This window comes from Pteronotus mesoamericanus, unplaced genomic scaffold (assembly GCF_021234165.1).
Source record: "Pteronotus mesoamericanus isolate MK-2021 breed Mesoamerican mustached bat unplaced genomic scaffold, CSHL_Meso_final scaffold_85, whole genome shotgun sequence".
NCBI lineage: Eukaryota > Metazoa > Chordata > Mammalia > Chiroptera > Mormoopidae > Pteronotus > Pteronotus mesoamericanus.
Window position 1 is genome coordinate 79,435,587 of NW_026555329.1, and position 70,067 is coordinate 79,505,653.

General features: G+C 50.0%; 3 protein-coding genes, 4 non-coding genes and 1 pseudogene across 7 annotated transcripts in view; all 8 read right to left on the reverse strand.

The window, feature by feature from the left end:
* ZNF282 (zinc finger protein 282) overlaps positions 1–5,579 on the reverse strand; it is a 19,357-nt gene extending 13,778 nt beyond the window's left edge. Inside the window, exons 1-2 of the mRNA XM_054564515.1 lie at positions 5,351–5,579; positions 2,739–3,158 (exon numbers count right to left, since the gene is read on the reverse strand). Of these exons, the coding sequence (XP_054420490.1) occupies positions 2,739–3,158; positions 5,351–5,515 (585 nt within the window). The 5' untranslated portion in view covers positions 5,516–5,579. The remainder of the gene's footprint in view (positions 1–2,738; positions 3,159–5,350) is intronic.
* Positions 5,580–13,217: 7,638 nt separating this feature from the next.
* Positions 13,218–35,733, reverse strand: ZNF398 (zinc finger protein 398). The gene is made up of 6 exons (XM_054563818.1): positions 35,526–35,733; positions 32,346–32,741; positions 27,301–27,427; positions 26,646–26,762; positions 18,648–18,761; positions 13,218–17,374 (listed from the first exon to the last, which is right to left on the reverse strand). The coding sequence occupies exons 1-6, from the start codon at positions 35,547–35,549 to the stop codon at positions 16,218–16,220; spliced, it is 1,935 nt and encodes a 644-aa protein (XP_054419793.1). The 5' UTR covers positions 35,550–35,733; the 3' UTR covers positions 13,218–16,217.
* A 7,735-nt stretch (positions 35,734–43,468) lies between these two features.
* On the reverse strand, positions 43,469–51,735 carry LOC129063279 (nucleoside diphosphate kinase, mitochondrial-like; annotated as a pseudogene).
* TRNAC-GCA (transfer RNA cysteine (anticodon GCA)) lies at positions 44,718–44,789 on the reverse strand. The gene has a single exon. It is a non-coding gene; the product is annotated as a tRNA-Cys (tRNA).
* TRNAC-GCA (transfer RNA cysteine (anticodon GCA)) lies at positions 46,686–46,757 on the reverse strand. Its single transcript has one exon. It is a non-coding gene; the product is annotated as a tRNA-Cys (tRNA).
* Positions 51,736–56,085: 4,350 nt separating the features above from the next.
* TRNAC-GCA (transfer RNA cysteine (anticodon GCA)) lies at positions 56,086–56,160 on the reverse strand. The gene has a single exon. It is a non-coding gene; the product is annotated as a tRNA-Cys (tRNA).
* Positions 56,161–57,274: 1,114 nt separating this feature from the next.
* On the reverse strand, positions 57,275–57,346 carry TRNAC-GCA (transfer RNA cysteine (anticodon GCA)). Its single transcript has one exon. It is a non-coding gene; the product is annotated as a tRNA-Cys (tRNA).
* An 11,660-nt stretch (positions 57,347–69,006) lies between these two features.
* The window catches only part of ZNF777 (zinc finger protein 777), a 23,838-nt gene continuing 22,777 nt past the window's right edge, over positions 69,007–70,067 (reverse strand). The window contains exon 6 of the mRNA XM_054563926.1: positions 69,007–70,067. This exon is cut by the window's right edge and continues 398 nt beyond it. Within this exon, the coding sequence (XP_054419901.1) occupies positions 69,312–70,067 (756 nt within the window). The 3' untranslated portion in view covers positions 69,007–69,311.

Below are 70,067 nucleotides of genomic sequence, written 5' to 3' on the forward strand. Positions count from 1 at the left end.
GGACCCAGCCAAACTCACACTGCGGTTGGAGAAAACCGACCGAGAAGACAAAAACAGAAGTGACTACTTCAGATGCGTGATGGCGTAAGTGCTTGGAGAACGTGAGAGCGGCGCAGAGAGGGCTGCGTGGCCGCGGCGCCGACCCGGCCACCGGAGGGCGCGCCGGCCCAGTGACGGCTGAGCAGGCCCCGGTGGGGGCACAGGAGGGATGGAGCCTTTCAGTGGAGGGAGGCCCCTGAGGGGGACGGGCGGTGCCATGGCACAGTGGCAGGAGGCCCTGGGCCCGGGAGGGGCGGGCAAAGGGGGGGAGTGGAGATGAGGCCCGAAAGGCGGACGGCCACCGGCAAAGCGCGGCCTACCCCTGGGCTGCGTGGGAAGCCGTGGGAGGGTTTCAAGCAGAGGGGTAACGCGACTGTCGGTATTTTAACAGGCTCCTTGGGCCGCTCTGCTGAGAATAGAGCTCATGGGGTGGGGGACAAGGACAGAGACCAGGAAAGCCGGCAGGAGGCACGGCGATGACCGGGTGAGAGGTGGCGGTGGTGGGGGCGGTGGAGGTGGCAGCAATGGTCGGACACCGGCTGCTATTTTGAAGAAAAATCAACGGTATTTACTACATTTTGGAAGTAGGTGTGGGAAAGAGGAAGGAAGGTGAGCCCAAGGTGCTGGCCTGAGCAAATGGCAGGAAGGCATGTCTTCACCAGACACGAGGATGACTCCGCGCAGGACAGGCGTCAGCAGGGAATCGGCTCTGACAGGCCACGGTAAGTCTAAGATATTCACTGACACCCATGGGAGATGCGGGGCGTGAATCCGGCATTCACGGGAGTGTGGGCAAGACACAGGGAGAGAGACAGGGAGGTAAAGATGGCGATCGGGCGCAGACAGCACCCAGGCTGCGCCCACAGCCCTGAGGCTCATGAAGTCATGCAGCAGGGAGCAGAGAGCGAGCGGAAGGTCAGACAGAGCCTGGCCCACACCACGCGTAAGAAGTCGGGAAGGGCAGGGGAAGCCCACAAAGAGAGAAGGAGCAGCTCGTGAGGTCGGGAAAGAGCCCAGAGCGGTGGCCTGGAAGCCACATGACAGGTGTCTCAGGGAGGGCGCAGTCACCTCCATGAAATGCTGCAGACAGGGCCACCAGCTTTAATACCACGGATGTCGTAAGGACAGAGAGATGGCCCCACAGGTGGGGGCCGAGGAGCATGCTCCAACGGCCAGCTTCTGGAATATGGAGAACAGAGGAACATGCCAAATGAGACCCCAGAGGCGGCGGCAGTAGAATCCAGATGGTAAGGAACTCAACAGGAAGGATGGGCCAGTTCCTTCCACAGATAAATTGCAAAGAAAAATTAAAGAGATGGAGAAGGAACCTACAGGGTAAAAAAAGGACTTAGGAGGCAAAGCAATCACAGTGGATAGACCTTAAGTTCTGATTCAAACACACACGTAGAGAAAAAAATTATGTTTTTGAAAGAACTGGAAATGTGGATGCCAACCAGATATTTGAAGAGGTTAGGCTTCTGCTGTGGTGGTAATAATACTGAAATTATTATTTTTAAAAGAGAGTCTTTACCTTTCAGAGCTACATGCTGAAATACTTGCAAATGATTAGTGTCTGAGATTTTGCCATGGGTGGGGATTTAGATGCAAGAAGACTGGCCAAGAGTTGATCATTGTTGAAGCTGCACGATGAGCTCATGAGGGTTTGTTACATTCTCCTGTCTACTTTGGTGTATGTCTGAATTTTCTATAGTAAAAAGATTAAAAAGGGAGGGAGAGAAAAATGGGGAAGCAAGAACTGGAGACAGTGACAGATGAGTCACTGGACTCTGCTCCAGAGCAGCAGAGAATCGAGGCACTAGCTGGAGGGAGCGGCAGGGGCTGGGGGCTTTGCTACTGCACGGCCGGCCGGCCCCGTAGACAGGGAAGAGCTGATGATGCAGAGGAGAAGGGGGACGTGCTGGAGTGACTTCCTGGAGTGACGGGGGACAGTGAGCCCGTGGGAACAGGACAGGCAGAGCACGCGAGGCGGACGGATGGACGAGTGCCGTGGGTGCACGTGGATGTCGCCTGTGAGTGACTCTGTTTTCTTGGCAGGCTGGAAAGCAGGGTCATGGACCCAGACTGCCGTGCTGCTGAGCTGGGGGACTGCGGATGGAACAGCAGCCGGAGCCCGAATTCTGAAGTGCACACTGGGAGACGGCGGAGGGGCTGGGGGGTGGGGCGGTCATGACTTTCTAGGGGTTCCGGGCAGCGTGGTTTGGGTCTGCCTCCAGCCACATCCAGACACGCAAACACAAAGATAACCAAAGACGAACGGCCACTTATTGGTGCCAAGTGGAAGCCCGAACATGACACCTGGGCATTCCGGGGAGGTAAAGGCTCAAAGACAGAAACGCGCAGATGCTGTGGGGGCCGGGTGGAGGCCGGCTCCCAGAGAGAGAACGCTCCAGACCTGATGTGGGAGAGAGACATCCATCAGCCGCCTCTCGTAGGCACCCTGACAGGGGACTGAACCCACAACCCACGCATGTGCCCTGGCTGGGAACTGAACCGGTGGTCTTTCGTTCCGCAGGATGACGCTCCAACCAACTGAGCCACACCGGTCAGGGCCAAGAAGACACTTTAAATTAAACAACAGGAAGCCAGAGAAGTTTGTGAGGAAGACTGACAAAATAAAATCAAGGGTTCACCTGTGCTGGTCCCCACCTCCATCCCTGCCCCCGGGGACCACCACATACCTTGGGGACCTCCCCCTTGCTGCCCGGGGGCAGGCGCAGGACCCAGAAGTTCCGGTTCCGCAGCAGGTTCTCCATGTTCTCCAGGCGCCTCTGCAGCAGCCCGTACTCCTGCAGCAGGGTCCCCAGCACGGCCCACTTGCTCTCCATGTGGTTCCCGAACTCCACGGCCGTCTTCTCGCAGTCGGCCAGCTTCTTCTCGGCCGTCCCCGTCCGTCCCTCCAGATTGAGCAGCTGGCTGGCCTGGGCATCCACCTTCCTCTCCACCGCCTGGATGGCGGCCACCACGGTCCAGAGCGAGATCTCCGCCGTGGGCAGCTGGGGCTCTCTCATTACGCGGTCAGGGAAGACGGGCGCCCTGTCTGGGAAGGGCGGGAACTGAAAAGGCATTGGTCGCCGGGCGTCCATGTCCCATTCTTGAGCCTGGGTGCAGAGGGACAAAGTGACAGCCTGGGATGAGATCCTGTGTGAGGGGGGACAGTGGCCTAAGAGCACAACTAATTAAATGCCACAGATTCTCTTTCTTCGGCCAAGCCCCCACCCCTCAGGCTACGGTGCGCACGACCGTGTCCCCTGCAACAGCTCAAGCAGCCCCCAGCCTTCCCACTTCCTGCCTGCTGGAGTCGGCCGCTCTCGCTAGTGCGCCCACCTGACCCTTGGCCTAAAATGTCACACATGACCTTCTTGGAATACAGCAGCTACTTTCCTCAAGAGCAAGACTTAACGATGAACTCTTTAGAGTGGCCTAGTGCTTTCTGTTTGAAAGTAAGAATTTTCACGGGAGTCACCAGACCCCAATCTTCCCAGCAAACTTGGAGCTACTTAGGGCACTAGTGGTTATGTCTGCTCTAAAGATGATGAACTGAGGCACAGAGAAGCAGCTGGCCACTCTATAGCCCCTCGCTTCACTGCCACCTGGGCCGGCTCTAGGGGCTGCGGCAGGTCACCAGAAACACAGTTCAGGTCAGTGCAGCTGACAGCTTCCCAGCAGGGCGGCGCCAAGGGGGACACTAGGGAGGCCAAGCGAGACAGCAGGCGAGCAGCTTTCTTTCCACAAACATCTATTGATTCGTATTTCCAAAATGAAAATAGGGTTGCCAAAAAATGTCACTCCCTGAGGAGGGATGAAGGGCACATCCCTAAATGGGAAAGAAGACCTCCCAGCTCCCTGTCTCCTGGGGAGGGGTACCCCATGGCCCGGCGCCTCGTTGTGCCCGCCAGCTCTAGGCCCTCACCCTGGTAGGCAAAGCCCCACGGGTGCAGGGAGAGAGCTGAGACCTATGACCAAGTGAGGGCGGTGACCATTCGCTGGTGACCTGGGAACCGGCCCCATACGGTACCAGCACCCAGGGCTTAGTGGACAATGGCAGGTGCAGTAACAGCCTCTCCTTGCCGCCAGGGACAGGAGGAGGTGTCATTTTCTGTCCTCCCTGTTGCTGCAGAAGAGGCCCTCGGGCCAGGCAAAGCGGAGACCTGCTGCTTAGAGGTGACCTGGGCAGGCCCAGGGCAGGCACGCCAAATGCCCTAACTCAGAGCAGCTGTGACAGCCACAGAGGAACACCCGTCGCGTCCGGGGAATCACCGGCACGGGAGAAAGGGGGCCGGGGCTCCGGGCCCCACACCCTGCTAAGGAAGAGGTGACAGCATTTTCATCAAAGCTATGTGCATGGGCTCATTTCGGCTTCTGTCCAGCCTGGCCTGCACAAGGCGACAAGAGCTGGCAGTGGAAGTTGAGGAAGTCACCAGGCCCAGCTAACTTTTCTGAGGTTCACTGGCCTAAAGCTGAAGAGCGACCAGACACAACTCTTGGCCTCGACTGGGCCATCCGCAGGGGGCTTTGGGGGCCAGGCCCAAGGCCTCTCCCAGGACCACAGCCTTGGTACCTGATTCTGGAGCGCTGGCTCCTGGCACAGCTGCACGCTGAGGTCCTTGTGGAGCTATAGGAAATGACCATACCCACTCGCAACCCCTGAGCCGCTGATTTAACTGGCCTGGCCTGAGGCTCCGGCGGCAGGAGTCTTGCGAGTTACTCAGGTGATTAGAATGTGCAGCCAAGTTTGCCAACCGCTGGAGAGAAGGCAAAGTCACCTCTCAGGGGCCCCGGCACACCCGGTGCAAAGGAAAAGTGGATTACTCCTTACACTTGGTGAAAGATGGAAATACGTGTAAAAGAGCTTTCGTCAAAGTGGCTACGGTGTAAACCTGCGGAGGCGGCCCGGGTGCTGCCGGCAACCCTCCTGCCCTGCAGCGGCGAGGCCAGGCCGCGGTGGAGACGCGGTTACGGCTCCGCCAGGTCGCGGGAACCACGCGTTCTGGTCCCTCGCCCCCGCGGGGCCTCTGCTAGGCACCGGCACTGGGCCCGGCCGGCACGCGGCCTCGGGGGCCTGCGGCTGGGCGGCGCGCGGGCCGGGCCGGCCAGGGCACCGAGGATCGGGGCCGGGCCTGCCGCGGGGCCCACGGCGGCCGCCTGCCAGGCGAGCCCGCCCGTGCTCCGACCCGCCCGAGGCCTCCGCTCCTGCGCCCGCACGCCCAGGGCCCTCGGTGCCCGCAGCCCCGCAGCCCCGCCCCCACGGCCGGGCGGCGCGGCCATGGCGTTGGACTGGGGCTGCACCCACCTGCATGGGCGGCATTCCCTCGGCCATTTCCCCGCGCAACGCCGGCTCCTGGTGGCAGACCTCCTCCGGGGGCAGAGCCTGGGCCCAGCTCCAGCTCCCGCTGTCCAACCCCAGGCCCTGAATGCCCAGCTGCTGAGGCTGCGGCCGTGTTGACACAAACTGCATCCTGGGAGTGCTGTTCCCCGCTCGGGCCGGCCACGGAGAAGAAGAACGGTTTCCAGGCGCCTTCCCCCTCGCCGGGGCCGGACAGCTCCATCTACAGCCCGTAGGAGCAAACAGTCCCCTTTGGAGGCGCTCCCCGCCCCTCCGCAGCCAGCGCGCCAGCCAATGGCTTCCGAGCTCCTGCCCGCCTGCGGGACCGACGGGACCACTCCCCGGCCAGAGCTGCCGCCACCCCAAAGTGGCCCTGGGCGGTACGTTCCTTAGGGCCCTTCAGTCTGGGATGGCCTGCCCTAACGTCCCAAACAACGCAGGGTCCTGATTTCTGCCAATTCTGCAAACGTATTGGGCATCCCACGGAAAATGCTGTCTGGTCCTTTTGAAAATTTTGCAAGAATAATTGTGCCTCCAGACTCTTCGGTCTCTCCCCTTCCCTCACGCCTTTGCAGGCTTCACCTGCCCACTCTCCCTCTCCCCAAATTCAGATTCGCCTGGACCAGTTCCAGGCCTATGCATTGGTCTGGGTGACAGAGAAGTGATCTGGGGTAATGTGTCAGGAGAGGGCTGAACTCTTCCTCCCAGGAAAGGCGCACAGCATTTTAACAGCAGCCTCTCCCAAAACCTTTAAATGTAGGTCAGCGTCACTTTGAAACATCAGGCTAAGGCAGGGTAGGTGAATGGAGAATATAGGCAGAAGGCAAATTTCGTTCCTTCCACAAATATTTACCGAGCACTTACTACGCACCAGGTACTGACTGCTTGGGCAGGGGTTGGGCTTTGCGGTTGGATGCACCTGCCTTTAAATTCCAAAATCACCAATCATTAGCCTCGACTGTTAACGTTACTTAACTTCTGAGCTTCCCTTGGTCTCTTCATATATAAGTGGGGGGAAAAAATGCCCACTCCACAGTTGTAAAATCAAGTGAGATGAGAACAGTGCTTAGTACATAGTAGGTACTCAATGAGGGTAGTTACTACCAAAAGGCAAATCCTTGTAATTATCCTCAAAACAGTGTCTATGTTGTCTTCCTAAATGACTACCTTGTTATGACGGAAATCTCCACAGCGTCTTGCCCGTAAGAAGCCAGACCTGCTGCAGAACTACCCCAGGTGGGCATCCTTTTGTTTCCCTGCATTTAGCAAAGCAAAGGGCCTCACTGGCCCAAGTGAGGTGTGTCCTTAGAGCTCCATACTCAAAAGGACAATCATCAAGTACTTCCTCTGTAAGACACATTTCCAGGATACAGAGCAAGTGCCTTAGTACTATGGTCAAAGAGCACACAGGCTAGCAAAGGTTCTGTTCCCAGAAGTCAGTGTTTCCTTCCCTCTGTTGCCTGGTCACAGGCGGCCCCCAATGGTAAACATCATGTCCACCGTTATTAGGGGAACGAGGGAAGTAGAGTCTGAAAAGCTGCAGGTAAATTTATTTGCACCAACAAGGCACATTTCAGAGCGCATATTCTAGCATATGGATGGTCGGCTGCCTTCCCTTCCCTACAGGCGGAAATGAGGCCAGGCTAGTCCCAAGGCTGAAGCTGTGGTTTCAGTGCATGGCAGTTAACTAAGTGCTTCCCTCCTTACACAATAAGACACCACCGTGGGGCATCCGCTTTACGTTTCTCTCTCCCCGAGGATGGGTTTCCACACAGCCATGCACGCTGTCACCCCTTGCGGCCAGGGAGTGGCTGCCCTGGGCTGGAGGTCCAGTTCACTGTCCGGAGCGAAGCCATCAATGCAAGACAACTTAAATGCACGGGCTTCATTGCACTATCATTAATTTATAACTGTCCAGCCTAGCAGCCGCAGGCCGCGAAACCCGGACGTGGATCCAGTAGGAGGGTAGTGCATGGTGGGATTAGGGGCACTGCCCGGAAAACAAGGGCACGAGGAAGGAGCTGTTATAGCAGCGCAGGCTGCGGACCCTCTCCGGGGTGCTCCGGTGACCCATGGGCTCAGAGAGAGGCTAGGGCGGGGCAGGGCCTGAGCTGGGGGAGGTGTCCAGCCACCGAGCTTGTTTGCATAAATCGCTAGGTAACCATCAAGCCGCTACCTCACTTACCGAGGAGCAGAGTGAGCAGCTGGATAACAGGAATTAAGGGCTCAGGTATCTCGCTAATAAACGCGTCTCCTAAGGGGAGGGCCCAGGCTGGCCCCTCACTCTCACAGGTGGGAACGGACTGCTTTTCCTCTCCTCGCCTGGGAGCTCTGCAGCTACTGCTTGGACGGGGTATTTGACGTGGTAAGAGAGGCTGAAGGAGAGGGAGTTCGTGAATGCCAGAACTCTCGTGTGTCGTGAGGGTTCGTTTTGTGCATTAGCTTGTCCGGGCCAAGGGATGCCCAGATAGCTGGTAAACACAGTTCTGGGTGTGTCTGTGAGACTGTTTCCAGAAAACATTGGCCTTTGCATCAGTTGGCTGAGGAAAAATCAGCCTCACCCATGTGGGGGGGCATCGTCCAATCCACCGAGGGCCAGGGCAGAACAAAAAGGCAGAGGAAGGGCGACCTTGCTCTTTCCATGAGCAGGGACACGTGTCCCTCCTGCCCTTGGACAGCAGTGCTCCTGGTTCCTAAGCCTTCGGACTCAGTGCGGCCCCCCTGGCTCTCCTGCTTTTCCTGCTTGCGGGGGGGCCGACAGCGGGGCTCCTCGGCCTCCGTACTGCAGGGGCTGATTCCTCTAATAAACGTCTTCACAGCCTTCTGGTTCTTGTTTTTCCGGACAGCTTTACCATTTCCTACGAATCCCTGGTGCTCCCTGTGCGCTCCGAGTCCTTTCAACAATTACAAGCTTTATTCGAGGAAAAAATAACCCAAAAGACAAACACTCTAGATTCACTCTTAGCTGAGTGAAGAGGGTGACCAGATTTGCTCTTCTTTCTTGGCGTCGCCCGTGCCTAACTGCACAGCTCAGCTTCAGGACTACAGTGTGATTGATGGAGTAGAGAATGGCAACCTAGGGATCCTCAGACTCCCCTTGCCTGCTGCCGTGTCCGCGGTCACAACCTGTCTCCACTCTAGGTCACTGTCCCTTCTGCCAAACTCCAATGAAGGGTAACCCCTTAGGTTTCAAAGCCACTGACATCCTGTAACTAAAAATCAGATGCAGGGCTTTATGGAGGGGAGGGGTGCTGGGCACAAGGTAATAAAGCTCCAAGATTCCTTTTAAGAGGTATCAAGTGTTACTGTGGGGATCACAGTCAAATATTTTATATTATACAGTTTTAAGGTCAGTTTGCTCTTGCTAATGAGTTTTCAACATCCTTGCTTTTTCCAGCTCTACCTTTTGCCACCATTTTTGTTCAAACTTAAATGCCAAACACACACACATTTTCATTCCCTGTCCCTCTCCTGCTAACTTCTGAACATTTCTGCTTTATACTTATGTAAATAAAGTTTGGAGAAAATATTTTTTCCCTCTTCAGTTTCTTCTCAGCCTTCTTCAAATACGCATTTCATCACCTTCTTTACAAATCTTGACACAGTAGATAAATGAAGTTCTTGGGCTTCTCTGCAGTTCTTAATGGCTCTATGCTGCTGCCCTCATTTTAATAAATGTGTAATCGCTCGGTGACTGAGTGCGCTGCTCAGCGGTTCTAATGCAACAGGTACCTATGACTTAACACCCTTTATGCAGAAGACATGTTTTATGTTCGAAATAGTTGCAATATACTCTCTTGAATCTTCTCAATGGGCAACCTTCAACTTTTAAGTGTGGATTTGATTACTAAAAATGGCCAAAAGCCTTTCAAAATAAAGCCTAGTGTTCATGCAGAATATTACTGTTTTTTTCCTAACAGCAACAAATAAGGTATTAAAACCTCATATTATTGCTAAATCCAAGCTGGTAATGACGTTGCCAACATCCCTTTCTGTTCTCCAACAAAGTGCTCTGACAAGCAGGTGCTGGCCTCGCCCTCAGAGGTCAGGGGGGTGGGCGCGGGCCCTGGGACCACCCCCGTCTGTGCTCAGCCGGCATGCTGCCGGTGTTGTGCGCGCCAGGCCTCCAGACCCGGCGTCTGCAGTGGGCACAGCTCAGGCCAATGCTGCTCCTCCCACAGCAGCGGGAGCTGCTGCCCCAACTACTGAGATCTGTCAGAACTTTCTCAGCAGCCATTCCAGGGCCTCATTGCCCTGTGAGCTCCGCCTCTACGACCAAATCATGGCTTCCCATTGTGGATTCAAAGACCCTTTATTAATCTCCAGTGCACAGCTCCCCACCCCAGTAAAGCAGGCTAACTGATCACTTCCAGCCCAATAATTCACTGTTAGGATGATATCCTAAACTCGCGGGCACAGTAGAGCGCTTAAAACAAACATCCAGGCCCCATCCCCGACGGATGAAACCATGCTGGGGTGGGCGCTGGCATACGTGGATGGTTCTTCAAGCTCCCTGGGTTATTCTTATGTTCAGCCAAGAACCAGCATAAGAGTTTTCCTGCTATTCCTCGTGTCCTTGTCTCACCCCCAAAGGTTCACCCTGGGGTCACTCTAAACATTTATCAGCTAAAAAAAGTATGGTTGATTTAATTATTCTTGTTCATTGCTTTTATCCTGTTGTTTGCTCACGAGGTTGGGCTTTTAGATAGTTTTTTCTTATATCATTTTTAATAACGATAAATTCAAAGCCAAGAACTTGCTTCATGTACATAGCTTTATGCCCATCCTTAATTCTGAATTCTGGTTGTTTAACCCAATCTCTCCAGTAACATGCCTGCCTTCCTAATTTGTTATAATTCCTCATATACATAAAACTGGTTATGCTACAGGAGCTGCTGGTAGAAGGCAACATATTCAATAGGTCAACTTGGTATTTTCTGCATCCCACTTTGTTTTCGATCTCTGCCCACACACACTTCCGTTTTCCCACTGCCTCCCAAACTGCACTCTCAGGCAGCTTCTCCCCAGCACCCAGCACAGGCAAGCAAGCTGGTAGTGAAGGAACTACTCCTGCACAGTCCTGAATGAGAAGCACTAACATCTCAGAAGCTCTTCCCCTCGTCAACAGGTAATGCTCCTGCGCCTGCTATGTCAACACTCTCTTCTTAGGCCTATTATGTGTTGCAAAGCACTTTTTAGGACTGTCCTTCACTTGAGCCTCACAACACCTATGTAAACTTGGGAAAGCGTGTATCATCCTCACACTACAAATGGGAAACCAAAGCAAGATTGAAACTCTGTCCTTCTGACTTCCTTTCCAGGACCGTTCTCATTAAAATAATCTTTGTTCTTATAAAAGCATTAAGAATGCTATGTATATTTTACATTACACAGAACTTATGGAGAAAAATAACTATTGAATGACCCCAACACCCTAGAACCACCATTGTTATTTCGGTGTGTTTTCCTAGCCTTAAAACATGCAATCAGCCCTGGCCGGTGTGGCTCAATGGGTTGGAGTGTCATCTCATAACCAAAAGGTTGTGGGTTCAATTCCTGGTCAGTGTACACACCTAAGTTGCAGGTTTCATCCCCGGTCTGGGTATGTAAGGAAAGCAACTGATCAGTTTCTCACACAGATGTTTCTCTCTCTTCCTCTCTCTAAAAGCAATGAAAAAATGCCCTCAGGTAACGATTAAAAAATGCGATCAACTGCATACTGTATATTTAAAACAAAATTTTATAGTTTTGCCAAAATTTTATCAGTTTGTGTGGCTTTGGAGTAACTACAATATGGTTAGAATGAGAGACTCTTTATTCAGGAGTGATGCTTACCTCTCCAAGGTGCTTGTTCTGTTGGGTTGAAGCAATCACTCAGTAGGGCAGAATCTGGAGAGAAACCAGACAAGGAAAACAGGACCAGAAAGTAAAACCTTAAAGTCTATGATTTTAGAGTTGGAAGTGACCTTGTATTACCATCTTGTTTGATGTGCACATTAGAATTAGAAAAATGAGATCTCCACAAATTAAGTAGTTTATTCTATATGAAGAAGGTAGGCAACATTCTGCTAGGACCAGAATCCAGTTTTTAACCCCTGCTCAGGTGCCCTTCTTGAGTAGCTTAATTTTTAGACTGATTTCAAGATTTCACAGCAAATACTGGCTTTGCCAATAAACAAAGTCGGAGCCACCTGGCCCAGTGAGGTTTTATCTAGTATTCTGTTTGAACTATAGTCTGGCCATTTTCAGAGCACTGCACCACACTGCTTGGGGCTTCTCTGATTAGACTATCTTTCTGCATTTAGTGGGTAGATGGTCTTAGGGGTGAAGTTAATACTTTTGCTTTGAAGAAGCACTTTGACCCAGTTGACAAAAGTCTGTGTGCGCATGCACGCATGTGTGTGTATATGAATGAAATTATGGCCACTAATGCACTTAAAAAAACAACTGGAGCAGGGCCGGAAGGAGTAACACCCTAGAAAGTGACAAATTACTCCTTCTGCAGTATATAAGCAGCACCTCTCGGGTCCTTGACACAAGGGACAGTGTGCCCTGATCTGACCGCGCTGAGGAGCCTGCCTCTTGAGGAACCCTGACACAGGTGAGGCAGATTCTCTCCTATCCCGGTCGTACTAGAAATGCCATATGGTGCCACTGTTTGCCTCCTCCCAAGGCACAGATCCTGGTGCAGGGACCACAGGGCCTTCCCTCCCAACTGCAGCTGACTGAAGCAAGATGAGCGCGTAACTCGCGGGCAGCCAACCCAAGGGCTGGCCGAAAACTCCTGGGGCCTGGGGTAAGGAGAGCAGGGCCCGAGCCCACACCTTAGAATCTGAGCTAAAAAAGCCAAGGGACACAGAGCCACCGGTGTCATGGCACACAGGGACTTGTGGAACTGACGTACAGAAAAGATGGAGTCAAAGAACAGGCTGCACGGAAGCAAAAAGCAGAGACCTCAAGCATCACGTGCATCTACAGAGCAGCTTCGGTCCCTGACCTCTGCTCCAGGCTCAGCCGGCTTTCCAGCCTCTGGTTGGGCCTGCACACCTTCTTGAGGGCTGCCACCCTGACCCCTTTGACGTCTCAGGCTCAGCGCTCGGCACGTTCATGGGTATCCCGGCACCCAACACCTCGGAGACAGAGGTATCATTCTATTTTACAGATAAGGAAACTAGGCTCATGATGGTTAAATAAAACATGTATGTTATGTCACTTCTGCTGATACCAGGACTTGAATCTAGGTCTGCGTGCGTTCTCTAAACCACAAAGCTGCACCAACTCCATGATGTGGCCTCATACCAAGCCCTGTGTACCGCCAGGCCCCACGCCTTCCCCACCCCTGACCTAACTCGACTACCTTTTGCTTGTAAGAGCCCAACACTTCCCTAGTTAAAGAATGTCCTCTGTGTATGAACTCTGCTTCCTCTGCAGAGTGAAGAGACCAGGGTCAAAGGTATCCACCAAGCACACAGACACGACATGTACCTGTAACTGAGCTCCTGGTCTGTAACAGCGTTGTGGGGAAAGACTTGCTTTTATTCATTGCTGCTGAGCAGCCACGGGGCGGCTAGCTAAGGGAAGCTAGGATGCGGGGGAGGAACGGGGGGCTTTCCTGCCCCTCCTCAAGAGGAAATGTGAGCAGGAATTTGGGTTTCTATGCCATTTGGAACGTACAGATAAAGGAACTCGGGCCCTCTTACACCAGCAAGGCTTGTGCAGACATGGACAGCAAGCATGCTATCCCCCAGTAAGCCGCTGGGTCTGGTCCAGGTAGAAGCAGGCATGGGCACTCGACTCTCTCAAAAACGCCCCCAAAGCAGCCCAGCAGGCCCCCAACGAGAACGCTGCAGACTTGCTGTTGCTGAGGGAACTTATGCTCTGCTCTAGCTACAGCCCAGCTATGGTGTCGCCAGTATCAAATATCCAGCAGAAAGGATCAGTCATCAGCTTTCACCTTCTAGACAATCAACTTCCGTTTATTTTCACATCTGTGGCTGAACCAGAGGTTCATCTTATGGTAACAATGAAACACCCAGTAAGCAAAGAGTGAATCTAGTTCTGCAGTCCACGCCTGGATCCACTCCGAAGAGATGGTGCCTATTTATAAGACAGCACAGACTCCTCAGGCCAGAGGGCCGACTGGTAAGCGCGTTTCTGGCTCTTCCTCTTTCCTGTCTCATCTGCTCATGACAAGGAATCCACAGGTACTTCTTCAGCTGCCGAGTTAAATGTATGGTTTCTCTCACGAGCCTTTGATGGACCAAGCTTCCCTGTACACTGAAGCCTTTCTGTCAGGCTTTATCTTTTCCACTGATCCATTTTACTTATCCGTTCTTGAATCTTAGGCAAACACACTCTCTAATCTAATTTGGAGCTGACCTGGAGTTCTGTCCAGTGGAGGGAGGGAAGACCAGAATGTACCACAGTTGAACTCCTAGTCTGCACCAGGGCCAAAGAGTAGGACCACACCCCTCTCCATCTTCCTGACATGGCCCTGCCCACTCTCTTTCATTCGGCTTCATGGCTCTTGTTTCACTCATCTATCAGAACCATGTTCACTTCTTGCCAAAGTTTGGGACCCTGCCGACTACAGTTCCTTGCAGAAGGGGTTGTGGGAACTATCTGTAGCATTTTCACCCATGGGTCTCTTTCATTAGTGAACTCTGTCTTCGGTAAATCTTTGAGTTACCCACGTTATCTAGGCCAGCGTCACACCTAGAATCCCCTCTTCAGCATACCCTGGTAAAAGCTTCAGAAGAGGGAACGCACCATCTTAAGATAGTACTTAATTCTTTTACCTTTTCTTTAAGGAGATCCAGGTGCAAACCCAGCTGGATCTCACTCAGGTTCCTAGTGGGTCACCTGTGAAACCAAAATTCCCAGAACCCCCCATTTTCTCATAGTGTAAGTCCAGATCCTTACTAGAAAGCTCCCAATATGCCAGCATTCTGTTCCTCATCTGCCGCAGTTTGCTCTATACCCTTGGGTTTCTTCATCGCCTTCAGACTCTAAGTTATGGTCTCATACACATTTCTTAGGTCTCCCACGATCCCTGGTATTGTGAATGTCACAGAGCAGATGCAGTAACTGTGATTATCCTGAAGAACAGCATGTTCAGACAAAGCCTCCCCAGGAGCAAAGCTGGCTGGGGTGCATGCTTTTTCCTAGTGTGGTTATATACAACCAGGTAGGGTAAAGGTTGAGCTAGATGATAAGGAGAAAATGGGTCCTTCCCTTACTGTTTCATCAACAAAGGGTCCTAACTACTCCCAGAGCTTGTTCTGATGCATCTCAGATGGATTCAGGGAGACAAGAGGACGGGCAATAAACGGCGTACCTGCCTGAGACTTAGGGCCTCTGCGTACTCTGTCTTCCACCTCAGGCTCAAAGCAAAACTAAAACAACAAACCAAACTGATTTCAGTCAAGTTTCAGCAGGAATGTGTCTGCTTTGATTTTGTGGCTTATTTGGCGTTGCTTGGATAGAAGCCAGAGGCAGAGATAGGATTTTGGCAGGAGAAGGAATGTATCACAAGATTTAAAAAAATTTTCTTAGCAGCTCACTTTTTCCCTTTCACCAGCCTCATTTTGCAGACAAAAATCTTAGCTCTGTAAAAGGAAAGAAAGGGACTTACACCCAATTGCAAAGCCAGTTAGGTACAGAACAAGGCTCAAATGCTCCCAGGTGACTGAGTGACCCCGACAAAAGGACACATGGTAGCCAAGGTCCCTAAAAGCAAAACCAGCAGGAAGAGGCCATCCCTGTGTCAGTGTTTAGCGCTCAGTGACCTGAAGCCCCTCAACCTGCCCATTGCCGATGCGGGAATGGCCAGGTGGTGGCCCAACAAAGCTGCGTTATCACACAAGCACCTCACCGCGGGGGAAACGGAAGCTGGGCGTCCACAGGCACTTTCTGAAACTCCGTAACACTTCTGGAAAATGCTGTAACCTTTTCTGCTGAGGACTGTCAAAAATATCAGACACCAGAAATGGAAAAGTCATCTTATAGGCTTGTAAATAATAAGAATTTCAAGTGACTCTAAGAAATGGGGTTCAGGCACAACTGTCAGCTAGGCTGTTCTGTCATTTCTCTGGGACCTCTAGCCTTTGAAGGGCTGAGACCCCTGCTCCCAACTTTTTAACAGGGACCTCGGCAGGGGTTTCTAGCAGTTTAAATGCCAGGGGGGCTGAATGCTGCAAATCAGGCTGGTGAAAGGTAGGAGCTGTTGCCCTTAAAAAGCTTTACAGGTCAGATGTCTTGCTCACCCGATATTTAACAAAATGTACTCAGAAGAATTAGACTAAGAAACCCAGGAAGAATGCACTGAGCTGTCACTTGGGGAGAGGCGTCCACTAGCACAAGTGGACTTGAGCTGGTGTCGGGAGGAGCAGGAACATAGACCGAGGCTTGACCAATTTCTTTTAACCAACTGTCCTCCCATCAGGAAACTAACGAAAGGCTCAGGGAAACACGCTCCACCTCACATGGGCTCCAAGCTTTGGTGGCTCTTCCCATGCACCTGTCTCTACCCAGAACTGCAATCATTCTCAATCTATTACCACCCTGTGATGAATTACCGGACACCAAATCTTGCTTATCTCCCTGCAACCTCTGCTCAGGTCACAGTTTTGAAAGACGGGGATGTTGAGCTCCTTTCTAGGTCTGTCTGGGTTTCAAAATGTGATGTTCTTGTAACACTATGAAGTTCTCAAACTGAAGAACGTCTCTAGCCAAGTGCACAGAACCCCAAACGCACCAATGTGCCAACGGGGATTACTGCAGGGGCCTTTCTCCTGCCCTGGAGGCACATGGATAACCAGGAAAGGAGGGAGGTTCACAAGACTCCTCCTCCACTGCCCTCCCCATACCACTGACTGGCCTCTAGACCTTCAGTACTAACGCCCAGACCAGAGGTTTCGAGCCCAGTTAGGAGGGGACCTGGAGGATCGGGCGGCTGTCCAGATGGGTCACTCTCACCCCCACAGCCTCCACTGTGGCCCGAACGCAGGTGGTCCTTGAGCGTCTGTTTGTAGCGGAAGCTCCTGCCACAGTAGGCGCAGGGGTAGGGCCGCTCGCCCGTGTGGATGCGCTGGTGCTTCATGAGGTGGTGCTTGCGGATGAAGCTCTTGCCGCAGTGCGCGCAGCTGAAGGGCCGCTCGCCCGTGTGCAGCCGCCGGTGGTTCAGCAGGTGCTCCTTGCGCATAAAGCTCTTACTGCAGTCAGTGCATGGGTAAGGACGCTCGCCTGTGTGGATCATCTGGTGGCGAATCAGGGCGGAGTGGCCGTTGAAGTCTATGCCGCACTGCGGACAGGAGAAAGGCCGCTCCTGCGCATGCCCACGCTGGTGGAGCAGGAGGCTGATTTTCAGGCTGAAGCTCCGGCCGCACTGCGTGCAGCGGAAGGGTCTCTCGCTGGCGTGAGCTCGCCGGTGGCTGGTGAGGCGGGCCTGGTCCACAAAGCGCTTTGGGCAATCAGGACAGGAGAAAGGGCGCTCGGTGCTGTTATGGACCCGGAGGTGGTAGGTGAGTCGGGACGGGTGAGTGAAAGTCCTGGCGCAGTGCGGGCAGGTGGGGGGTGTCTCAGTGGCATGGGCCTGGGGGTTGCTGCCCAGCTCGGCTTGCTGCGGAAAGTGCTTGGGGCACTGGGCGCAGGATAAGGGGTGCTCCCCGGCGTGGCCACACTGGTGGGTCAGCATCATGTCCTGGCTGAGGCTCTTGCCACAGTGGTGGCATGAGAACACCTGCTCCTCAGCTGGCGGCAGCAGGGGGTAGCTACCCAGCTGAGTGAAAGTCACTTGTCCCTCAGAGGCTTCTGCCAGGTCAGTGGCTGGACGCCCGAAGGGTGCCATGGACGTAGACTGCTGGCTTTTGAAAGTCACATCTGTAAAAGTATCCTTTGCTGCTGCTGCTGGTGGAGAAGGGAAGGTGACTGGAACCTCAGGGCACAGGGAGGCCCTGGCAAGGCCTTCAGCTTTGATGACAAGCTGTTCATCTGAAAGAAAGGACTCAGAGTCACGCCCGCCAGCGAAGGTCTCCCAGCCCCGCGGCGCCCTCCCCAGCCCTCACGGCCCGCTCAGAGCTCTCTGCTGGCTCCAACAAGAAACTCCGCCGGGGGCCGAGCAGATCACACGCTGTCCACGGTCCCTGCGGCCCAACACCCAAACCTCCTCAGTGCTCCGTCGGGAGAAGGAACCACCTTAGCATCGATCTTTTCAGCACGGCTCTCGTCACGTTCCTCCTCTGCTCACCAGCTCTGAGACTCTGCCTACTGTGCCAAGGCCTACATTCATGTATTAACCTACTCCTATTCCTCTTTACTCTGCCAGGCAAATCCTTCATGATTGTTAGCTCTCTCTTTACTGTCCCTGAAAATGGAGTAAACATTTCTGCTGCGCATCTCTGCTCATTCTGTCCTTCCTTTTGTAGAATGCACCTCCTCTCTTCCCAAACATACCCAGCCACATCATACCAGGCTTCCAAGGCCCAGTTCTGGCTTCGCATTCTTCCTTAGGCCTTACCTAAAACATAAACTAAAACTGAGGCATGTTCTCCAAACCTCTCATTTCTTATATATAGGTAACCTATCCCACTCACTCCTGACACTTAAAAACAGGTAGGCCCAGTATTGATATGTGTGTCCCCAATATAAATATCTTGGAGAGCAGAAACTGTCTAATTTATTTTCTAGAGTCCAAAAGAACATAGGACATAGAAGATGTTAAAAATCAGGCTGCATAAAGTTATGTAAACAATTGGGTCCCTTCTGACCTTGAGAATCTCTTCTATAATTCAGGCTGCAAAACACAGACGGCGCAACCCACATTAGAAGGAAGACGATCTGCTGTGTCTCCCACCTTTGTTTCTCCTGAGGGCCAGCTCTTCACTGACATTCCCGTGTGCCTCCCCCGTGGCATTTTCATCTCCACCGTGTCTGCTTGTCCTGCCCCCACTTTGTTCTATCCCTTCTCCATGATATTTAAATGTTCTTGTCTTTCCCCATCCTCCTATTTTTGGTCTACCTATATGTACTCCTTTTTCTCCCTCTGACAATTCTGATTTGTCTTTACACTTAGGAGTGTTTTCTCACTTTAAACTCCTTAGTTCGATTTTGGTTTCATTTCTAACACACCTGAGTGTGTGCGCACCCCCCGCCTTCCCGTTCTTCCCCTGCCCCCTTGCCTCTGCAGGCCACGTCACCTGCTGTGCCTTCAGTCGGCCCTGGCACAGGCGGGACCTGGCCTGCAGGTCTCCGATTCATCACTCACCAGCATAGGTTCCCTTGTACACGTCACTCTGCTTGGGCTCCGGTGGGGCCCCAACCTGGGGCTCTTCCTCTTGTTTAATCCAAGACAGAATATCTGATGTTGAAATGCCAGGCTCTATTTGTGGGGGGGGAAAAATGGCCTTCAGGGACTTGAATCAGAAAGTTAAAATAATCATGTTGGTTTGTCGAACACTATGTTTTGCCCAAATTTAATTCTAAGCAACAACAAAACTGAACCAGCCTTTAAAAAACATCCATATAACACCTAGAGAGCCAGTTCAAAATGAAACCAAATTTATTTTTACATTATGTACGTACTCAGCTTGATTCACTATTTTCAGTGAGCCCATTTCAAAACAAATCAATTTTTATTCTGGAGATGATACCCTGAAATAATCTAAAATCAATAGTACCTTTCATTTCATTAGCACAATTACTTTAAAAATCTTTTCACTTTTTTCTCTTGCTGCTTTTTAATCAAATAATGAAAACAGGAATATTCTCTCCATTTAAGTAGAGAAGGCCCCCAAGATCCCAAATAAACAGTAAATATTTATGGTGAAACACCACGTTTTCAAAGGTTTGCTTTAAAATACAGCAGAAAAAAAGCAGAAAAAAAACTGACCAAAATTATTTTTTCTTAAATATTAGTTAAAAAACAAATACACTTCCAGAATTACAAAGTGATCAGTATAAATAAAGACCTGACTCCTCAGAAACATAGTTTCCAGGTTCCCAATTCTAGGCTTTTTCTAAATATTACCTTGGCTTATTAAATGATAGAAGTCACTGTTTCCTGAAGGGCGGGGGTGATCATATCTGCAAGCCCTCAGGTCTTAGGGTTTCCTTCAGAAAGAAGAGAGAACAGACTCCAAAGGCGTTACATGGAACACGTCTCATTTGGTCAGTGCAGAAACAGCTGCGTTTGCTATTCCAGCTGAGGCCTATACCACCTTTTTTGGCCTAAAAGGACAAGCTGGCCAGCTGACAAGGGCCAGAGTAAATTCATGCTCTTTGTATTATTTCCCAGGAAAGCCTTGTAAGCAGGCTATGGCTTTATCCTGGCAAATGAGAACTTGCTGATTTCCGTGATGCCTTTCTCTCCAGCGGAGACCACTGAAACCTGAAGGTATGCCCACGGCCGAAGTAAGAGGCTGGGCAAAACTAAGGCCCCAAAGACGGTCAGGTCACACAGAGAGACTGGCGAGACACAGGGTTTAGCACATATGGCAGGTTGCTTTTCCGACTTCCTACTTTGAGCTATAAGACTAAAATCTATGAAACATACAACTTCATCTTTTTTCTTCCAGATTAAAACAATTTTTTAAGCCCTTACCCAAGAATACATCCATTGATTTTAGAGAGAGAGAGGGAGAAACAGCAATGTGAGAAACATTGATCAGTTGTCTCCTGCAGGCACTGACTGGGGATCGACCCTGCAACCTTTTCGTGTACAGGACGATGCTCCCACCAACTGCCACCCAGCTGGGGCCCAGATTTTATACAAACACATATATAAAGAAAGAAGCAGAAGGGCAAAGGGTAGGTATAAGGAAAAATATCTTTAGGAGACATCTGGAGGATGAACTTCCTATCCATCAGCAATATGAGACTTTTAAAATGTTTGTTTCTCTGCACCAATTTTTTGAATAACAAGCTAGTGCTCTAGAAACTTCAGTGATTTAAGTGGTTTGACCTTTCTTTTTTGGTTTATCATTATGAAATCATGTCATGTTACACATTTGATGAGTTTCAACCCATTGCTGTCATCATTCTTTTTAATGCTCGGACCGTCCCTTCTCTGGCCAGAAACAGCCTCCTCAGATCTCTGCGTCATTTCACGTCATCGAGCATCTGAGTCTCATTTCTGATATGACAAACCATCCCAGGTTCACCCTGGACATTTCCTACTCGAAGCCCACAATCAATGATCTCTGAGAAATGGAATTTAGAGACCACAGTTGGGATGATAAGGATGCTAACTGGTAACAGGCTGTCACTGCCTCAAAGTCTTTTCAAAGGACAGAGCTATAAAAACACATACTTTTTAGAAAAAGAAAAGTGTTATGAGTTTATATTTATATTTAAGATTATAGGATTTTAATTAAATCCTTTGATTTAGTATCTTTTCTGTATTACCTGAAAATTTTTGGTTTCTAATGACATTAACATGATCTCTGCTTTTCTATGTTTCAAAATAATACCCATATTACTAACAAAAATATGAATGCAATTTAAATTTTGGGGGTACTTTTGGTCCTTAGCATATATTCTTTTAGGGATGTACAGTTAAAATACTATGTTCTGAAGTCATTTGAAAGAAATCTATTGTATCTATTTGTCACCATCATAATACAGTTTACTTATGTCAGCATGTATTTGATTTAAAAGAAAAAAAAATTTTTAACAAGAGTTTATTTAGCAGTGGCTCACTTCTACTACCTTGTCACAGAGGTAGTAGAGGTGAGTCAGCTGGCCTGCGCAGGCTCAGGAAATAAGTTACAGAAGCAAAAGGAGGCCCTTGGAGCTTAGGAGAGGCAGGCAAAGGTTACGTGTCTGGGGGAGGAGGAGAAGGGAAGGGCATGGTGTCCTCCCGAGAGGGAGAGCGCGCCTAAACAAATTTCCTAATAGTAAAATATTTACAAGGTTCCAAAATAGTAAATAGAAAATACAGTACACTCAAAAGGTCTAGCTTCTACCTCTAGTCTCTCTCTCCCTGAACAGGTATTGGTTTTTAATCTTCCATCGTTTCTTTGTGAGAATTTAAGCAAGCCGGTAATTCTCCTCTTTATGTGTCACACTGCACGAACCGTGCGGTACCCTGATTTTTTACTTACAATATATTCCGGACATACCTATGGCAGTTTACAGAGATCTTTCTCATTTCTTTTCATGCTGTTCTGTGTAGCTGTACCACCGATTATTCAAGAATTCCCTATTGATGGGCACGTGAATTCTTTCCAACCTTTTGTTACAATATTAGTCAGCAGCCAACCATAAAAGCTATGCAGGGCTAAAAAAAGAGTAAGTCAGTTCTCCAGAAGTTTAAATGGCTGTTATTACAGCTCATTGACTAGGTAGGTCTTCACTGAACCTGGGGAACCCCTGGAAGCTAACTGCTCTTTTTGAAAAACAATGCTAAAAGTTCCTGGGGTCACTTAACTAACTAGGTCAGTACAACTAAGTTAATATTTATTTTATTGAACTGGGTCTTAACCCTACAGTCACAGAATGCACAGGACACAGTTGTATCAACTGCAGTTTGGTGGGTGTGCGCAACCTGGGGACCTTTTAGAAGTAAAGGAGCAGGACAACGTGACTACTAAGATGGCCTGACACAGACACCTGTGCCGTGACAGCAGGGCAGCTGCTGGCCAGGTCACTGCAATGGCACTCAGAGCACGCTCCTCCAACGCCTGAGAGGTCCCACCGGTGCACAGTTGAAGAGACACAAAATGAAAGTAAATTGTTTTTTGCAAACAGCAGGCTCTAGAGAAAGCCAGGTAATCGAGAAAAACCGAATACTGACCAGGTAAGAGAAAGTCAACAAATGCTGAGGTTGTAGGTTTGAGAGGTAGCTAAAAATAGAAGTCTGATCACAAGAAAATATAAAATTTTAATGTCTACACTGGCTGAATATGACTTTAACTATGGGGAAGGCAGACTCCTTAAGCAAGCAATAAAAATATTTGACACATGAAACTATCATTGGTAAAAATATAAAAACTTTTTTTGAAACTTTCTGTGAAATAGGTGTGGGGCTATAACATAATTGAATGAATGTGTTAAGTATTTGTGTAGTAATTTAAAATCTTTAAGTCCTATCATTTCCAGGATGATTCTTACTCTCAAATAGGATAAACTAAAATAAAAGGATTATATTGGATGTGGCTTAATCACTGATTTTATCAAAAGGTGGTCTTGCTGGACCAAGTGAACAGGGATAAACATGGGATAATGGTGATGCATGGGAAATAAAAATAACCAAAGAGGTCTCCCCAGCTCACTTCAGACAGAAACACACACACACACACACACACACACACACACAGAAGGGAGCAGAAAAAGATCTTTCATGAAAATGGAAGCAAACAAGAAAAAAGCTGGGGTAGCAATACTTATACCAGACAAAACAGACTTTAAAACAAAGGCTATATATGATATATAGCAAGAGACAAAGAATGACTCAGAAATTACATCTTTGGGTATTTATCCAAAGAAACCCCAAAACAATAAATCCGAAAGACATAACCATATGTTCACTGCAGCATTATTTACAATAGCCAAGATATGGAAGCAACCTAACTGTCCTTTGATAGATGAATGGATCAAGAAAACACGGTGGTTGCCCTGGCTGGTGTGGCTCAGCTGTTTGGAGCATCGTTCCCAACACGAAAAGGTTGGCGGTTCAATTCCCAGCCAGGGCACATACAGGTTGCAGGTTCAATCCCTGGTCAGGGTGTGTATGGGAGGCAACTGATTGATGTTTCTCTCTCTCCCACCCCCTGCTTCCTCTCTCTCTCGAAAAGCACTGAAAAAATGGCCTCAGGTGAGGAGTATTAAAAAAAAAAAAAAAAAAAAATCAGTCACCAAATAACGGCCACACAAACATACCGCTGGTCTCATAAGAGGTAAAGAAGAATTTCAGAAAAATTTCAAGTTTATATTTTTCTGTCTTCTCCCATTCACTACTTACTATTCTCTAACTGTATGCGATTTTATCTAAGATACTAGGCATCAATGACTATTCAAAGGAGGGTATGATAATTTCTCTTTCCCTCTATCAGATACAGATGATATGGAGAGAATGCATTAAATTAATTCCATTCTACCTATATATTTTTATTGAATTATAAGGCACAGTTCTCCTGAAAGCTCTAAAATGTAAAACAATAATAAACTATAGGTTTTCTTTTTTAAGAAACATGGGTAAAACCTGAAATGTATTTTAGAAAATTAAGTACATCAATATTCTAATATAACCACACTGGTCCAACCACAAATTTCATGGATTAAAATCGATTAAGATGATATTAGAGGAGAGAGAAGCTGCTTGCTCAAAAATCAGAAAATTTGATTAGCTTTTTCTAAAGATTTAAATGATTAGAGTTAAATGGATACTATCTAGCAAAAGAAATCTTTATTAGTTCTGTCACTAAAGTTGCCTAAAGTTAGTAGCCTCCACATAGTATTCACAGGAAAAGATCTGTTATGAACCTTAATAACCAGTTTGGTACTATTCTCCAGTGCAAGGAAACCAGGACTTTTTCAAAAATTTTTATTAATATTGATTTTAGAGAGAAAGAGAAAAGGAGAGAGAGAAACATCAACCTGTTGCTCCACTTACTGATGCATTCTTTGGTTGATTCTTGTATGTGCCCTGGCTAGGGATCGAACCTGCGACCTTGATGCATTGGGAAACTGCTCCAACAAACTGAGCTACTCGGCCAGGGTGAACCAGGACTTTTTAATGTGTAATGAGAACAGAAATCTACACAGGCCCGTGTTCGAAATGCCTGCTCGCAAGGTTGGCCCCTGGCTGGCAAACAGCTGCCTATGCTGGTGTAAAACATCCCCTGACAGTTAGGAGGGCCTTGGCGGCCTCCGCGACCAGCTCCCTTGAGAACCTTGTGTGCTGAGCCTCTAATCAGCTTTTCTGGGAGATACCACTCTGCAAGTGTTGTCCCCACTCTGTGCTGAAGGAATTAGGTGTGTCCTGGACACAGAAGGGGACTCTCGAAGCTCCTCTGTCCCCCCAGACCTTGCCCGTGCTTTTCATCTTTGCTATTTGCTTTGTATCCTTTCTCTGTGATAAATCTTAGCCCCGAGCACGACTACATGCTGAGTCCTGTGTATCCTCCTAGCGGATTACCCGCCCGGAAGGTGGTCGTGGAACCCCAAACACAGCCTGGAACTTTTCCCCCCTCCTAAAAACAAGTATTGAGGCAGTACTGGAAGGACACAGGAGACAATTTAAAGTCCTCTCACTTGCCAAGTTGACAGTTTGAACAACACAAAGAAAATAACTGACTTAATTAAAACTCTAGAATATATAGTTAAACACAAAAGCGGAGGAGATATAAAGGGTTTTGTTTTTTAAAGATTTTATTTACTTATTTATAGAGAGGAGAAGGGAGAAAGAGGGAGAAAAACATAAGAGCTAAAGGGTTCTAAAGATAGACACATTTGAGAGTTTTTTTCAATGCTGTATATTGATTGGTCTATCAGGGTTGTCCGACCTGTGGCCCACAGGCCACACATGGCCCAGGATGGCTGTGAATATGTGGCCCAACACAAAACTGTAAATTTACTTAAAACATTATGAGGCCTCTTTTTGTGATGATGTGTCACAATGTATTTAACGTGTAGCCCAAGACAACTCTTCTTCCAGTGTGGCCCAGGGATGCCAAAAGGCTGGACGCCCTAGGAAGTCATGACTCCTGCCCTCAAGTTCTGGTAAATGTCTAGGTTGTTAATCACCCATGAAAGCTACAACTGTGAAGAATCAAACCACAGTATTAAGTAAATTCAAAGCTTACTCTGTTTAATTTTAAGTAAAAATGTATTAATGTGTACAGGTTAACTACTCACAAGCTGACGAGATGGAAGCTAAATGAAACTTTCATACATCATTACAAAACCAAATTATTTACATCTTTTCCATTCGTCCCCCCGAATTAATGACACATTGATTTATGATCACTGAGGGCCACGTCAGGTAACTAGTAAGAGTAGGCCGAGGTGTTAACTTCCAATAATGAATCTTTCTGATTAAGTCACCCATCTTTATTTGTGATTTAACTTTAGACTCATTACATGTATCCATCACATAGATATTAATCAAACTCAATTTGTTACATTGCCTACACTATCACCCACACAGTTGTAACAATAATGTGTGGCAGACGTATGCTTACCTCAGAGAGAATGTACACTTAAGATTTGGGCCTTCCATCATACGTAAAATTTACCTCAAAAGAAAAAAAAAAAACTGGACTCCAGGTTAATGACATTCATGCCAAACTACTCAGGGGGAAAGGCATTGATGTCTGCGCTGGTTCTGAAATACACTCTCCACCAGACGGGCGGGCTGACAGACGGAGAGAGGGGTGCAGAAATGCATACAGATGTGATGAGCAGGAGTAAAATGTTCACGCTGGAATGTAGGTGGCAGGTATTTATTTAGGTGTTCACTAAAAAATGACTAACTTTTGTCATGTTTGAAAATTTTTATAATAAAATGTTAGGAAAAAATAAGAGTACGAGAAACTTGTTTTCCTTAAAAAAAAAAAAAAAAAAAAAGGCCCGGTTGTGTTGGGGGTTTCCAGATCGCCTGCTGGTTCCGTGACCCTCAAGGTGACAGAAGCACATCGCCCGGCGGAGACCCCGGAAGATGAGCTCTCTGAGAGCCTTCTATGCAGCTAAGACCAAAAATGGTGTGAGATCCTCTGCTGGCAAAGCTGGGACTCGAGGAACCACACAGCTCCGCGTTGGCCAGCCGTCCTTCCTACACAGACCGAGCAGCTGCCAGCCACAAATATGAGGGAGGGTCAATAACCATAGCTGGCTCCCACACCAGGCACCATCTGCCGCGGCGTCCCCTGGTTAAGTGCATCGCTGGGGGGCCACGCAGACTTCCAGTCCCCGCCCCCAGCAATTCTCTACGACCAGGGGTACAATCCCCGGAAGCCACTTCCCTCGGGACTGCCCTGGCCCCTGTGGACGTGTTCGCTTTACTAAATAACTAGGGCTCACAACCTCTGTCATGGGATGCTATCAGTAGCCCTCAAAGGTGCGGTACTGATGGGCAAAGGCACCGGACAAGGTGGCCTCGCAGCTCGTCCCCCTGCTGGGCTGGGCCGGGCTGGGCTGGGCTGGGCAGGGCAGTCCCGCTGCCCTAGCACTGAGAGGCTCCGGAAGCCCCAGCCCCGCTTCCTTGTTCTGAGCCATCATCTCTGCCCGGGAAAGGGAGACAGACTGGCCAATCTGCTCTGCTTACCTTCACCGGGGTCGGCGGCGGGGATCTCACTTTCGTCTGGCCCTGCCTGGTCCTCTGTATTGTGTTCTCCTTCTGGCTGAATCTGAGATAAGACATCAGGTTGATTCATGGCATAATCTAGGAGGAAGAAGGGAAAGGAGGTACGACAAAGAGATAAATGAGAATGATAATGAATTGCCATCAAGGCTGAGCTGAAGGCTTTGAGGTCCCCAGTCCAAGGGGATTTCTTTTAGACTCTAAATCACTTCTCCCCATCCATTCACCTCCAACTATGGACAATATCTGTTAGAGAAGCAGGTACGGGGAGAGGGAACGGGCAGGAAAGGCACACGTGCTGCCTGAGAGTGGCCCGCCTGCCCTTTTCACAGAGTAAGAGTGGCAGCGCGTCTCAAGGGGCGGGACCTAGGCCCTCTCCAAGGGAGGACGCCCACGGGCGGCACTGCAGCTGGCACACCCGACCCCGAGCTCCACTCTCTGCCTGGCGCGAGGAGAAGTTCCACGTCCTATTTAGCCAGGGTGAGCTGGACACCCCTGGCTTGGATCAGAGTCTGAGTGTGTAAGGACAGCACAAATATAAGGGCGCTGGGGGGGAAAGGGACCGTTCCGAGGCCCCTTGGGGCTGCTGTCCCCTCACAAGCTGTCAACTCAGCCTCACCCATGGAGATGAGAGACTCATAGTTGCCCTTCATGATATTCTTGTAAAGCTCCTTTTGCCATTCTTCCAGCTTTTCCCACTCCGGGGTGGAAAAGTAGATGGAGATATCATCAAATGTCACAGGCACCTGGAATTACAGTGACACTGGGGTCAGTCCCTCTCACTGCAAGTCAGTCACTCAATAAATCTATAGTCAGTGCTGTCTCATTTTAAGAAACTAGGTGACACAGGAAAAAAATTAAGACACACATCAACCTCCAGGAGTTGACAATGTTTCAAGAGAAAAGGCGGTAATTTTCAGATAACAGTCACTCACACAGAGTAGGACAAACGAGAAGCAGTATGTAATGCACATAACACAACATATTCTGAATAGCCACTAAGTACAAGGTTTATCCTAAGCACCAGGATTATAAAAATAAGCTCTCTGCCCAAAAGGAGCACGTGGCTGTATTCAAATTAACGACATGGACAAGAAATTTTGGAAACTGGGGCTGTGGTGAGTCTAAAAGAGATAGGACTTTGGCTAGTCCTAAAGGACAGGTAGATTATAAACAGGCTAGAACCATAAATTGCCCATTTTTACAACTTGCTGAGCACCTAAGATTGGTCTCAGGGCAAATACAGATACTCAATAGTTTATCTAACCTCACTACACAAAGATTTGTGGTATCTTACAACAAAAGTGCAGATGATAAAATAATGGCAGAAATAAAGGATCGGGATGGGCTTCTGGGTCAGGGTAGTGAACTAGGCACACATGTACCTCCTGAGTTCCACCGAAATGCCAGCACGTAAGGTCAGGAGGGACCACCACCTACAGCAGCGCCAAGAGCGAGCAGAGCCCCTCCGTAGATCAAACTTCGGAGGAGTTTCTCCCGAGGCCCAGAGTATGGCTCAGGCCGGGGCCTGAGGTGGGGGAGGACAGGGTACCTCCTATGCACGGGAAAGACTGCAGCTGAGGACCCACAAGAATCCCAAGCTCAGAGCCGGCAGGTGCGCCGAGCAGAGGTGCACCGGAAGTGGCTGTAACTGCAGGGGGAAGGCTGCCTTTTGAAGAGCGCCCATCCTCCTCCTCTGCCCTGGCAGAGAGAGGGAGCGGTGCAGTTACCACAAACCTCATCTGTAAGGAAGTTTGTCCACCTGCCTGGAGGCGGCGTGGGGTTCCAGATACGGGTGTTGACCACTAAGAGTATGGCCTTACCCTTGGGCACCGGGGGGTCCCCGCACTGCCTATGTGCTCCTTGCCACGGGCCCTTAAAGTGAAGCCCACGTGTATCGAGCACCCACAGACCTAGCCCTCCCCTGCAAAGGGAGGGTTTTGGTTGAACAGTCTTAGGCACTAGGCGAGAACACATGCCAGCTTCCTATTAATCAGTCGAATTCTGCACTTGTATAAGTATACAAGCACGGATTACTCAATATTAACAAAAGGAAATAACTAATAGCCCCAAGACGAACAAATACTACCAACAATCCTAGAGGCAAAAACCACAATAACCTGGAAATCAGACCGACCTCTAATACAGTCTCAGAAAAAGTCAAGTACATATTGCACCCATTAAAAAAGTTCCAGCTGCTTTTTAAGAACCAGAAAATATTCTTTTTTTAACCTGAAGGTATATTTACTGATTGATTGTTATCATCTTTTTTAAGAGGGAAAGAGAGGTCAGTTGCCCTCCACACCCATCCCAACTGGGGACAGAGCCCACAGCTTTTCTGGTGCCCTGGGGTGATACCCCCTTCAACTGAGCCACCTGGCCAGGGGAGAAAACAAATTAAACATGTAGTTGTTAAAATAAAAAGTAGAAAAGCTGGAAGGGAAGGTCACAGAACTCTAGTCAAAAAGATGAAAAAAATGAAGGAAAAGTTAAAATAATCCATCATCTGTCAAACTAGTTCCAAAATGAAAATAGAAAAAAAATGCAGGGGGGATAAAATGTTACAAATATAGATTCATATTAGAAAATTTCCCAGAGCGAAAAAGATACCAGTCTCCTGATCACAAGATCACACCAACTGCCCAAAACAAATTTAAAGAGGCCTGGGCCCAGACATATCCTCAATAAATTTCAGAAAAACTAGTACAAAGAGAAGATAAAAGCTTATGGAGAGAAATAACAGGTTTCTTACAAACAAATGAGAATTGGATTGGTAGTAACTTTTCATCAATGGCATTTGATGTTGTGAGACATAGGACCAACGCTTTAAAATTCTAAGGAAGATGGAGTATTATTCAGCCTTAAAAAGGAAGAAAATTCTGATATGCTACAGTATGGATGAACCTGGAAATGTTATGTTAGTGAAATAAGCCAGTCACAAAAGGACCAATATTGGATGATTTCACTTATGTAAGAACCACCAAATTCAGAGAAATAAACTAGAACGGCAAGCGCCAGAGGCGGGGGGGGGGGGGGGGGGTGTTTAGCGGGGACAGAGCTTCCGTTTGGGAAGTTCTGGACATGGACGGTGCTGACGGCTGCACAGCGTAAACGCACTTAATGCCGCTGAACTGTCCACTTCAACATGGTTAAAACAGTAAGTTTTATGAACATTTTCCCACAGCTTTAAAAATTAAAAAATTCTGAGGGAACATTATTTTGAACTTGGTATTCAAGAGTAGGGGCAGAATAACAGTATTTTCAGCAAAGCAAGGACACAAAACTTTACTTCCCATATACTGATCTAGCAAATCTTCAATACATGTAATTTCATTAAGAAATCTTTAAGAAAAACCATAACATTATTTTATGTATGATTTTAGTTTAAGGTGGACAGTTTAAATGTTACCCATTTACCCAGGGAAGACAACCAGCAACTTTCACTTACTTTTTGTCATCCTTATGGCAAATGCTAAGTTTAAATTATCCTAACCAACGAAAACAGCCACGGTGGGAAGGGTCTCCATGGGACACTGCCTCCGAGACCCCCTCCTGGGCACCCCTCCCCCCAGAGGCGGGCAGCCTCTGTCCCACCTCTCTCCGCGCCCTCTCCATTCAGCCCTCTGCCTCCACCGTAGCGAGGTCGGTGCCAAATCGTATTCTCTGCCCTCACCTCTCTACGCCTCTCAGTAACCCACTCAACCCAGGTGAAAATTCTCTCCTTGAAATATGTTTGTCTTTCATCCCTGTGACCCCACCTACGTCCCTGTTTTTGTTTCTTTTCCCACCTCACGGCCGCTCCTCCTGCCCATGGCTCTGCCCTTGGACTCTCTCTGGCTCCTCACTTTCTCTCCAGTGGCGGCGGTAATCGCTTCCAGTCATGTGCCTTATACTGCGACCGCTACATCAACAGTCCCCGAAGAGTTCTCACCTCTGAGCCTCAGAGACCATGTAACACCTGTCCTGAATGGGACACAGGCATCTCCAACCTGCCAAAGGAAAACTCCTAACTCCTTCCCACCCCCAAGATGGTCCCCACCTCGCACTCACCACCACCGCCCTCCCAGTTCTTCAGGCCGAAAGGCCAGCAGTCAGCGATCTGGGCTAAATACAACTCTGTTACTTATACTAACTACACGATCTTGGACTAGTTAGGGTTCTTATGAAAATAACAGAAGCACTTAACACACAGTAAACTTACAATTATTATTCTTCCTAACTCCTGATTCCCTAATTCCCATCAGCAAGTCATGTCATCAGTTCTACCATCAAAATGTTTTCAATCTGTCCTCTTGGGTCCATTCCACTATGGCCACCCTCGTCCAAGCCACTCTCACCCCTCCAACTATTAGAGCTGCCTTACTGATTTTCTCTGTTTCTGGTCTTACCCCGATGATATGTTCTCCACATACCAGTCAGTGATTCTTTCAAAATGTATAGCAGATGTAGCTCCCCTGCTTAAAACCCCCCACTTCCTCCCCTTAGGAGCACGACAGGACAACCCAGGTTCCTTACCTTTGTCTCCAGTGTCATACCTCGGTGGTTCACAGACCTAGCCGCACATTAGAACCAGCCATGGGGCTTTAAGAACTACTAATGCTCAGACCCCACCCTCGACCCCGATTAAATCAGAATCTCGAGGGGTGAAGTCCATCAAAGTTTAAAAACCCTCTAGGTGATGCCTGTGTACAGCCAGGGCTGAATACACTGCCCCCGGCCGTCCTTCCAGTCGCCTGTTAGCTCACCGCACACCCACTAACCGGCCCTGCTTTCCCCTGCCGCTCCAGCTCGGTGTTCCTCCCGCCAGAGCGCGCCCCCAGGCCCCCTGCCAGCCGGGGCCTTCCTATCCACCAGTGTCAGCCCAAATATTAGCTCCTATATGAGACTTTCTCTGACAGACAATCTAAAATCCCCACATAGCACCTTCCTTTTTATTGAAGTAACCAAATGTATTCATTTTCTTGTTTATACTGTTTTTCCTTCCCCACTAAAACTTAAGCTCCAGGGGAATATACATGAATTGTCCGTTACTGCCTTCAGCGTACAGATACCAAGCAAAACAGTCAGTGTTCAAGAAATACTTGTTGGATGAATGAATAAACAAACACGCATGGCCCGGAACCAGCTGCCTCAAGGCTGTTTTCCACAGCTTAAGAAAGATATTCATTTCCTTTTGTTTTCAAGGCGATTCCCTCCAGAAGGGCCGGGCCCCAGCACTGCAGCCCAGTTCTGGAAAGGAGCTGAAGGGCAGGGTCTGCGAGCCAGACCTACACATCGCCCCAAACCCTGACCCCAACCATGTACGCTACCTCCCTTTCCTTGTCCTCCCTCTCACTTTTCACCGGAATTGCCAACAAAATCAAATGGATTCAGTTAAATAATATTTAATTGAGTGAAATCTACATGAAGACTGTGGCAAACAGGTTAAGAAAAGTGATTTGGGGGTAATGAACAGGAGAGAAAGCAGAAGAAAAAATCCATCTGCCAGATCACCAACTTTTTTTGGAGTTTTCCTATCTGAAGTTTGACACTTCGAATGATTGCTAAATTGAACATGAAATGCTTCCCAAAGAGATAAACACAAAACAACTTCACGGTTCCCTAGACTATCCCTTACAAGGAAGGACCAATGGTACCGCTTTCCATCCAGAAGTGAAGTACTACCTTTGGGATATCTCCTTTCATACCCGGGGGCAGCCGCAGGATCCAGAAGTTCCGGTTCCGCAGCAGGTTCTCCAGGTTCTCCAGGCGCCTCTGCAGCAGCCCGTACTCCTGCAGCAGGGTCCCCAGCACGGCCCACTTGCCCTCCAGCTGGTTCCCGAGGTCAGCCACTGTCTTTTCACAGCTGGCCAGCTTCTTCTCTGCTGTCCCTGTCCGCCCTTCCAGGTGCAGGAGCCGCCGGCTGTGCACCTCCACCTTTCTCTCTATAGCCTGCACGGCTGCGACTACCGTCCACAGGGAGATGGCTGCGGTCTGCAGGTGCGCCTCATTTGCCGCTGGAGGCGTGGGAAGAGGAAGGGGCTGCAGGGATGTAAGGCATTCGGAGTCCCACTCAGAAGTCTGTGTGCAATGGAGAGATGAGACAAGACATTGAGTGTTAGAAGGAGCCTCAATCTAAACTCCAGGGAGATAAGGGCTGCTTAACTGGGCATCTGAGATTCATCTAAATACAGTTTTAGCAGTGCCTGCACAAGCCTCACGTTCATGGAGCTCATCGGCATCAAAAGCCAAGAGAATGCCTGGTGGGTCAGGGGAGGTTCAGACTAAGACAGTAAGTGGAACTAGATCAAGAACCAATCTGGCATAGTCCCTGGATGCAAGGAACGGCAGCTGGTTGTCCACAGGTTCGGGCCGCTGCTGCCTTCTGTCTGGGGCAAGAGGCCCACACGCCCCAGGAACAGAGGTCCCCGGTTTCAGCCAGCTCAGAGTGCTCTGACAAACCTCTTACCGACCTAAGCTCTGGCCCTGCTTACCAGCCACAACTGTACCATTCAGCCAACAGCTAAGTAAGCTCTGAAGGTTGAGTCTGGAAGGCTATACAACACACGGCAGCAGAGACCTGTGTATTCTCACACTGTGTCACTCCACAGGGCAGAACTAGAACCAACAGGGACTCTTGAGGCAAGCAAACTTTGGCCTATATAAGTAACTCTTGAGCTGGATCTTTGAAGAAAATAATAGGCTGTCCCATCACTCAGTACACATTGAAAGAGTATAAGAAAAAAAGAAATTCCTACAACAAACAGGAGATGAGCCGAGCATTACAAAGACTCCTGACGCTATGGTAACCGGCTCTCTGGCCATGACCTCCCACCTGTCCTGCTCACCCACCTCCTGATGTGCCTTTCACCTGCTCTGTGACCTCACTGAACCCTGGACCTTCCATTTGCTGCTGGTTCACCAGCCTGCCCCAAGCTTGCTTTCCTCCTCAGCTGATCCCTTCAGCCTCCTTCCACCCTGTCTACCTGCCTTGCCCTCTCAGCTCCCCTCCAGGTGTGACTCAGCCTAATCGTTCTCCTTCCCTGTTCCCGTGAGCGGGCTGGTGAGTCACAGGGCCAGGTAAGCTGGTCAACTTCACGCACCAGCAGTCTCTAAGCTCAGCGGGCACTCAGCCCTTCGGGGCCCCCCTGCTGCTTTTCCGGGCCCCTACAGTGGCCGCTACAAGCCCCGGCCCTCTTCAAACTAATGTGCATAAGAATCATCGGGCGATCTCGTTAAAATGCAGACTTTGATTCAGCAGGGCTGGGAGGAAAACTGAGATTCTGCATTTTTAACAAGCTCCCCAGTGATGCCGATGCCGATGCCGATGCCGTGGGGGCAGGGAGCACTCGTTGAGAAGGAAGAGTCCGGCGGCTGCGGCCCTCACGCTCAGACGGCACGGAGGGAAAGTTAGAGTAACCAGACCGAAACCCTCTCGGCTTTCCCTTCATGCCTCAGACTCACTGATAACTTAACCCATGCTTTCTTCTTTCCTTCCCACAGGAAAAAGTTTCAACCTATTTAAAACCAATCTCTCCACTCATGCTCCAAATGCCAACTCCTTCCACATTTTTAGGGACGTGCCTCTCCTTCTTTTCTGGTCAACATTTCAATCCCTTGTGATTCTTCTCCACAAGATCGCCCCGCACTGTTCAATGTGGTAGCCACATGTGGCTACTGAGCACAAACGTGCTTATTCCGATTGACGTGGGCGGTGAGTATGAAATACACACCAGATTTTGAAGACTTAGCATGGCAGACAAATGGGAAATCCGATTAATTTCCTTATTTTGACCACGCGTTGGAATATTCTGTAAACACCAGGTAAAATAAAATAGATCATTACGGTTAATTTCATCCACTTGTTTCCACTTTTTAAGCGTGGCTACTAGAAAACGCCAAGCGACATCGGTGGCTTCCATTACATTTCGGTCGGCCGGGGCGGACTGAGACACCTCCACCTTTTTTGTTTGTTTGTTTGTTTGCTTAAATTTTTAAGATTGGAAAAGGAGTCCAGGGCAGAGATTCCCCTCTGCTCTCTTCCCCACCCCACTGCTACTGCTCCCTCTTCTTCCTGCGCTTTTCCCCCTTTTGCAGTCCCGCCTCAGCAGCCCCGTCTGGCTCCCGACCCACTAAAGCGGCTCTGCTTGGGCAAGTCCAAGACCTAACCTCCAGCCCCACGTCACCGGTCTAGTCCCTGCTCACGCTGGCTGGGTGTCGCGTGCCCGGACTGGGGTGGTCCCCTGCAGCCCCAGGAGCTGGCGGAGGGCTTGGCGCCCACAGGCCCGCAGTCAACACCCGCTGAGTGAATAAACACGTCAAGCAAGCCCGCCCAGGGCACTGACGTCCGGCACTGTCGCGTGCTGGGCCCAGGGGGGTCCCTGTCTCCCCGCAGTGCCTCGATCATGCCTGTCACTGTCACACCGCCTCTGTGGCCGTGCAAGGCTCCGGGGGACCGCACCGAGGGCCATCTCGTGCCCCGAGCTGTCGAACGGTCGAGGAAAACGCCACACCAAGCCCACCGCCTTGCGTCCGGCCGGCGCAAAGCGGCTGGCACCCTGCGCTCGCTGGAACCCTCGGATGCGCTGGGGAGCCCGGGGCCTCGCGCCGAGGGCGGGGCCTCAGGATGCGGGAGGGGACCAGCCCTCCCAGACTCGCGCTGGGCGTCGGGGTCCCACCCAACACCCAGGCCCCTCACCGGCCCGCGGGTCCCGGGCGCGCCGGTGTTCGGTCGCTCGGGCTTCGCCCCGCGCCTGACAGGCCAGGCTTCCCTCTCTCCTCCCCTCCCGCGGGCTCGGGGGGCCACAACCTGTGACGCCCGGACCCCACCGGGCGCTCAGCACTCGGCGCGCGGGCCGCCCTTACCGGAGCCGGGGCCGCCTCGGCCATGGTCCTGCTCTGTCCGGCCCGGTCCGCAGTAGTCGCCGCCGCACGGCCCCACACAGGCGGCACCCGCCCGGCTTGCCTTTCGCGCCCGGGCTCGCGCGGCCGTCGGGCCCGGCTGCTGGGGGCGAGAGGACGCGGCCGAGACAGGGGTGGCCGGCCGGAGGAGGAGCTCGAGTGACGGAGGAGCTCAGCGGCGCTCTGTCCGCAGCGGCCCCTCAGCTGGCGCTTTGTGGGCACCGAGCGCACGCCAGGCACGGCTGCGGCCTAGACGCGCCGCCCGCCCGCCCTCCGCGCAGCGCGCCCCCTGTCGGCCCAGCGGACACGCCCATCCGGCGGCTGGCCTGGCTCGGCTCGCGCGCGGTGGTTGCACTAGGAGATAAGTCTATTGTTTTCTCACACCTAAGAGCGCTCAACAGGTTGCAGCTGAGGGCCCAGCCGCAACCAGGGCTCATCTGGAGAGTGTTTCCTTCCAGAAGGCCAATTAGCAGGCACCACCCGAAGGGAGGCGCTGGGGCGGGAGGCAGCCCAATTCAGAAAGGTAGAACTGAGCGGGTGCTAGTGAGCCTGCGAGCTAGAATGAGTGCCGCAGGCGCCCGTGGCTGTGATGAAGAGGACGTTAGTCATTTGCAGAAGCTGCAAATGTAGCTGCCAAGATGAAGCGGTTCACGTCCCACGTGGTCCGTGTGAGGGCTAAAACTTACCGTACAGTTGTCCTTACAACCCGATCATTGAGGTCGGTTTGCTGGGTCTGTGGACAGGAAAGAAGCTCGTGTTCTCCAGGGAGGTTGTCTGTTTCAGGTTGACAACCACGTTACCCGGAGTTTCCAGCACAGTTCTCATTTCAGACAAGCTGACCATGAATCATAGCCCTCCTAAACCTGTACGTCCACAACTGAATCAAGCCAATGCCCCTAACAAAATACATAAATCGCAAAAGTATGAAAACCATCCTGTTGCAGCACCTGCATGCTAAGCTATTTTTAGACAGTAGCTACACCTGCAGTATGTCAGTTGAGATCTACCTGAATATACGTTTTGGTCAAATGGAATGTGTGGCAATTAACAATTGCAATTCTATGAATCAGACTATCACCATGACAGAATGAACTTGTAAAAATAAGGGAGGGGATCTGAATTTCCTTGGAAAGTTAATTTTTATAATTCTATGATTAAAAAACGTAGGTAGTCGACTGCTGGATACTTCCATGGCCCTTAAACAGGGACATCATTAAATGAGACACTTCCAACTAGTTTCCTGGGCCAGCAAGGCTAGTTCTGCCAGTACACTACTATAATATTTCTACCAGTTTATTAAATGGTCCTTCCCCTAATAGGAACGTATTTAAGGTAAAGGTTTCACTCCTTTTTCAATCTTTGTCTTGAAAATGTTTTGGCTCGTGATGACATTTCACTGAAGCAATTTCACAGACTGAAGTTTTGTGCACTGTTTCAAGAAGATACCTATTTTCAGAAGTAGTTTAAGGTTGTTGTACTCATATTTTGTATTTCCAGCTTCTAATGTTTTTGTCCGTTCTTGCCGCTATACACACTCACTAGAGGGAAAGTTTGTCCCTAACGTTTGGACCTAGAAATGTGACAAGGGAGCAATTTAATTGGGTTTCAAGTTAAAAAAACAATCGAGGTTTTCACCTGCATCTTAGCTTTCCTTGTAGGCACACTGATTGTAGCATCTTCACTGGAATGGAATCAAAGAGAAATCTTTTCAGCAGGAATCATGTAAGCACATCAATTTATTTAGCAAGTTCCTACAAACTGCCCTCTATGAAAGCAACTATTGTTTATTAGTAAGTCTTACTATGCAATGTTCTCTGGAAAACACAAAATTAAGGGTTTTTTGTTGTTGTTGTTGTTCTATAATCCTTTGAAGGATGTAAGAGCTGCTGTTCCATCTTGTTTAAGTATTTTGTATATGTATATGACAAGACAATTTCAAAATCTAGTGTGTATCATATAATGTTGGCGGAAGTGGTCAAAAATCTTTTTGCTTGCAGCCAATCATTTTCTTTTACATTTTTAAAAAGATTTTATTTACTTTAGAGAGGAGAAGGAAGAGAAAGAAGGAGAGAAACCTCAATGTGTGGTTTCCTCTGGCACGCCCTCTACTGCAGACCTGGCGCCAAGCCCAGGCCTGTGCTCTGACTGGGAATCAAACTGGCAACCGTTTCGTTTGCAGGCTGGCACTCAGTCCGCTGAACCATGCCAGCCAGGGCAATTTTTTCTATTACACCTGTTAAAGCTATATCCGTTTCTGAATATAAAACTAAGGCGTATACACAAATTACAGTGTGCTTGTGCTCATAGCCTTCACCGTATTTGGTCCACAGTCAATGGTAATTGTATGCATTTCTCTTCGCTGCTTTTACGTTCCATAAACATTAATTGAAGTCAGCTTCACTCTGTGTGTAGGACCTAGGAAACTTTCATCAAGTAGGTAAAGCAGAAACATGGTTGAATTAATCATTATTCCTCTATGTTGTCAAACCTGAAAAATTGAATTTGATTTTTCATCCAAATGGCATATATACCATTCATTGTGGCAGTGTTATTTAATAATTTCATTAATCTTTTTGTACACACACAGCAAAATATAACTCAGGAAAAAGTTTTTAGAAATAAAGGACATCAGTATACAGAATTCATGGCTTGGGTATCTCAAAAAAATCATTTTTCTTCAACTGCTGAAAATGGCTATCAGTCGATAACAATTATTTCTCCAAGCTTTTAAAACAATTAGCCTTCGCAGATCCCAAACCATGAGGCATTGTCTCATTAAAAGCATTTTTGTAAAGTTAGTTGTTTAAAAAAAAAAATTGTATTTGGGGTGTCTCATTTTATCTAAACTTTCAACTTTTTTTCATGTTCTCTCTATATTTTTAATCATGTTTCAATCAAAGATGATTTATCATACATGTGTTATATAGTATATGAGTATTTTTTCCTTATGAAATTTTGAAGTAGCCATGTTAATGTTCTGCTTTTAATTTGTCCTCCTGATATGTAAAAAATTATGAAATAGGGATTTTCATTTTTGAGATTCACAGACTAAATGGAATTAAATAAATAATTAAACATCAGCTTCTAAAGACTGTTTTACATAGTGTTATGAATGCAATTGTACCAAATAATTCTAGAATTAAGATGTAACATAACCTTTATTGTTTTTCCCTGTGGTAATATTTATGTTTTTATAAACATCTGTAGGCTCAAAAAAGATATAACATTCTTCCTAAAGTTATCTGTATAACATTCTCTCAATACTCACATTAACTGTTCATATATTTATTTAACATTTTGAAAGTTCTCTTTTATGCCACAGAATCAAGACCTTTTGTAATCTTCAATAATTATTGTAGCATTTTACTTTTGCAATGTTAAAAGTACAATCATATACACCTCAACAGGCTGATAGCATTTCAACACATAAAGCCCATCATCAGATTCTGCACTTGAAGTTATCGCTAGAATTTGGAACCCCGAACCCGGAAAGTGGATATCCAGAGAGTAACAGTAACTCTGGGCAACATGCCGTGTTCCTGTGGCCGCAGGTCGATGCTCCGATGGGATACGAAGGAAACCTACCCAGTGGCAGTCATTACGCAAGTTCAGTCTAAGGTGCCAGAAAGGACATGGAGCACTCAGCTGTTCCACGTTGCAGAGGCCAAGGCTGAAGCCACAGCAGAATTTGGCCAAACACGGAGCTGGAAGCCCAAGGCCAATCTAGGCGAACGCAGTTCTCATCTAGGCGACTCTGCACACCGGGCAGCCGGGCAGTGACCGTGATTGTAGATGAAAATTTCTACGTGGTTACGGTCCACCTGGGCTGAAAGTATGCATGTTATTTTTAAATTTTTAAAAGTTTTATATTTATGTGATGTACATAGGTTGAAATCATTGTGTATTTTACCAGCAATGGCCACTGAAACTCAGAGATGGACACATTTACCTTTTCTTTTTGTCTGTCTCCAGTAACATTTATTATTCTCTTCCTGTGCTTCGCTTCACACATCCCTTGGCCTCAGATTTTCCTCTTTTTCTGTCTGCCCTGAAGTCTCTTTGGCTCTCTTTTCTGAAGCCTTATTACTCTCTTGGCCTGACCTTGGTTCTACTTGATGTCCCTGCAAAGTATTCAGCATAAAGCCAGCATACTAGGCAAAAATCATAGAGCATCAAAATTACCTTGAACATCCCTTCACTTGCTCCTAAAGTACAGCGCCTGTGGTTTTGTCCAACTCTGTACGGCAATTCTTAGACACAGCATTGCTTTAGGTATGGAAAATAAAGTTGCAAGGGTCCAGCTGATGGCAGATGGTGGAGGCAACATGCAAACATACGTCTTTCCCAGCGTGAAACTCAGGCTCTGCCCACTGCAGCTTGCTTCCTGGTGGTTAGGGCTTCCTGAAGGGAGCCAGAAAGCACCCCGGGGATCCTGGAGGCATTTAAAGTTGGGCCAGGAAGACCTAAAGCTTGGGGCAAGGTTCTTGTGCGGCCACATAGGGAAACGCCTTCCTTACCTGTGCAGAACACGGGGGCTGCCCTGGTGGTCGGGGGGAGGGTTAGGGAGCCAAGCTGGATCTTACAAAAATAGCTGCCTCTCTCCCGATGGAGGATTCCTTCTCTTCTGAAAGTGGGGCAGGCACACGCGTGGGACGGCTGCCATTTTCCCACCAGGTGTGTAGCTCACGGTGGGGTCTTTGAGGTGCCCACCTTCACAATAGCATGTGAGTGTCCAGTAAAAGGAATGATAAACCCAGAAACTTAACTAGGATGAAAACTGTAATTACTCAAGAAACCCCCCCCGCCTAGCAATTCCACTTCTGGGACTATATCCAGAGAAACCTGAAACATCAGTTCTAAAGGATATATGCCCATATATACACCCCTATGTTCATTGCAGCATTATTTACAATCGCCAAGATATGGAAGCAATCCAAGCATCCACCAACAGATGAGTGAATAAAAAGCTGTGATACATGTACACGATAGAGTACCACTCAGCCACAAAAAAGGAATGAAACCTTACCTTTTACAACAGCGTGGGTGGAACTGGAGGGTGTTTTGCTCAGTGAAAGAAGTCAGACAAAGACAAATCTAAAGAACAAAATTAAGAAAGAAAGAAAATAGGAACAGAGTCATAGATGCAGAGAACAGACTGACAGGTGACAGGAGGTAGGGGGGGCCGGGAGAGAAAGGGGAAGGGATTGCGAGCTACACGTTGGTAGTTACAGAACAGTCACGGGGGGGGGGGGAAGTACCGCACAGCGAATCGAGTCAATGATACTGTAATAACGGTGGATGGGCCCGCTGGGGGCTTGAAGCAGGGGGACCACCCTGTAAAGCACATGGGTTTCTAACGGCTATGCTGTACACCTGAAACTAATGCGGAATAATACTGAATGCAAACTGTAATTGAAAAATATACATTTATATAAAAACATGCCCCCAACTTTGAAGATGCAGTAGCTTCTTTGGGAGAAACAGCCACTGGCCACAGCGACAGTGGACATGTGGAGACAGCGCCGACCCGCTCCTTGGCAGGAAGAGAGGGCGCGCTCCAGGGGAGCTACGGCCACGCGGGGAAGGCGGGAGCCCTCTGGGCGCTCCTCAGGAGGCAGGGCCTCCGGTGGCTCGGAAGGCTCGCTGACGCTACCAGTGAAGGGCTGGGAGCGAACCCCACTGGGACAGAACAGAGGGCGCCGCAGAGCACACTGGGTACTGGGATCGGAAGGACTCCTGTAAGTTGGGAGGGAAGGGAGCAAAGTTAACGTGTCCTGAGAGGCCTGAATTATCATCTGAGAGGGGGGTAAAGATTTTGGTTAACCACGGGCTTATGGAGTTTCTAGTATAACCATGAAAAGAGAAGACATAGCATTTATATTTTCAAACTAGCAGCGGAGAATAATAACGTTATAAAGAAATCTCAATTCATCAAATAAAAATAGAGAAAAACATCTAAGTGATAAAACTGGAAGTACAAAATAAGGTGGTAGATGTGAATACAAATACATCAGCAATTACATTACAAGGAAATTAAATGCTCCATATTAAAAGGCAAAGATTGTCACATCGGGTTAAAACATCACTAACTATATTCTATTTACAAAAGACACATCTAAAACACAATTTTGATACCAAAACCGAACAAGGACAGTAAAAAAACACAAAAATGTACAGGCCAATCTGACTCATAATATAGGTACAAAATTAGATAAACTATGATCTAACTGAATACACAAGGGTGGGCAAAAGTAGGTTTAAAGTTGTTCATATGGAAAATAATAAATAATTATAATTAATAATTATAAATAAATAAACAATAATTAATAAATAACAATTTGTTAAAGGGCAAAAATAAACTAAGCCCTGGCCAGTTATCTCAGTGGGTTATAGCGTCATCCTGATGCACCAAGGTTGCAGGTTCGGTCCCCAGTTCAGGGCACATACAAGGATCAACCAATGAACGCATAACTAAGTGGAACAACAAATCAATGTCTCTCTCTCTCTCTTTCTCCCTTCCTCTCTCTAAAATCAATCAATAAATTTTTTTTAAAAAATAAACTGTTTTGCACACTCATAACCAGAAACCTAGTTTTGTCCCACCCCGTATAAAAATGATAGAATTTCATGAGCAAGTTGGATTTACATCTAGAATGCAAAGTGTGTTTAATTTTACGGAAAGCAATAAATGTTATTCATCATTTAATGGACTAAAGGAGAAAGAATATATGATTATCTCAATAGCTTAAAAAGGGGGGTTTTGATAAAATTCTGTATCCATCCATGATAATTTTATTTTTGCAAACTAGAAGGAAAATTCCTTAATTTGGTAAAGACCATTCACAAGAAGTATAGTCCACAACATATACTTAATGATGAAATATTGAAAGCTTTTCATTTGAAATCAGAATGAGACAATATCTAGTCAACACCTTTATTCAACATAATGCTGGAGGTCCTAGTCAGTACAATAAAGAAAAGGAAATAAAATATATAAGGATTGGATTAAAGAAATACAATGTTTAAATTTTTTTAGATGCTACAATCACATACATAAGGAATCTAGCCGTGACTGGCATGGCTCAATGGACTAAACGCCAGCCTGTGAACCAAAGGGTTGCCGGCCAAAGGGTTGCTGGTTCGAGTCCCAATCAGGGCATGTGCCTGAGTTTTCAACCAGTTCTCTAGTTGGAGCTCAGGGGTAACCAATTGATGTATCTCTCATACACTGATGTTTCTCTCCCTTTCTTTCTACCTCCCTTCCCCTCTCTCTAAAAATAAATAAATAAATTTAAAAAAAGAAATCTAAAAGAATCAACAAATAAATTACTAGAATTAATGAGTGTTTAGCAAGATTACTAGCATAAACCATACATTCTCTTGCTGCCTTTAACTTGGCAAAACTACCACCTTTAAAATGATACCCTATACCCTAGCCCTGGCTGGTCTGGCTCAGCTGGTTGAGCATCATCCTGCAAAGGGAAAGGTCGCTGGTTTGATTCCCTATCAGGGCACCAAACCAATGTTTCTCTCCCTCTCTTTCTCCCCTCCTTCCCCCATCTCTGAAATAATAAATAAAAATAAAAATAAAATAAATGGTACCCTAGATATTTCTGCATGTAAATTTTGAAAGTCTAATAAATATCTTTACCCTCCTCCCAAATTACATTTAACTCTTATGATCCCATTCCTTAGATGTTATTGTTAACCAGTATTTTAGTTCTATCTCTCTTTTTTTTTTTTTCACAGCAAAGTGAATTTTAACATCTCCCTGATGGAGGAGAGGAGGTCAAACCGCACATTTTTGGAGACCAACCTACTAAAGGTGGTGTGGCACTTTGGTACAGAAAGGATTTGGTCCAGTATCTCACTGGCTCAGGATGACAAAAGGCATGTCCCATAAAAAGTTAGCCCAGTTGCTCTGGGCTGGGGCACAAGGTAAATAGGGAGGTGGTCTGGGACAGAAGGGCAGAGCACGGGGTGGGCTCAGGTTCTTGTGGACAGAGGCAGTTGGTCCTGGGTGGATGTGGGGGCAGCCCAGGGCAGCCACGGGCTCGGGCTGGGTACAGGCTGTTTTGTTGACCTTCATCTGCACAGCCCGCCAGCTCGCTGCTCTGGAATCATTGCTGGATCTCCCTCTGGGCCTCCTCCTCCAAGCTGCTGGCGAGGATGACGTTCCTGCTGATGTGGAGCTGAAGTCTCCTTGAACAGTGCAGCGGGCAGCCTCAGCTGAGTCACCGTGTCCTACCATGGCTTGTGATAGTCAGGCCACAGTGGGGCCTTCCAGACCATGGCCACCACAGGGCCAGAGCTCAGGTGTCTGATGTGGGCTGGGTAGAAGGGCTTCCTCTGAGGGTCTCGGTAGGGCTCAGCAAGGACACTCTCGGGCACGCGAGTTGGGATGCACAAGCCGGCTGGGGGCCCAGGTGGACCTCACAACAGCCTTGGCAGCACCACACGCCCTAAGAGACCGCTCGCGGTTCCTGGCCCGCGGTGCCGGCTGAACCCTGGAGGAGCGTACCAGCTAGTATTTTCTTTCAAAAAAGCTTTGTAAATTAGACATTGATATTGTGTTATATGGTCAATGATTTTTAGATTTATTTACAGATCTTACAATTTCCTTGTTCAACTTTCCTTCTTGTAACTTCGATGTTTCGTCTGGGATCATTTTTCTTTTCTCGAAAGTATTTTTTAAAATTCTCTTTAGCGAGAGTCTGTTGGTGGTAAACTCTCAGCTTTTGTCTGTTCTGGAAGAACAGTTTAGCTGGGAATAGAATTCAGAGCTGACTCTTATTTCCTCTCAACACATGGAACTTGTCACTGCGCCACCTTCTGGCTTCCTTTGCGATGTTGACCAGCAGTCCAGCCACGGTTCCTTTGCAGGCGATCTCAGACTTCTCTCTGGCTACATGTGAAGGCCAAGTCCTTGGCCTCAGCCAGGAGGTCACATTGCCATTGGAGAGCAGGGGACCAGGTGAGGGGAGCGGGGGAAGCTCAGAGGAGCTGGACAAACACATCACCTGAGCGGAGCAGCCCTGCGCTGGGTGGGAAGGGCCCCCTCTGCTTCTTCACCCTTTGCAGGGAGACTCAGAGAGTAGGTTGAGCAGGAGGAGAGAAAAGTGGAACTCCCCTGTGACCTCTGGAGACTAAAATGCTAGGGGGCACCCAGATTTGAACTGGGGACCTCTTGATCTGCAGTCAAATGCTCTACCCCTGAGCTATACCCCCTGCCACACCAGTGAGGCCCCATAAACACCCTTTCCCCGTGCAGCCACACCCAGAGCTCCTGCCCCAGATGGCCCTTGCGCGTGGCTTGGCTGAGCTGCCAGACCTGCTTTGCTGCTAACTCATCCCCCGACACTGGAAGGAGCGACAGGTCCCTTCCTCCCGCAGCTCCGCAGCCTCCACACCGGGAGACCCGGAGCAGGGCAGCAACCTGGGGAGCGCCCCTGACGGCCAGAAGGACCTACGGTCACTCCTATGTAGGGGTTTTTGTGCTGAACACCTGAAAACAGGCTCAAAGTCCCCATGGCCGGACCCAGCATGGAGCCCCTCAGAGACAGGACACACACGACTGGATACAGGTCAGAGGTCTCTGCACAAGGCCACACGCGAGGGCGCAGCTGACCGCTCTCCTGTGCCCCAAATCTGCACACAGTCAACCCTTTCACTGCTGAGGGAGGTGGGGAAGTGTCTGAAAATGGCAGAAGAGATGACAGTCCCTAGGCTCCAGGTCCCCCTTTCCCTGCTCTGCTCGGTGATGCTGGGGCAGGGCCTTGGGAAACCCCGCTTCTCCTTTGCCGGGTGCTCCCTGGTCGATCTGCCCACAGGGCGCCAGAGGGAGAGGGGCGGGTGGAGCAGGAAGGAGCACTGGTTCCTTCCCGCCTGCTTTGGATTCCAAAGTGTCACCTGGTCGCCCTCCCAGCAGGACCGGTGACTGCCGCGTGCAGGGCGGTGCTCTCAGGGCCGGCTCCGTCCTGACTCTTCAGGGACAGCGGCCCCTCCTCAGACATCTGAGTCCCTGATCCCCCGAGATGCTCCCCACGCTTGTAGGATTTAACAAGTTCGCCCCCTTCTGTGTGTCCCGCAGGCCTGGAGGGGTGGCTGCTTTGGCGGGAACGACCGGTGTGACACTGAGCCTTCCCTTTCTGCCCTTTCAGTGCTCGTTCCTGGCTGTTGTGGGTTGAACTGTGTGCCCTCAAAAGATACGTTGGACTCCTAGCCCCCAGGGTGCAGGCATGTGTCCTTATTTGGAGAGGGCTGTCAAAGACGGAGCTGGTCCTGGCCGCGTAGCTCAGCTGGTCAGAGCATCGTCCTGATGCGCCAAGGTTGCGTGTTCAATCCCCAGTCAGGCACACACAAGAATCAGCCAGTGAATGCATCGCTAGTGCAACAGCTAATTGGTGTTTCTCTCTCTCTCTCTCTCTATTTCCTCTATCTAAAATTCATAATAAAAAAGGTGGAATTTGTTACTATGAGATCACCATGGAGTAGCATGGGTCTTTAATCCAACGTGGCGGGTGTCCTAAGAAGAGAAGAGACTCGCAGGCAGAAGACGGCATGTGACAACAGATGCAGAGGCCAGGTGATGTATCTAAAGCCAACAAAGGCCAAGGGTCACCAGCAAACACTGGGAGCTGGACAGAGGCCAGGAAGGACCCTGCTCTAGAGCCCTGGGAGAAATCACTACCAGTCAGACACCTTGGTTTCAGGCTCTGCCCTCCAGCACAGTGAGGCGATAAATCTCTGTTGTCTATGTCCCCCGCGCTGTGTTACTTTGTTTCAGCAGCTATAGGACATTCACAGGCTGGTTAGCAATCACTTCCATTGCATTCTGTTAAAGGAAATGGCTCAGCTTTTGTCTCTGGACTGGACTCTGGATGATACTGAAGTTGGTACCATTGGGGTCTCAGGAAACAGATCCTCTAAGGTGGCATTGGGGATGGATTTGGTCTTGTCCTTGGTATTCAAGGCCGTGCCCAGAGCCTGTCTGGACCCTGAGTCAGAAGGGATGGACGCAAAGACACTGTTTCATCTGCCGCCTCCTGTATGGGGACTAGAGTATGGTCTCCATGGGACTGACTGTGTCAGTTCAGCTCAAGGAGGAGGAAAAAAGGTCCTCAAAGGGGGCACCCGGATTTGAACCGGGGACCTCTTGATCTGCAGTCAAATGCTCTACCCCTGAGCTATACCCCCTCTTATTAACAATGATGTATCATTAATAAACTTCTTTACACTTCCACTCACACGTAGGCTGTTGATTCTGACTCAGCAGCAAGCTGCTAGTCCTGCTCAACTGTGTACGCACCTCTTACACCATAACAACATTCTTTTCCAAAAAGGCACCATCCCTTGTTAGAACCAGCTTGGAAGATCTTCACTGAAAGTTCCTTTACCAGACTCAAAAGGTGGGCCTCTTAGTGTGCTCTACTCAAGAAACAGAGGTGGCTGCCACAAGGCAGTTTTACTTACTTTCCTTAAGTCAAGGAGACAGGGGATTCACATGCAAAACTCTGCCTTCTGGAGCTATTTGGTCAATTACATGTTGATTTCCTCTTTGCAGTTGGCTACTTTTGTGTGGTTGAGTTCCCCTCAGCTCATTCTGTTTATTGCCTGCATGTGCAAAATACTCAGCTCTATTTTAACATTTAGCAAGAAATGACATTTAGAACTGCCCAGATGTAGCGAAGCTGGACCTATCTGACAGCTCCACTTGAGACAACACAGGTAGAGGAAGATGCCCAGAGGCAAGTGAACCTTCACTGAGCAAAGACTGGACTGTTCATGGCCGGCTTTTCAGGGAAATCACTTTCAAGGAACCCCCAGGTTCCTCATCTGTTTAAGGCATTTGAACTTCAGTTATTTCAGCTTTGCGTCCTGTGTACCGCGCCCTTGCTGCCCGTTCCTCCTCCCTGTCTTTCCTTTAGCCATCCCCTCCATTCCAGACGACATAAACTTTCTAAACTGTGTCTTTGGATTTCTCTCTTGTCACCAAATGAATCCCTCTCTTTCTTGTGCTTTCTTGAGAGTTTCTAGGTCAGTTGCCTCAGGATCGATGGCCAAGGACTCTGTCTTAGTTGGATACAAAGTAAACCCACACCTAGCAACTTCCATGACAAACTTTATCTTGCAGTCTCAGGGGCTCGGGAATCTGGGGGCAGCTTTGCCGGGCGGCTAGGGTTCAGCGGCTCGGGGGCTCGCAGCTGCGCTGTCCGCGGGGCCCCTCACTGGAAGGTTTGTCCCCTCGCCCGCTGTAGGAGAGGGGACTCGGTTGGGCGCGGCCGTTGGCAGGAGGCTTCCGTTCCTGGTCACAGGGGCCTCTCCACATTCAATCTCATTTAAAAACAGCCCCACAGACACACCCAGAGCGGTGTTTGGCCACAAACCCAAGCGCCACGTGGCCCAGTCAGGTTCACACACAAAATCGACGATCACTTGTGGTAAGCGTGCGTTTAGTTTGGTAAGAGTTCGTCACATTATTTTCCAGAGTGGCTGTGCCATTTTCATCCTGCCTGCTTTATATGAGTGATTGGTTTTTTCCGAATCCTGCCCAGCATTCGCTATCATCACCTTTTTATCTCAGGCCACTGACGAGAGCATAGTGACAGCTCATCGAGCTTTCAGTTTGCACTTCCCTGATTGTGATGTTGGGGACCACTCTTCAAGTGCTTATTTGCCATCCATACATCCTCTTCGGTGAAACGTCTGTCCCCGTCTTTGGTCAATTTTCTAATTGTATTTTTTGTTATTGTTGAATTTTGATATTTTCTATATGTTCTAGGTACAAGTCCCCCTATTTAATTCTTTTATGTTCACATCTGAGTATCAAAAAACAACATTCAGTATTCTGAGTATGTTTTTAGAACTCAAACGGCTGAATGTGCAGCTCTGCGTCTTAAGTGCTTCTGCACGTGACATCACGTGTTTCAGAGCGATCTGCGTCGCTCCTGCGTCTGGTACATTGGACTTGTAGGACTCAGGAGGTAATAAGAAAAGCAACCTCCTCGTTCCCGCTCATTGCTGTCCCGTTAAACTTTCTCGGTGAAGTTTTTCTCTCCTCCAAGTGACTTTAATGACCGTTCTAGGTAGCAGAAAGCCCGGGGGCTGCAGTCTGCCTTCAGCAATCAAAATGCCCCGTCCCACGCACTAATCAGGACTCCGAAATTGACTTCAGCTTCTGTCCTCCCCGAGAAGTGGGAGCGCCGGGACGTGGTCCTTCGTCTCCCTGTCCCCGCCGGGCGTCCGAGGCTGGCAGGGAGGCGGGGAGAAGGGCGGGAAGCAGGAGAGGAAGGAGACGCGGAGGCTCTCACTGGGCGGGTGCCGTGGTGACACAGGCTCCTTCTCTCCTGGCTCGCGAGTGTGTGGGATCACTCGTGGGGCGTTTCCCAGGACGTCCGAGGCCTGCGCTGGGACAGCCGACCCTCGCGTGGCCTGGCCGCGCATCTTCCTCCTGGCTTTCCGGGATCTGTGTCACAGACTCTCTCTGTGTGGGTCCCCGACCCCGTCCTCTTGCGGAGAGTGTGCCCTTGCTCCAAAATGGCTCTCTCCGCGTGGCCCAGGGAACCCGCGTGTGCCTTTTATTGCCACCCGCTCTGGTAACACCTGCTGATTCCCACGAGTGGCCTGGCCCCTCTCCGCCTGCAGGGCCGGCCACGCCTCACTGCAGACCCCAGGCGCAGGCCGCGGGACCGAGCCCCGCAGCGCACTCCGCGAAGCCCCTTCCCGAGGCTCAGTGTCGGGGGAGAGAGCCCCAACTCTTCCTCTCCAGCGGAGGGGTCCTCGCAGCGCAGCGCGGACAGGGAAGGGTGTCTCCGCAGTCCGCGCCGACCTCCAGCACCCTGGCACCCAGACCTGGCGGCGGGGGCGTAGTCTGATGATCAGACGTGACTTTGAGGCTTGCGTAGGGCGCTCTGTCTCGCTCCTGCCTTTGGTGCCTGTACCTGTTTTATCTTGGACCCTCTACCTTTAACTGCTTTATTTTACTGCACTATAGGAGTGCAAAAGCTGTATTTCTCTATCCCACTATTAATGGACATACTAGAATGTCTCCTGTTTTATTTTGCAAACGATGCTGCAGCAAACATCCGTGTACACGTCTCCTGATGCACGTGTGCCGCAGTTTCTCCGGGGCTCCTCCCGGACATGAGATTCCTGGATCTTGTGCACACTCTCAATGTTGCTATTACAGTGTCATGTGATTTTTGTACTTTATGATTTATACTGCCAAAATTTTCTCCATAGTGAGTGTACCAATTGTACTCCCTTTGTGAGCAGGTGAAAATACCATTTCTTCTCACGAACTCTTGATCTAGTTAAGTCTCCATGTTTGCCAAGTTTTGGGAGGGGAGTGAAGATGGTGCCTTTGTATTGTTTTAATTAATTTTCATTTCCCTGGTTTTTAACAAAACTGAGCATCTTTTCATATGTCTAGTTGTTATAAAAAACCTCTTCTGTGAGTTGCAACCTGTCTTTGTCCATTTTTCCGTTGGGTTAACTGTTTCTTTCTGAATAGAAATTCTTTAAAAAATAATTTAAAATGTTTAAATTGAAGTAAAAACCATGCAGCATTTACCGTCTTAGCCACGTTGAGGGGGGCGCTCAGCAGTGTTAAGTGTACCCACAATGCTCTGCAACAGACCTATAGAGCCTTTCCATCCTGCTTTCATTCTGCAAAAGCCGTTCTCCATCCTGTCTTGGTGGCAAAATTCAGAGTCTCTTGTTCACGGAAATTTTTTGTCACATGGAAATTTAAATTTTGGTAAGATCACATTCATCTGTTACAGTTTGTGATTTGGGGGCTGTGTAAAAAAATCCTTTCCTGGGTCCCGCATGTGTGTGTTACAGACGGGTGTTCGTGGCGCCCCCAAATTAGCATGTTGAGGTGGGTGATTGCGGGGTGACGGCCGCAGGGTAGAACCCCAAGAACAGGATCAGTGCCCCTGTGAAGTCGGCCCCACAGCCCTTGCTCGTGTCTTTGGGCACGTGAGGACACAGCAGGAAGCAGCGGTCCCCGGACCAGGAAACGGGTCGCCAGCAGTCACAGGCTGTGCTGGCAGCTTGATCAGGCACTTTCTAGACTTTAGGCTCTGAGAAGTAACTTTCTATTGTATAAGCCACCCCATCTGCTACTCTGTTTTTTTGTCAAAGGGATAAAATATGGCCCCATCACTAGGGTCCCGAGGTGGTCCCACTATAGGGACCACGTATTGGAGCTAGTGGGGCCATGTGGCTGCACCCGGCTGCCCTGGCCGCGGCCGCGGACTCTCCAGTGGAGCCTCTGTAAAGACCTGTGGTGTCAACGCCTGCCCTTTTTCAGAACTGGTAAGATGTTTTACTCAGTTGATGAGTTACTCTGTTTTCACCTTGAGTTCCATTACCAGGAAGCTCAGAGATAGCCTTTGTATTCATCCCTAGTAACTTCTCCTAACCAGGGCTTATGAATATTTATTTACCTCCTCTCCGAAACATTCAGACCTTGCTTTTTCTTTTTCCTTCCGTTGTTAAAACTGGGGTAAAATACACATAACATTTCTCAGCGTGCAGCTCAGTGGTGTTAAGTAATTCATGATGCTGTGCGACTGCTCCCACCATCCACCTCCAGAAATTTGTCATCTTCCCAGACCCAAGCCCTGTCCCCATTGATCAATGACTTCCCATCCTCAGATCCCCAGGCCCTGGCACCCACGATTCTTTCTGTCTCTATGACTTGGATACGTCAGCCCTTGGCTTTTCATACTTGCTCGATCACTTGGACTTTTTATTGCGTCTTTTATTGCAGGTTGCCTCAGATCCTATTTTTCTGAAGCAAGCTTGGTATAAACAAATAAAATCAGGTTGGTAGTCATTAGGCACCAGGGAAACACAGAGAAAGCCTAGGACAGGCTGCCTCTACCCCTCTGGCAAGTGAATGTGATGGAGGAGGTAAAAATAAAGGCATGAGGAGGGTCACAAGAGAGACACATCAGTCTCTACCACGTGTTGGAAATTCACATCCCCCAGCCTGGGCCAGTGGGGTAGCAAGGAGCTCCACATGCCCTGGAGTAAAAGTCACATGACATAGGAGGCGCCTGGATTTGCACAGGGACCCCTTGATCTGTAGCCAAATGCCCTAGCCCTGAGCTGTACCCCGGATGCTTTCATACTTGCAGTCTTTCCTAAGCTCTGCTCTCACCATCCCGCGTCCCCCTGGGGCACTGCGTGAGCTGCTGCTCTGGGCACTCATCTCCCTGCCTGTCGGCAGCAGCTCCCTTTCCTCGGGGTCTGTGCGCCTGTGTCTACCTGAACGGCCCTCTTCTCGGAGCTCCCCTCACCTCCCCCCTCGCTGTAGCTGTGACGGTGATTACTGCTGGCTAAGGAGGAATTCTACCGTTCTCTCAATGTCTGCGATGTTTCCTTTCTGCCCTTCTCTCTCCCTCTCCCTCTTTCCCTTTCTCTTTCTTTCCCTTTTTTGCTCCCTTTCTCTTTCCCTTTCTCCCCCCCTTTCCCTTTCTCTCTCTCTTTCTCTCCCTCTTTCCTTTTCTCTCTCCCTCCCTCTCTCCCTCCACCTCCCACTCTCTGTTTGGGCTGCCCAGCCCAGGGACCAAGGCCTGGGACCCACCCGCAGCTCCCAGCAGCCTGGCTTACCCCAGGGGAGGCGCCTGGCTCAGGCGGCTGCAGCCCCAACTTTCTGGAGGAAGAGGAGTGGGCAGGGATCAACCTAGATGTTAGCGTCACTAGAGGCCTGGGCCTGGACACCAAGCCCTTGCTCCGACCTCAAAGGTTCTCCTGCTTCACACTCGCACAGTCTCTCACCCCGAGCTCCATTGCACTATTTGAGGCTCTCTTACTCGTGTAGTACTGTACTATGGGGTAAGATTCCTGCTCTTTATTTTAGGTTATTCTGAAGGGAGGCTGGCCTACCCCGATGGAGGAGGGCAGCTCTTTGGCCAAGGGTGTCCGGGGAGCTGTGACCCTGCTAGAACCTGCACACACGCTCTCGAGGCCCATTTATAGGAGAAGGTGGGTTTGTCAAGCCGCTGGGACTCCATGAGGCGCGGCATGTGGCAGTCTGCCTTTCCTTAAAAAAAAAGGAGTGTGGGCAAGCCAATGATTCCCCACCCCAGGACTCTAAAGACCTTGATGACCACGAACACCCCTCTCCGCCCAGCCTCAGATTATTTCCCTGGGAGCGATTCCTAAAAGCGAACATTCCAGGCGCAAGGCCATCACTGTGAGCTGTGGCTGTGGCTGTGGCTCAGGGCCGCGGTCCTCGGTGGTGACTCAGTGCTGGTGGGTCTCCTGGGCTCGCCCCTTCACTTCTTCATCCCCTCCCCCCTGCCCCCCCGGCCCCTGTGCTCCTGCCACGTTACAATGTTCACTTGGCCCCTCACTGGAGTGTTAACGATCAGCTTCAGAAAAGCATCCAAAAATCCGGAACTGGCACAGCCATCAAGGTAGGGAGCGTGGCTCCCAGGCTCACAGCCCCAGACCCTGAATCTGGATGCAACCTGCGTTGATCTGACTCGCAAGGCCTCCCTCAGCTGACTCTCCAAGACAACACTTAAGCCAGAAAGCCCTCCCGGTTACCCGGGAAACCAAATGAGCTATCAGAGGGTTGCTTATGGTTGCAGCCAGAGCAAATGGAATTGGAATTGAATCCTCTTGAGGGTATTTTCTCAGGCCCAGAAAATTTTTATGAGCTATTCCTGTTCCAAAATACTGGCCGTTCTCGAGAGCCCGGAACTCTCCCATGCACAGAGCTGGGAATCTCAGCGTCCTCGCTCCTTCCAGGTCACTGAGTCCTGTCACTCCGTGCCCTGACCACACGCATCCCTTCAGCTCCAACTAATGTCTCGGCTCTGTGACCTGCCTGCTTCCTATGCACAAATCTCCGTCCACCAATTGAGTGGTTGAAGGTGTGGAACTTAATATTTCTGCAAACCAACTTGACCTCAGATTTGTGTCCCATTCTGCTAAGTGGCAGAAATGTAACAACCCAACCCTGGGGCGAGCCCACAATTTCCCCCGTGTCACAGCTGAGTTCTGAAGGGACGTTCTGGATGCCGCAGTGCGGGGTTGGGGGGGCACCTGGTCCTCCACGTCCTCTTGGTCACATTGTGAGTGCGGGACCCTCTGATCTCACAGTGGTGCTCCCAGCATCTCCTGCTCGGTTGCCGGGCGATGGCCAGCCGCGCCCATGCGGTGCGGGCTCGTCCCACGTGGCCGTCCCATTCTGGGACAGTGTTTCCTGCTCTGGTGCGAGCCTTACTCCCAGTCGCCCAGCACTCAGCTTGTTGGAATGTGAAAGCTGAGGACTGAGTGGGCGTTCTACAGGGCGGTCCCTTCCCTGGGGGGTTACAGGCAGACGACCCCCCCTGGCTGCACGGGGGAGGGCTGGGCGGGGCAGCCCGGGGCGCGTAGTGACCCCCTCTGTTACGCTCCGCCGCACCTGAACTGCGAGAAGACCCCTCCGTCTCCCCGCCCCCTCCCTGACCCCGTTCTTCCCGGCCTTCCGGGCGGCTGCCACAGGCCGCCCTGTGGCTGTCACTAAACACTTGCCAAGAGTTGTCTCCTTTTGTCTTCACGTCGCGCCCCGAAAGGGGCAATGATTGTCCCCAGTTTACAGGGGGAGAAGCTCCGAGAAATTCGGAACCCTTGACAGTCAACTTCCAGAACTAAAACTTGCGACCACGTGGCAGGAGTTCTTTCTAAAACACAGATCGAATCGGGTCCCGTCTGTGAGGCGGCGCTAGACAAACATCGGCCAATTCCTTCCTGTCTGGCTGTCCTTCTCCGATATTCGGGAGAGAACAGTTCATCGCCCTTGGCGCAAGGCTGCCTGGTTATGATGCAGTTAGTTCGGTCACAGCTCACTCTTACGGTCCTGGGAGAAGCCGCTCTGAGGGTTTCTGCTGGTAAACACGTCTTTCCACGTCACTTCCCAGGGCCAGTCCTACACTGCGTGCCGATTCTAGTTTCACTTTTACAGGGTGATAGTGCCCTCTGGTTTCACCCCAAATGTGAATGAAAGTGGGATTCCCTTGGAGACGCTGGAGGCAAGCGCGGTGCCCCGCCACGCCCAAGGGAGGAGCCCCCCGGCCCAGCAGCTGGTGCCTGCCGAGGCGGCCGCATTTGTCACCGAGCCCCGCGTTGCTAGTGACAATGCTAATGTGCCAGAAACCTCCGCGACAGGCTCTGCGTGTGCGCCTCGCCTTCTCCTCGCTGCTCAGCAAAGCGGCTCCTGGAGGTGTCAGCCTGTCTCCGGGGCGCTGAGACCAACGAGAAGTTTCCCCCCTCAAACGCCAAATCAGTTTCTTACGGTAAAATGCAAAACCAAATCTGAACCAGAAAGTGAAAGCAGTGTTTTATAATTAGCATAGTCTCCTTTGTGGTCTGTAAAAATATGTATCTATGAGAAAGCCAGCTTTTTCTCCTTGTACTATGGAAAATCTCAAATACATAAAAATGCTGTTGTCTCTCCAGTATGCGGGTCCGGGTTCTCCAGAGAAACAGAACCAAATACACACACACACACACACACACACACACAATTTTATATAACTGATTGTATATAGATACCATTTAACCAATTCTATAAATTGGCATAACTATATATGATTTCATATAACTGATTATATACATATATAATTTATATAACCAATTATATATACATTTGTATAACTTTTTATCATTTTATATAACTGACTATATACACATATAACTTATATAACCAATTATATAAATTATATCTTTGAGAGAAAGAGAGAGAATAAGGACTTGGCTCGCATGCCCGCGGCGGCCGCGGCGGCCCGAGCCCGCTGGCCGCGGCGCAGCCCAGGACGGCGGAGGTGAGGCTCAGATCAGGGCCTCGAGGCCGAGGACCAGGGCGGATGGATGGCGAGGCTCCCGTCCGAGGCAGGAGACCGCGCCTGGGCGCCACACACAGGCAGAGAGCGAGCTCTCCCTGCCCCCGCCTTTCTGTTCTGTTCGGCCCTCCCTGCAGTGGACGGCACCAGCCAGTCTCGCCCAGAAACACCCTCCCAAACACGCCCCCAGACAATGTCTAACCAAGCGCCTGCGCGCCCTCCTCACGATTAGCCGCTGCGCCCAGGCGGCGTTACCCTCAGGACACGTTCCCCCGTCCACGCCCGTCGCGCGGCTTGAGCCGCACCGGCGATATCGCTTATTACATCCACTCTTTCATTAAGAGTTGCAACCGGTTTTATTCTAATTCCCGATCTATATCGACTCAGTTTTTTTCATAGGCTATTTGGTGCCGTTGGAATATAGTTAATACAGAAAGTGTAAAACAAATGCTTGGTTCTTTCCGTTTCTTTGTGAGTTTTGTTTATGCAAGAAGTTTTAACTTTGTATAAACAAAGGCAGAACCACCCCGCCCTAGTCCCCCAGGAGGTACAGACACTCGAAGTCCCTGCAGGCCATCTGTAGACCGATGGCAGGCGCGATCAGGGAAGGTACCCATACCGGCTACGCAGAGACACATCACCAGGAAGCCCGGCAGAGTAAATGGAAATTTGTGGTAATTTCAGGGGGCACCCAGATTTGAACTGGGGACCTCTTGATCTGCAGTCAAACGCTCTACCCCTGAGCACACCCCCTGCTGGAGTGAATGGGCCACCGCCAGGACTTCTCCACTGGGTAGCCACACCCAGGACACCTGTAATGACTATGACACCTGATGTTCACTGAGCACTTACGATGTGTGAGGTATACTGTTCTAAGCGCTTCACATACATGAATTTAAAAATGATTTGCGGTAGTGCTGCCTGGACCGCCACCACCGTCACCACCCTCATCACTGATGACAGGGACACAGGGAACTGAAGCAACTTGCCCCCAGTCACAAAGAGGAAGTGATGGAATCAAGAACTCAGAGACCACCGCTCATCCTGCTTCAACGCAGCTGACCTCTGAGGATGGGTGTTGGGGCTTTGCTGCCTCAGGGCCAGCCCCTCCCCTGCCCTGGGACCACCAGCAGCCTCTCCCCCTTTCATAATGGGGTTGCCCAGAAAAGCGGAGAGGGGACTGTAGCCAGAGCCTTGTGAGGACCCGACAGAAGCTTCTGGAAGTCACAGCATGCAAACTGAGGTGTTCTAAGTTTGTGAATTCATTCGCTTTTGTGTGATAATGTCTTTGCGTGGCACGGAATCGAAAATGTACAAACTAGCATGCAGAAAAAAACGAAGACTTCTTATTGTGGTGATCATTTTGCAATACATACATATACGAAATCATTATGTTGTACATCCAAACTTCTACAATGTTACACATCAATTATATCACCATAAAACTGAAAAAAAAAACCCAACCCAACAAAGTAAAAAGAAATCACTTCAGTCTAGTTAACATTCAGGAGAACTTGGAGGGCCTAATCTCTGAGCAACTTTCAAATACATAACACAGCATCGTTAACTAGAGTCAGCCTGTTGTACTTCACATCCCAGGAGTTACTTATCTTAGAATTTTAGACCTGCCTTGGTTTCCTCTCTTGTAAGTGGTGACTATTGATGAAAACACCCATCTTGTAGGCCTCCTGTGAGGATGAAATAAGAGTCGAAAGGCATCTCTCAACAGAGGGCACAGAGTCAGGAGGGAAGAGCAACCAGGGTGCAGCAGGACAGGGTGGGTCCCAATTTTACTCTAGAGGAGACCAGGGAGCCACCCAGACTAGGGAAGGCTGGTGGGAGCCTGAAGTCTTGGCAAAAGTGAGGCACAGGGGGCACCCAGATTTGAACTGGGGACCTCTTGATCTGCAGTCAAATGCTCTACCCCTGAGCTATACCCCCAGCTGTGAGGTCTTCTTTACTCACACCTTTATACTTACACAGCCACACCCGGACCCTATAAACCATCACAGCTGCTGAGTCTTCCGCTTCATGTCTCACTGTCATTCCAAACTGGTTTTTCTCATGGGAATCCCAACCCACTTTCTTCCCCAAGAGTCGGTGATGATTTGGTTATAATCCTTTGCTCACAGCAGGAGACAGCAGGGGTCCAGGGAGGTGGTCTGGAGCCCTTCCCCACAGCAACCCTGGGGTCTGAGGGCCTGGCCCCCCTTGTGGCCTCGTCCGTCCTCCATCCATCCTCTCTGCCCTCCTCTCTCATTCGTCGCGTCCTTCCTCTTCCCACTATTCTCTGACGTCACTCCCTGCCCTCCCTGCCGCCTGCTCTCCTCACCCAACCACCCTTAGTCCTTTATCTAGTTCAAGTCTGTCTTTTTTTAAACTGACCCCTTACCTGAGACATAAATGGAAGACAGGCTTCATCCACAAAAGGTGGAGCGTTTACTCCCCCAAACAAAACAGAGGTCGGAAGCTGAGAAAACTGACAATAACAGAGCAGCCTTGGAGGACTTGTCCTAGTAAATATCAGGCCATCTACTAAAACACCAGACTGAGAACAGCCCCCCGGACCGAGCCCCTGGAAGGCAGACCTGGAGGCTCACCCCAGTGTATGTGCAGATTTAATGAAAGGCAGGCATGACCTACCTGCTCGGCGGCCCCTGCCACCGGCCTGCTGGCGTCGCGGGGCGTCGCCGAGGCCCCTGCGTTTGCCTTGTTTGCTCCATGGCATAGAGGTGAGGGCTGGGAATCAATAGGGCGATTATGGGGGACTCCTTCAACTTTCTTCTTTATACTCCTCAACAGTCTCCAAAGTTTCTGCATAAAATGAGCTACTTTCAAAATCAGAAAAATCAGTAAATACTACAAATTTAAGCATATTCCCCTCCTAGGAATGACAAGCAGTACCACTTCCTATTGACATAATTAGTAAGCGATTGCTTCATGAAGGAAAGCATCTGTGGAATGCTCGTTTGAGAAATGTGCACGATAATTTACATAGAACTCATTCAAGCTTTTGAAGGAATAATTATTTCCATTTCTGCAGATGAGGACACAGCCTCATAGCTTCATCTGCCATCTGGTTCCCCTCCGGGTTAGGATGTGCATCAACCTATAATGTGTGTCAATCTAAGGTAATAAATACTCAGATACGTTGAGTATTTACTATGTCGGAGGCACCGCATGGACCTCTGCCACCCAGGAACCCTTTGAAGTTGGTGAAACTCTTGTCTCCCATGTAGTAGCCAAGGTTACCCCGCCTCCTTTTTATAGATGAAGAAACAGACACTCCGAGGCTTAAGTAACTTTCATTCTTTCATCAAACAGTAAGCACTCACTGCAACCCAGGTTCTGTGGGAGTCACCGAGGGCTCAGCAGTGAACAAGGCAAACCAACACGGTCCCTGCCCTCATGGAGCTTCTGTCCGAGAGGTGAAGGGAACAGGCATGCAAACAACCACGTGAACGAGACCATCGCAGACACTGGAAAACATGTGCGGAAAATAAAGCAGGGTGGTGTGATGAAAGATGGGTGAGTGACACATGGTGCTCAAGAAGTGACACGTTGAGCTGAAGGCTGACTAATAAGAACCCAGTGTGTACAAATTTGGATGCAGAACATTCCAGGCTGTGGGTAGAATGATCACCCAGGTTTTAAGGCAGAACTAGCTAGGCAGGATCGTGACGCTTAAACAGCACCAGTGTGGCCGAAGGACAGGGACAGAGCAGGACAGAATCAAGCAGAGGGGTGGCAGGTCACAGTGCATAGGGCTTTATAGGCAGTAGGTTTTATTTCATTGCCATGTCAGGAAGGGTGGAGCCTGGACTGAATGCAGGCCCGTGTCCTTCCATGTACACGGGCTTTCCTCATGGGCTCTCTGCAGAGGACTTGACCCAGAACCTGTCATCTCTGGCCTGTCCTATCGTGACAGGCTCCCTGAGGCAGTCCTTAAGCCTCCTTGGCCATGAATTTAGGTTTGCTATTGTTTATCCAGTCATCATGTTCTGTCCCCATGGGGGCGCCATTCTAGCCAAGGAGGCACGTGGGAGTGTGACATACTGTGACTCAGATATTTCTTCAATAAAGCATTGTGGTACGTGCCGTGAGCCCACACAACAGGGCAGGGTGACCCTAGTCTGTGGGGTTTGGGAGAGCTTCTCTGAGTAAGTGACATTCCCACAACATCTTGCGGGAGGAAGGGAAATGAGCGGGTTAGCCCAGGAGGGCCAGGCAGTGTGGGTGGAGCCTGAGCTAGACCTGTGGCAAGAGGGCCAGGGCACTGGGGTCAGGGACACGGCCTCCTGTGGGTTGCATAGTGTCTTCCCACTTAGGCCCTCCCAGGATCCTCAGAATGTGACCCTTCTTGAAAATAGGGTCATAGCAGATGTAATGAACTAAATGAAGATGAAGTCATACCGGAGGTGGTGCAATATGCAATATGACTGTTGTCCTTATAAAAAGAGACACAGAGATAGAGACCCACAAGGAGAAAGCCAGGTGACAGGGGAAGCAGACACGGGAGTGATGTGTCTCCAAGTCAAGGGACGCCAAAGATGACTGGCCCCCACGAGAAGCTGGGTGAGAGGCGGTGAACAGATTCTCCCTCAAAACCTCCAGTGAGAACCAACCCTGATGTTACCTTGATTCGGGACCTCTGGCCAATAAATTTCTGTTGTGTATGACCATCCAGGCGGTGGTACTTTGCAACAACAGCCACAGGAAGTTAACTAATATCCTAATACCCAGCCCAAGGTAGGGCTGGAAGGCAGGCAGAGCCTGGGGGGCCCTCAGGATATTCTGGATTTTACCCCCAAGTCTCAGCGTCCACCCCACCCCTCCCCCTCAGGAGGCCACCTTCCCAATTTTCATCTCTGCCTGCAGGTACCCACCAAAGAACAAGTGTGAACTGGGGACCTTCTGGAGACGGGTTTGGCAATACGCATCAAAAGCCTTAAAAAAAAAAGTCCACACTCTTTGACTGGGCAAGTCCACCTCTTGGACATAACTTGACAACCACATGAAAATGTTTCAAGAACCTGCAGAGGTCCGGGGCTCTTCTCAAGGCCCGTCCACCTGCACATGGTGTAAATGCATCTGCCACTAACTTAAGTAACCAGAGCTTGAGGACAGTCGTTAAAATGAACTGCTACCCAGGAAAGGGTTTTTTGAACCTTGACTCTCGGGTAAATTCCAGAGATCCTCCCTTCATGGTCCCCTCGCATTGCTTTGTACCCTTGTCCTCCGCAGTGGCTTTGCGCCTTCGGGGTGGGGCTCGTTTTAGCTCTGTCGCACGCTGCGCAGCCCTGAGGCCCGCCCTTTGTGTCCGCACCACCTGGTTCCCAGCCTCGCATCTGCACAAAGCGCGGGCCCCATCGGGCCAGGCGCGGGAGGAGACAAGAAAACGCGGGAGAACGGGCTGGTCTCGGGGCGCAGCAACACGGTTCCGGGACTGCCCTGGGGGTAGGGCCACCGCGCGGCCCACCAGGGCATTTCTGGGACGGCCCCTTCCTGGGCGCGCGACGGCGACCCCGCGCCACCACCGAGAGGCCTGCGTTCCTAGAGCGGCCGCGGGCGGCCAGGTGCGGCGCCGGCCTCCGCGCCTCCCGGCTCTGGCCGGCAGGGGGCAGCACGGCCCGGCAGCCCCACGTGGCGCGGGCCCCCGGAGCGAGGCCCCGGGCGGGAGGCGGGAGGCGGGGCCAGGCCGCGCTGCGCGGGTCCGCGGGTCCGCGGGATGGCGAGGAGCGGCTCGGGTAGAAGAATTTAAAAAATTCAAATCATAAAAAATTAAATTTACAAAAGACATATACATTTACTTAAAATATAAGTGTATAGACATTTTTTTGTTGTTGTTAAAAAAATATAGCGGTTATTAATCCCAGCCTTCAGGTCCCGCAGCATCGCCCACCGCGCACCTGGGAGGCAGAGGCGGTGTGTCCCCATTTCGTAGATGCTCCTTCGGGCCCCAGAAAGAGGGGGTCGATGGAGTCTCAGGCAGGAGGAGACGGAGCCAGGAGGTCAGCAAAGGGGCCTGAGGACAGGATAAGACTGTCCCGTGGGGACCTGGTTCTGAGGGCCTCCGGGGACGCCCTCCAGGACTGATGGACTGGGATTGGGGGAGGTCGCCCCCGGGGGTCCCGGCGCCCCAGTGTTGTGGATTGTGTGTGTGAGTCGCTGCTCTGGAGAGCAAAGAGGAGCAGCGGAGCAAGGCGACTTAAACGAGAGGTCTCCAAACAGACAGACCAGTCACAATGTGACAGCTCGCAGCCAGCCAAGCGCGGGTGGGAGGGCGCCCTGGATGTGGCAGGGACCTGCCGGCGGCTCCGTCTCCCCACAGTCCAGCTCCGCCACCCGCCCACCCGCCCCTGGACGCCTTCTCAGGGGCCTGGGCGACCCTCCTTCAGAGGCTCGGCAGCCCAGCGGACCTGCGCCATCGCCCCAGGCATCCTGCGACTGGTAAGAGAATTCCGCAGCGACCCTGGGACTGGCTCTATGTAATATTTGGGCTGAAATATTGGAGGGAATGATAAAATACACTTTTATCCCATCTTTTAAAGCTTTTGGATTAGCTTTAATGAAGAAGATCATCTGCAACCCAACGGGGGAGAGATTTGGGGCTTTACCTGTGTTTCTTCCTGTACTATCTGTGGCTTTTTTGCCCATTCACTTAACATTTATTGAGTACCTTGCAGGACCAGACCCAGGAGCAAGTACGGCAACAGAAGCCTGCCCTTGGGGACATCAAGCACAGGGGACACTCAGCGTGCCCATCGAGCCCAGGAAAACAGGGTGGGAGGCCCTCAAAGCTGCCGTGTGTGGCCCAGAGTCCCGCGGGGCTGTAACTTGCAGCTGAATCTTCCCTCTCCTTCACAGTGTAGGCGTTTTGCTGTAAAAATAACTTTGGGGATCCTTGTAGCTTCTGACAGGGCTTCTCTGGACATCTGTGCTGCTATTTCCCCAGCCTTCCAGGGATTCTTGGTGGGTGTCGGCTGGTTAGATTCATGGGTCGGGGTAGAGGGGCTCCCCATGTCTGCTGAGACCATCTGTCCAGCGATGGAGAGGTTAGAGAGAATAGAAAGGCAGGTATACCCTAAATGAAGAAATAAACTTAAGGAACCCTGTGTCCTATCCGAGAATTAAGTATAAATGAAGCATGCAGACTTTGGATTGAGACTGGGGAAAGTTAAAGCAAGGGAGACAGTGGGCAGGACTTGGCCAGGGCAGGGAGTTTGAAGCCGCATCCTCCCGAGAGACCCCCCGTAGAGCAGCCCCCGGGTCCGGGAGGGCCAGGCAGGTGGGGTTAGCTTCCACTCACTCCAATCTCAGCCCCTCTGCTCCAGTCATTTTACATCTGTAGCTTCTGAAACTGGTTTTATTTACACTGGTGATTCTGAGGCTAAAAATAAAAGCTTGAAAACACTGACACATGAGGCACAGAAAATTTGACCCATCCTTATAAACTTGATGAAGATTTTGTGTCCTGACTCTGAAAGAGATTCTAAAATATACTAACAGAGGTTGAGTGTCTCTAGGGAGGGGATGAACTCTAAGCATCCACGGAATTTCACAGGCATGGAGATGGTTAAAAGTCTGCACCCTGGGTGGGAAATAAAATGATTTTTTCTGTTACATTTATGGTGGAGCCTTGATACCTTCTCTTGAAAAAATAAGGGGCTCATTCATTTCTAAGATAAGTTTTTATTGTTTAGAACTTAGAAATTCCTTTGCAGTAAGAAAAAAAAAAAAACCCCAACAGTGGCCTTTTCATTGAGAGGGGAAGTGTTTTCAATTAATTCTGCAATTCTTTTGTACAATCATTACCTGAGTTAATCTTTTAGGTAAAGTGAACACCCAAGCAAGCTTGTATGCAGTTTATGCTGCCCCAGACTCTGAGGAACTGAGATCTGGGCAAGAAAACGTGGCTATTTCTTCTCAACATGTCTGCCGCTTGACTGGAACAGACGAAACTGGCCTGCTAGTTTTTTCTAACCTTATTTCAAAATGTATCACAAACCTCTGGCTTGGCCAGGCAACAGTATTTCAAGATAAACAAAGGAAACCCCGGGGTTAAAAGGGGAAAGGAATAATAATAATTTTAGTGGGACATTTGTTACTACACTGCTTGGGGGTAACTAAGCCAACCAACTTAGGGCCTTTACCTTTGGACAAAATGGATGTGCTGACTTCCGGTGATGGAAGTCAATGCAAGGAAGATAATCCAGGCATAAAAATTTTATCTTCGATTTAAGAATTTGCATAAATAATTTACCTGCAGAAAACCTGATCGTGGAACCTTGTGGTTCTTGGATCATTCCTTCAGTAGAAGGATGGTAAATGTCCCATTTCATAACCTGTTTAATTTTCTTAATTGAATTTAGCTTAAATCCAATCCATTTCAGTCCTTGGAGGGTGTAAGTTTAGTATTTGTGGATCCTGAAAATAAAGAACTTATTGGGTTCTTTTGAAAGGTTGTCTACCTATTAGACTACACTGATTCTAAACGGCAACAGTTATACATTATTTCAATAACATTACTAGTGAGGGTAATTTTCACTGATAACCTTGGTCATTGAAATTCAACTTTCCATTATCCTAGTTAGTAGACAGTAGCGAAGCTTCTATATTATAGTCTGAGTGAGAGACCTTGGATCTTATTTTGTTAAGAGATGCAGTGAGTACATTCATGGCGTAGAGGGGGAAGGAACGGTGAGAACCCCAAGAGGCAGTATAAGCCTGAAAGATTTCAAGTCAGTTTGCTATTTTATTATCGTCCTTATAACCTGATGCACTCAGCTCCTTCTCTGTTAAATGGCCTCTTTGGCCCCAATATCAGAGGCAAACACAGAAAGGGAGCCCCATGCCCTAACAGATAGTCTTCTCCCAAAGTCCCTCCGGAAGCAAGGGGCTCAGTTTAAAACCAGGGGCTAGCTGGTGCCCAGCCAACCCATCCTCTCCTGCTCAGGAGAGCTGGGTCACAATCCTGACGCGGGGCCAGCTGGCCGGCAACCTGTCTGCTTACCGCCGGGCCTGGAACTCACCCACAGCGACCACAGGACAGGCAGAGCTGCCCATCGGAGAGAACTAGTACTGTTTGCCTTTTTTTTTTTTTTTTTAAATTAAGGATCCATGTTGAAGAAATTGGGAGTCAGTATATAAGACCAGTGAACAGCACATACTGAGGTTTAAATTCTGGCCACGTGACCTTGGGCTAATTGCTTAATCTCTCCAAACTTCATCTGCCTGTGATTTCACAGTTTGCCACAGGGTAAATAAAAGAGATGTCAGCATTAAGTCAGTACAGTGCCTGGGATGCGGTAAGACTTAGTGAATCCTAGTGATGACTGTTATTATCCCTAATAACCTCATGGCTAGGGCCTGCCTGCTTCCGGGAGTTTTCACGAAAGGCCACTCACTATCAGCATGACTTGGTTTAACTCCCTTTTCTTTTCCCTCCTTCATTAAAAAAAAAAATCCTTTTAGCCTGGAGTTACCTTTTGTAGAAAATAGAAATAAAAGGGTTAGATTCTATTATGTTTTAACAACAACAACAAAAATCTCATCTCAAGGAACCTAGCTAGAAGCCGCCAATGCAGAATGGATTTTTCAATTTAAATCTAGAAGTTCCCACTATGCCTGGGAAGCAGCAAGAGGCTTCAGCAGCCAGAACACTTTCCAGAAAGCTGGAGAGGCCTTGGCTTGACTCACCGTTGCCCTGGCAACAATAGGGCTCAGAGGCCTCGGGCCCTGATCCCTTAATCTGAGGAGCTGCTACCACAGTGCCTCAGGAAAGGTCCCCATAGACACCTGGCTAGCGAGAGCAACTGTAACGGGAGGGACGGAAGAAATGACGGAGGTGCAACCCTTTCGGCACAGATAGCCGCCTGCAGGTCTCCGTGACAATCTCGGTTTCCAGACCCCAAAAGCTGACTCTAGAGAATTCGGCCACAGAATCCCCACCAGGTTCTAAGTGCCGTCAGGGCAGTGGGTGGCCTCCTGACCCTTTTCTGTTTCCCTGGCGCTCAGGGCGATGCTTTGCACACAGAATAAACCACACGGGGGCTGTGTGACAACGAGCACCCGCTCCGGTGCCAGGCCCTCGCCCTGCTGCTCTCGCTGGCCCTGTGCGCCCGCAAGCGAGCCGGCTGCGGCAACCTGCTCCTCTCCGTCTCGGTGTCCCCAGCTGGGACACCACAGGCCGGACGCCCAGGCCTTTTTCGCCTCTAAATTAAAAAAAAATTTTACTACATTCATAATTTTGACAAACATATGGCACGGAGCATGTTCTGCTTCATACATTGTTTCCCTTAATTTTGTCTTAAATTTTAAAACCTGAGAATAAAATGCAGTGATTTGAAAGAGGTGCAGGGTTTCCTTTTTCAATAACCCCTCGGGTCCCAGGGAAAGAACTTTGTGGCCAAGCACGTGGCCTTGGGAGTCAAAAACACGTGAATTCAAACCATGGCTCTACCATTTGGTGGCTGTGTGACTTCGGGCCTGTTTAATCTCTCTGAACCTCCAGCTCTTCACCTGTAAAACGAGTAAAATTGACGCAGACGCCAGAGTTACGATGGATGCAAAGTCTTCAGAAGTTAAGATGTGCTCAATAAATGATTATTTTTTCCGGTACACAGCTTCATGGGGCCAGGGGCAGCTGGCAATTCAGGAGTTTGAAAGCCTGGCTTTCTAATTAGACTAAGGGCACCCAGAGAAGGCCCGGGGGGGGAAGTACCAGGCACCCAGCAAGGAGGGTGCTGCCCGCTGCAAACTCCGGCACATGGCTGCAGTGAGAGCCGAAGCCTCCCCACCCCCACGGTGGGAGATACCAATACTCTGCCAACACCACCCAGTGTATGTGCCCATGTGGTTTGATTTGAATTTCCTCACATGAAAATAATTTTCTGCTTCTGCCTGCCGGGGAAATTTCTTTTTCACTGATTCATTCTTTTAAAATACACCACCAGCCCACAACCTACGTGGACTTGTTTTTACTAAGCTGTCATTAGCTAGAAACTCATAATGAAATTTTAGCTCCTATGCAACTTTTATCAAAACCCAAGGAGGTGCCAATGCCTTGGCTATGTATTTATTCTTTATGTTATTTAAGCCTTAGAACAATGGGAACTTTGTTGTCCCCAGTGAACCAATGAGGAAGTTGGTGTTCTGGTCATTAATTTGTGCAGGGTCACCGGGCGAAGTTGAGACCCACACCTGCTCGACCTCAGAGGCCGCCACACTGGAGTGCGCGCCTCCCAGAGATGCTGGCCTCGGGCCACCGTGGCGCTTAGGGCAGGTGGAAAGCAAGGGTCGCGATGGCACTGAGGACCAGGATGGGGGGAGGGACGGCTGCAGTACAGCGTGCCAGGCCCTTCGAAGAGGCCTGAAGACGGGGTTAGAGCCCAGGAAGGGGACATACGGGCACAGAGACCCCCTGAGAGCCCCGCTCCACGTAAGGAGTTCTGGTCTTGGACTATACTGGATCCTTCAGACACCAGAGGCCGCCCAGGGAAGCTCGAAAGCCCCAATCTTGGTAACTGCATAGCAAATGAAGTTACTCCAAGTTTCTACCTTGGGTTGCACCCCAAAGTACCATGGCCTTTCACTCGAGTCAGAGCACCTCCCATACTCTGGTCCTCAGACTCGAGGACTGGTCAAGATCTGGAGCAGCAGTGGGCCTCCACCAAGTATTTCCAAAATACCTCTGCTAACCTCTCTTCGAGGGTTCAAATGCCCTGGTGTTCAAGAGAGCCATTTCCCCTGCCATCCTCGAATTCCCAGCCTGCAGTGTCGCTGGCGTGACCTGTCCATTGCTCATAGCTGGTTGTCCCCTGTGTCTGACTACGGTAGGGTTCCTTCTCCATCACGTTCGGTCTCTTGCCATCTATTTGCATCAATGGTTTCTCATACCAGGTCAAATCCAGATTCCAGTCTTGAAGTCTCAGATCCCTGTGCACCCCCAACCTGCTCTAAGCCAACCATGTTGACCCTGTTTTCTCTTCCACAAGCCGTTGCCAAACCAGTCTCTGCTCCCTCCTCCATTGGAGCCCACTTTCCACACTTCCATCTTTAAGAATACCTCCACCAGGCCCTGGCTGGTGTGGCTCAGTGGACTGGGCACCCGCCTGCGAACCAAAGGATTGCTGGTTCGACTCCCAGTTAGGGCACATGCCTGGGTTGCAGGCCAGGTCCCCAGTAGAAGGCACCTGAGAGGTAACCAGACATTGATGTTTCTCTCCCTCTCTCCTCTTCCCTTCCCTCTAAAAATAAAATAAAATCTTAAAAAAAAAATACCACCACCAAAAGGCCTTCCTCGTTTCCTCATCTATGGAATTGACCCAGCTCCATGGACACACTGTCCTGACCCTGCCGTTCCTCCTCCTGTGCTCAGCAGAGCACATATGGGCTTGGCACCCCGTGTCCACTGCGCTGAAGTCCCCGCTCCTGGATGTGACTCAACTCTCCAGCTGGTTCTGGAGATCGGGGCCGAGACTGGCCACCTCTCTGGCACTCCGTGCCAGCCCAGGCGTCTGCCCCTCCCTGGCTGCCTGCCCTGCTGCCCTATCATCCTTTTGGAAATTTTCAGTGTAAAAACGGAGAAGTCACATCCTTTCAAGTGTGAGCTTTGGGGCACCACTTCCCCTCCCTGTGCTTCTGGTTACGCACCTTTATAAAGAGAGAAGCGGCGTTCATGACCTCTATGGTCCTTTCCAACAATAATGTAGCCTCTCCTGCCTCTAATTCTCCCTTAAGTATCTTGTCACCTCCTCTCCACCCCAGACTCACGACTTAGCCTGCCTACCTTCATGTCTCTCACGTCAGCCTCTGCTTCAGCAGCCATGCAGCCTGCGCTGTGCTTGTGGCTGAGGCGGGCACTCTGCTAGCCTCCATGAACTTCCCCCTCAAATTGCTTGAATTCCCTCTGGGCCACTGCTAAGCCCAGGAGCAGAGCGAGCGTCAATTGCTCTGTGAGCAAGGTAACATTTTCTCTAGGCCTCAATGGATGGCGGCTATTAACGCGTACCCAGCGGAACCAGGGTGCATTCAGGCATGCAACCAATCTAGAGTAGCTTTGGTGCACGAACAAACAAATGTTCAGAATAGCGCCCTTCGTGGTTTCCCCAAAGACTGGCACGAGGGCCCTCTGCACCCCTTCCCTAAGCCTCCCTGCCGCCAGCCACGTTTCAAGCTCCCAGGAAGGCTGCTGGGTCCTGTGGGAAGCGCCCAGCCTTTGCTGGGGGGCCACCTTTCCAGCCCATCCTAGAGCCTGCCCTCCGCCTGCCTCGCTCCTGAATCCTGTCGCCCAGCACCGAGGCGCCAGGAGCTCCCGCACTTCCACAGGCTGCCGCACTGTTCCAAGCTCCTCCCTCCTCTTTCGATTTTATAATCGGTGGGATCTGCGCCCCCTTCAGCACCCAACAGAAGGGAAGAGCACAAGGGGCACTCAGGCAAACCTGCCAACTGACACTAGGCACAGGATGTCCCTTGGCCACCTTAACCCCTCCCCTTCAAAACCAAACAAAAACGGCAAACAGGAAACGCTCGTCTTTTAAAAATTACTCTATTATTATCAAATAGAACCACAGTATCCAAAAGGTAATTATAAAGGTCTATACCCAACTAAGTGGCCCTGCACCGCCCCGCCCCTCCGCATGGCCGGCCAAATCACTCCCCCCGTGCTGATTGGTTTCATCCGTTTTATTGTCAAGGAAATTAACAGCCCGAAGGGGTTCCCCAGGTCCACGCTCTCCCCCTGGGGCCCCGGGTAAACAAGGCAGCAAGCGACCTGGTCTCAGGACCCCCGTGTCCTTGGGAGGAGGGACAAAAGGAGGGGGGGCTCACAGCAAAGGGGCTTGGGGGCGCCCCGCCGGCTGGGCTCAGGCCTCGCGGCTGCCGGGCCAGACGGCAGCGGGCGGGCTCACTCGCCCGTGTGGGTCCGCAGGTGGTACTTGAGCGACTGCTTGTAACGGAAGCACTTGGCGCAGTGCGTGCAGGGGTAGGGCCGCTCGCCGGTATGCGCGCGCTGGTGCTCCAGCAGGTGATGCTTCTGCGTGAAGCGCTTGCCGCACTCGGCGCAGTGGTAGGGCCGCTCGCCCGTGTGGATGCGCCGGTGCTCCAGCAGGTGGTGCTTGCGGATGAAGCTCTTGCCGCACTCGGGGCAGGCGTGGGGGCGCTCACGCGAGTGCACCCGGCAGTGGTTGGTGAGCTTGGACTTCTCGCTGAAGCTCTTCTCGCACTCGGGGCACTTGAAGGGCCGCTCACCCGTGTGAGTCCGCTGGTGGCGCAGCAGGTGCGACGGGCGACTGAAGCTCTTGCCGCACAGGCTACAGATGAAGGAGACTTCGTGCTTGCCCGCGTGCACGCGCTGGTGGATGACCAGGCTGATGTGCAGGCGGAAGCTCTTCTTGCACTCGGGGCACGTGTAGGGCCGCTCCCCCGTGTGCGTGATCTGATGCTTGGTCAGGCTCGACTTGTGGCTGAAGCTGCTGTCGCACTCGGGGCACTTGTAGGGCTTGGGGCCGCCACCGCTGCCCGAGCTGGGCGACTTGGGGCGCGGCTTGAGCACGTGCTTGGAGGCAAAGCCAGGCCCGCGCTCGGGCGACCCGTAGCCCCCGCGGACGCGGTGGATGCGCTGGTGCAGCGTCAGCTGCTGCTTGTGCCGGAAGCTGATCTC

Excerpts from the sequence above, each read along its gene's own strand:
- ZNF398 (XM_054563818.1), bottom strand. The coding sequence starts at position 35,549 with ATGGCCGAGGCGGCCCCGGCTCCG. Across the intron at positions 27,428-32,345 it reads TGAAAGGAGATATCCCAAAG|GTGCCTGTGACATTTGATGA; the intron begins GTAGTACTTCAC and ends CTGTAATTCCAG. Across the intron at positions 17,375-18,647 it reads GTACAAGGGAACCTATGCTG|ATGAACAGCTTGTCATCAAA; the intron begins GTGAGTGATGAA and ends CCTTTCTTTCAG.